Source organism: Danio aesculapii, chromosome 3 (genome assembly GCF_903798145.1).
Source record: "Danio aesculapii chromosome 3, fDanAes4.1, whole genome shotgun sequence".
NCBI classification, from domain to species: Eukaryota; Metazoa; Chordata; class Actinopteri; order Cypriniformes; family Danionidae; genus Danio; species Danio aesculapii.
The window spans coordinates 56,995,701-57,049,449 of NC_079437.1; the positions used below are offsets into that span (position 1 = coordinate 56,995,701).

The 53,749-nt window shown below is 38.8% G+C and overlaps 1 protein-coding gene across 1 annotated transcript; it reads left to right on the forward strand.

Annotated features, from left to right (window-relative positions):
• The first annotated feature begins 7,304 nt into the window (after nucleotides 1-7,304).
• On the forward strand, nucleotides 7,305-36,614 carry LOC130219983 (transmembrane protein 235). Its single transcript, XM_056452460.1, has 4 exons — nucleotides 7,305-7,482; nucleotides 17,216-17,293; nucleotides 19,109-19,246; nucleotides 36,355-36,614. The coding sequence occupies exons 1-4, from the start codon at nucleotides 7,305-7,307 to the stop codon at nucleotides 36,612-36,614; spliced, it is 654 nt and encodes a 217-aa protein (XP_056308435.1).
• The last annotated feature ends 17,135 nt before the right edge of the window (nucleotides 36,615-53,749 follow it).

Here is a 53,749-nt window from a genome sequence, read left to right on the forward strand (position 1 = left end):
TTGGAGCAATCGTTTTGGAAACTAGTCCATTTTTTGTCCTGGTTTTGCTCATTTTTTTGTAGTTTTGCGACTAACAACCCAAACCATATTAATTTGAAACATGTTTCATAAAGGTGGAATGGTGGCTTAGTGTTAAGCACAGTCACCTCACAGCAGGAAGGTCGCTGGTTCGAATCCCAGCTGGGACAGTTGGCATTTCTATGTGGAGTTTGCATGTTCTCCCCATTTCCTCTGGGTGCTCTGGTTTCCCCCACAGTCTAAAGACATGTGCTATAGGTGAATTTGGTGAATGCAAGAGTGTATTGGTGTTTCACTGGACTGGGTTGTGGCTGGAAGAGCATCCGCTGTGTAAAACGTGTGATGAAAAAGTTGGCAGTTAATTCCGCTGTGGCGACCCCTGATAAATAAAGAACTAAGCCAGAGCTGTCCAAACTCAGTCCTGGAGGGTGGTGTCCTGCAGATTTTAGCTCCAACTTGCCTCAACACACCTGCATGGATGTTTTTAGAAAGCATAGGAAGAGCTTGATTGGCTAACCTAGGTGTGACTGCTTGGGGTTGGAACTTAACTTTGCAGGACTCCGGCCCTCCAGGACTGAGTTTGGACACTCCTGGACTAAGCCGAAGGAAAATTAATGTATAATAATAATAATAAAAAACATTACTTTAAAATTCAACATTTGTGTTTCTAATTTACATTTCCAAGCAAAACTCTATTACCAAGTATTGACATGGTATGTTTACATATTTTACTCAAGAATTTGAAAAAAAAAAATTTATAAATAAAAACAAAAAAATATAGAGGGGTTTGATGTGATTTCTGCACCCCTTTTTTAAAGGTTTCTCTAAATTTCTAGTTACAAATACACAATTCCATCTTAAGCATTTCTCATTGTTGTATATTGCAATTGCAAGTTTTATCTCACAGTTCAGCTGGTTCAAAAACATTCATTCATTCATTTTCTTTTCGGCTTTGTTAATCAAGGGTTGCCACAGCGGAATGAACTGCCAACTTATCCAGCATATGTTTTACGCAGCAGACGCCCTTCCAGCCGCAAACCATCACTGGGAAACATCCATACACACTCATTCACACACATCCACTACGGACAATTTAGCTTACCGAATTCACCTATACCGCATGTCTTGGTATGTGTGGGGAGCACCTACAGGAAACCTATGCGAACATGGGGAGGACATGCAAACTACACAGAGAAAAGCCAACTGACCCAGCCAAGGCTGGAACCAGCGACTTTCTTCCTGTGAGGCGATGGTGCTACCCACTGAGCCACCGCATCGCCAGTTCAAAAACATCTGAATTGCAAAACAAATCTGAATTGGGACATCAAATATAATATTTGTTTGTTTATTAATTATCCCATGGTGGAAATGCGTTTTCATGAACTCTCATTTGATTCATATGGAAAAATACAATGTTAAGCCACGGTCACACTGTACTTTTCGCCCCATCTGCTTCCATTAATACACATGTGAATGAAACGCAAGAAAACGCAAGCTCGTGCAACAAGTTTCAACTTGGTGAACTCTGACCTGCGAAATTGCATCACGTGATTGTGTGAGACCAACAGATGATCAAAACATTACCTCTGTATAGAAATTTAAAATATAGACCAATTGCTTGTTTTTTTACCCAGCAGGCACAGGATGTCAACATGACATCAGATTGACGTTGTACCCCAACGTAAGGCTGGGCTGATAAACTAAATTTTGTTGAATTGCGATAATATTGAAGTCAATAACAATAAGGTCTGGAATTTTATTCATTCCTTCATTTTCTTTTCAGCTTAGTCCCTTTATTAATCAGGGGTCACCACAGCAGAATGAACCACCAACTTATTTACATTCTCACACACACAATTTAGCTTACCCAATTCACCTATACAGCACCAGGAGGAAACCAACGCGAACACGGGGAGAACATCAACAAACTCCACACAGAAATGCTGACCCAGCCGAGGTTCAAACCAACGACATTCTTGCTGTGAGGCGATTGTGCTACCCACTGCGCCATTGCGTCACCCAGTCTGGAATTTTTTACTCTATATTGATCTAAAAGCCAATCACACAGCAGAAATGTGCAACAATGGGAATCTAAAAGTGTGTTAATATTAGAGCCGTACCGAATTTTCGGCCATCGAAAATTTATTGGCCGAAAATACCGTTTAATGAACCCTCTAATTTTTGTAGCTTCAGTCATTGTTGGGGTCCTCTTTTCAATCTGGATGCATTAAAAACTTGTATCGAAATATATATCGTTATAGTTCAATATGGAAAATAGTTAATGAGATTGCATTTTTGCCATATCGCCCAGCCCTACCTCAACATCGTAGGATGTTGCAGTCTGTTTGGAAATGAAAATCAGGTTGACGTCAGAACCCAACGTCTGTCCGATGGAAATGTCCAACGTTGGACAGGCGTTGCATTTTGGTTACTTTCCAACGCAACCTAAAAACAACAAAATATCAACGTTTTATGCTACAGCTTGACGTTGTGTGGACGTTACCAATATGACGTCTATCAGATGTTGGATTTAGGTTGCCATACCTGATGAATAAGTGTCAGTATTTGATGTCAATATGACGTTGAGCTTAAGATATTAGCTCGACGTTAGATTTTGGTCACAACACAACCTAAAATCAACGAAACGTCATTTCAAGTCGTTATTGGATGCCAAAATAACATTGCCCTTAGACAATCGCCTCACAGCAAGAAGGTCGCTGGTTTGAGCCTTGCCTGGGTCAGTTGGCATTTCTGTGTGGAGTTTGCATGTTCTCCCTGTGTTCGGGTGGGTTACCTCGGGGTGAATTGGGTAAGCTAAATTGTCCGTAGTGTATGTGTGTGAATGTAAATAAGATGGCGGTTCATTCCGCTGTGGTGACCCCTGATTATAAAGGGACTAATCCGAAAAAAAAATTAATGAATGAATGAAATTCCAGACCTTTTTGTCTGTGACCTAAATCTAACCTAATATTAACATCTTATAACGTTGTGTGTTTGCTGGGTTAATGTCTAATCATCTTGTTTAATCCTGCCTATTTTTGCAGTACATTACACCAGAATATTGCACGCTCAAACTCTAGTGTGACCGTGGCATCATACTTCATACCACAGGTGTCAAACCTGCAGCTCTGCACAGTTTAGCCTAATTTAACCCTAATTTAACACACCTGATCAAACTAATTAAGTTCTTCAGGCTTGTTTGAAATATACAGCTATGTGTGTTAAAGCAGGGCCGAACTAAACTCTGCATGGCTGCGGGCCTCCAGGAACTGAGTACAAGAGCCCTTCTTTATACATTAAACTTTTTGTCATTTTTCATATCAGTTAAAACTAAGCTTGATTATTGAGGCTGTTAAACTGTTTATTTAAATTGTGTCTTATGAAATGGACCTGTTTGTTAGAGGCCTCAAAGTGTCAAAATGTCTTTGGACTTGAACCCTGGAAATATTGCTTTAGCAACTTTCATTTGTTGAAGAAATTAACCATAGGTGACGAATAGATCTGCAAAAAAGTATATTTAAAAAATGGCAATGACATCTGTTTTTGTGTGGTGGTGCAGCTTTTTTCAAATAAAAAAATAGCAAAGCTTACTATGTTGAATGCTCTGAGGTGTGTGTGCAAGTGAATGACATGATGATTACATGGGTTTGTTTTTAGGTACTTCTTTGGAGTATAATAATTTCAACTGCATAAATAACTTTCCCTCAAAAGTACTTCAGTAAGTTTGAATGAAAGCATGATGTTTGAGGGTCCAAAGTGTTTAGGTTAGGGACTGATTTCTTATGAACATAGTGATCATCTGACTATATTTAAAAATAAAAGTTATTTGATGAGAAAGTCACACACATACAAACTCACACCATATACAGCATACACTCGCCGGCCACTTTAAAGGCACACCTGTCCAACTGCTCGTTAACGCAAATTTCTAATCAGCCAATCATATGGCAGCAGCAATGCATTTAGGCATGTAGACATGGTCAAGACGATCCGCTGCAGTTCAAACCGAGCATCAGAATGGGGAAGAAAGGTAATTTAAGAGACTTTGGACATGGCATGTCAGAAAGTGCTGATCTACTGGAATTTTCACGCACAACCATCTCTAGGGTTTACAGAGAATGGTCTGAAAAAGAGAAAATATCCAGTGAGCGGCAGTTCTGTGGGCACAAATGCCTTGTTGATGCCAGAGGTCAGAGGAGAATGGCTAGACTGGTTCCAGCTGATAGAAAGGCAACAGTAATTTAAATAACCATTTGTTACAACCGAGGTATGCAGAAGAGCCACTCTGAACACACAACACATCAAACCTTGAGGCGGATGGGCTACAGCAGCAGAAGACCACTCCAGGTGCCACTCCAGTCAGCTAAGAACAGAAAATGGAGGCTACAATTCGCACAGGCTCACCAAAATTGAACTATAGAAGACAAAAACATTGCCTGGTCTAATGATGTCTCGATTTCTGCTGCGACAATTGGATGGTAGTGTCAGAATTTGGTATCAACAATATGAAAGCATGGATCCATCCTGCCTTGTATTAATGGTTCAGGCTGCTGGTGGTGGTGTAATGGTGATGGGGATATTTACTTGGCACACTTTGGGCTCATTGAGAATCATGTCAACGCCACAGCCTACCTGAGTATTGTTGCTGACCATGTCCATCCCTTTATGACCACAGTTTACCCATCTTCTGATGGCTACTTCGAGTGCCATTTGAAACATACGCACGTGAATGCGGCAGACTGGAAACGCAAGTTCATGCGACAAGTTTCGCAGTTCGTTGAGTTGGAAAGTTCCAACCTGGGTGAACTCTGACCTGCGAAATCACATCACTTGACTGTGTGAGATCAATCGAGGATCAAAACATGACCTCTCTGGACAGAAATTTAAAACATAGCTAGCTTTTTTTAATGTCTTGTTTAATCCCGCCCCTTTTCGCAGCGATGTACAACAAAATTTGGCAAGCTCAAACTCTAGTGTGACTGCAGCATAATGCTGTGTTCACACCAGACACAGAATGTGCCAATAAATTGTGCTATTCGTGCAATATACGCAGGAACAATTCAAATTTGCTCCATTCGGGCGTCAAATTCACTTCATAATAGCCGTGGATTTACGTCATGGGCGGGACTTCTGTCTGCCCAACTGTGACTCTAGCTTCATTGCTAAATGGCTAACATGGATTTTATTGAGAGAGTAGCTGTGCTTTATGTGCTTTAGGAAAGCTGAAACACAATGTAGATTTGTTCGGCGCCTTGTCCACTAGATCATTTCAGAGGTGCACCCAGCTCTGTGAGTTCACCTCCTCCAGAAACTGTATCTGGATGATGGAAGCTTTCAGCAGTGATTTTGACTGAGCCTGTCCCAGTTTGATAAACTGTTGTCCGGTGTCGGCAAGAGGATTTCCCCTCAGGACACCAACAACAGGCATTACGTCATAATCACTCCCCCACAAGAGCAAGCTCATGATTGGTTTATGCAGCGTGAATGTCCGCTGTAGTTCAGATTTTCCAACTCGAGCAATTTGCACAATACGCACATCAAATAAGCAAAATGCTCAACTCGCGCCGCTTCGCGTCATTCTGCCACTGGATATCTATTCGTGTCATTGCATTGGCTATACATGTAAATCACTTGACTCCTGGTGTGAACGCAGCATGAAAGACCTGTAATGGGTGTGACAGAAAAACAAGACATCCAATACGCTGTTGGTGGTCCTCCAGGAACCTGGTTGAGAAACACAGAATTGATGTGTAGCTTCAGTATGTATGGTCACATAACAAAAATTGTAAATGCCAGCCTGGACAATAGGGGGTGGTCAACATACCTGTCAACTCTCCCGTTTTACGGGGATTCTCCTGATTTTACAGTTCTATCCCGCAATCATCCTGTAAAGGTGTTTTCCCGTATTTTCAGTCTTTCTCTGAAGGGTGGCAAATAAACTTTAAAGAGCCGAGTCCCGCTATACGCAACCCATACCACCGAACCACCAGGGGCCGCCCCTTGCTCTTAATGTGGGTCTGTTCTGTGCTTTCGCTTTAAGCATGAAAACACTTAAAAATAAACTTAAAAACAGTGGGATTCCCTTTCCTTTTCATTACAGGTGCCATCTCCCCTTCATATGCAATTCTCAAAACAGTCATAGTGGTGCATGACTATCACTGAACTTAAACACTACAAACTGAACTACACTGTTCCAATTTACTATGACCTTTTATGTGAAGCTGCTTTGACACAATCTACATTGTAAAAGCGCTATACAAATAAAGCTGAATTGAATTGAATTGAAATATCAGCTGACGCTCTACATAGTGATAAATAGACACTTTCCCAAATGGATTCTGTACACGCGATTTGAAGCAAAGCAAAAGTCTGGGTTTTGGGTGCGTGTTTAAACAGACATATACACATAATTAATAATAATAATAATAATAATATCTAAAGATGTCAATCTTGGTGGGTTTTTTTCAAACACAACTAATTTCGTCCTAAATTTCGTCCTTTCATTATAACGTTAGATCTGTGCATTTTTAAAGTGACACTTTGGTTATTTAATGTAATGAAAAGAAAAAAACCAAATTAAATAAGAGATTTATTCATTGCTCTTTAATCAAAATGTGTAGGTTATACAGTGAAGAAATGGCTGATGAGATTTGATAGCCTGATTCTATTTTATTATAACAACTATTCATTTTAATAAGCTGAACTAATGCTAATGTATTTGCTGCTAACGTATACCATTTAATTTTTCTTTTGTAAAAAATAATAAAACTCATTACTGACCATTTAACTGTTTATTTACAATGAAGCAGCTCGAACATATTCAGTAAATTGGGGATTTTTTTTAAAGGGGGTGGGGGGGGGGGGGGGGGGGGGGGGGGGGTTGGAATTCCTTATTGTCGGCATATCCCTTTTCAAATCCCAATGTTGACAGGTATGGTGGTCAACATCCCAATAGCTCTGCTCATTTTACCCCACTCTGCCCTAAAGCTTTTATGGAATCAGCTAAATGTTAAAATGGCTTGCCATAGAGAGTAACTGTTGCACACTGAGTGATCAGAGACTGAGAGAATCCAATGTTGATGGTGAGTTCAGATCTTCTGCTTCACTTCATACACGGCAGGAGAGGAGAGGAGAGATGCGAGGACAAACCTCGAGTTTCTTTATCCAGCACCAGTTGTTCGCCGATTTCTCCTTCAGCTTGGATGATAAATCAGCAGAAACACACGGAATCATGCACTGTAATGTGTGTGAAGAGGAGCTGAATGGCTGAATAACCTGATTCGCGGATGAAGATGAACTTTGGCTCAGTTGTGGTCGCCGCGGGTCTCTGCGGGCTGCTGAGTTTCATCCTGCTCGCCGTGTCCATCACCACTGAATACTGGTACATTATAGATGTGGATGAAGGCAAGAACTCCAGCCTGGAGTACAGCAGCTCTCACTCCGGGCTCTGGAGGATTTACGAAGGTGAGAGAAACACAAACACCTGCAGTTTCATGCGGTTTTTATCACCTGTTGGTCACGTAAACATACCAATCACGTCGTTAATTTGTCGCTGTAATCCATAGCATTGCGTTCATGATAATGTATCACAACGAAAAGGTTTCAAAATAATGAAAAGTACAGTTTTTATTGATTGTTTTCCCTGAGAGAAAATAATTTGTAACATTATTGATCACGTAAACATGTTTATTTCGTTAATTTTTCGCTATAAATCATACAATTACGTTTTTGTGAAAATGTGTCACAACGGTTTCAAAATAATGAATAGTACAGCTTTTCTATATATATGTATTTTCCCCTATTGAAAATAAAGCTTATGGTGTGGCATTATTTACAGAAGACACCCAATAAAATGTTATTCCCAGTTCCTATGTAAAGCTGTGCGACTAGGCTATTTGAAAGTCTGGAATCTGAAGGTTAAAAAAAACTGAATATTGAGAAAATCTCTTAATATTGAGAAAAGCCCTCAAAGTTGTTCATATTTAGTTATTAGCAATGCAAAAAGAACAGAGGGGAGCAGTCCACAGATCTACCAGCCTGATCTCAAGAGCAGGGGCGATGCGGACATTTTAAAAGTGGGTTTCTAACAGGTCACCTGTTTCTAAATGGTCTGTCTCTAAAAGTGAGGGGGACGGATCCCCCTCGCCATCGGTTGCTACGCCCCTGCTCAAGAGGAAACGTAACTATTTTAGATTTTGTCAGGTCCCTGCTGAAAATTCCAGCTTAAACCAGCTAGGCTGGTTGGCTGGTTTTAGCTGGTTGACCAGCCTGGTTTTAGAGGGGTTTTGGCCATTTCCAGGCTGGTTTCCAGTCATTTCCAGCCTGGTCTTAGCTGGTCAGGCTGGAAAATGACCAGCTAAATCCAGCTAAAACCAGCTTGACTAGCCAAAACCAGCTATGTCCAGCTTAAACCAGGCTGGTCAAGCTGGTTTTAGCTGGATTTAGCTGGTCATTTCCCAGCCTGACCAGCTAAGATCAGGCTGGAAATGACTGGAAACCAGCCTGGAAATGGCCAAAACCCCTCTAAAACCAGGCTGGTCAACCAACTAAAACCAACCCACCAGCCTAGGCTGGTTTAAGCTGGATTTTTCAGTAGGGGTTAGTGGCTAATTCGTTCAAAATGGCACTTAACCGTCATTGGGCATGAGCAAAATTGTAATAATTGGGGTAACACAGATGGTAACGCAACAGGTAGACAGGTCAAGATGAGATGAGGCGAGGAGCACAAACACAAGTCACAGGGGGAATAAATGCAGGTGATGGGCACAAAGTGAAATGTAGAGCATTAACAAAGAAAGTATATCACAGAGAGAGGGGATTAAGTAGCACTGTAATCAAAGCTTAAGGCAGAACCTGCCTTTATCAGTGCAGAGTTGCGGATAATAATAACAAACAGGTGTGTGCAAGTGCACAAGCTGACAGGAGAGAAGAATATGATAGACGGGGCATTCCAAATGGGATATATCACCCTCCAAAGGGGACATCGAAGTGAAAACCAAAAAAAATCTGACATATTGACGTGTTGCACTTTACTTGTATTAATTAGGCTCCATGCCTATAAATTGACTTTAGTAAATTAAATATGGGTGGCATGGTGGCTCAGTGGTTAGCACTGTCTACTCACAGCAAGAAGGTGGCTGTTTAAGTCACGGCTGGGTCAGTTGGCATTTCTGTGTAGAGTTTACATGTTCTCCCCATGTTCGCATGGGTTTTCTTCAAGTGTTCCGATTTCCCCCAAAGTCCCTGCGCTATAGGTGAATTGGATAAACTAAACTGGCCATAGTGTATGAGCGTGAGTGTGTGTAAAACATATGGAATAGTTGACGGTTCATTCTGCTGTGGCGCACCCTAGTAAATAAGGTACTAAGCTGAAGAAAAATGAATGAATTAAATTTAATATGATGTGCTCAACAAAATCTTATTGACCAACATTGAACATCAAACTTGATCCTCGAGGGCTGGTATCCCTGCAGAGTTTTGCTCCAACACTAATCAAGCACAACTAAACACACTAGCCAGTGTCTTCAAGATCACTAGAAAGCTACAGGCAAGTTTGTTTGATTAGGGTTGGAGTTAAATTATAAAGGACACCAGCCCTCTAGGATGATGGTTATACTCATGGCTAGGAATGGGTGAATATTTTTCGATACTGGGGATGTATCAAAAGGATCGATCCTTAAGTAAAAGTATCTTTGTTTTTTTCTTACTGAGTTATCAGAGATTTTAAAATATTTCAATAATTATAGCACCACATATTATATGAAGTTTATTTATAAACTAATTTCGAGAGGATCACGTGCTTATGATTGCCCCACATTATTCAATTTATGATTCACCAACATGAAACATGTGAACATGTGAACTATAATATTCTTCCGCTGTATCTCCATTAATAGGTCAGCGTTAGCTCACGGCACAGTAGTACAGACACCACACTGTGGAGAAAGTAGTTTCCCGAAACAAGACCCATTCATTTAGTGGAGAAATCATGAGCAAACATTCCCTGCTCTTAGCAAACTAGTATCTTGGGATCACTGCATCATCTCGCCCTTTCTGGTAGAATTTTTTCCAAAGCAGGGGAGTTGATCAGTCAAAGAAATCGGCTCAAAAGGAGAGTGTCAACAATAATTTATTTCATTGAATAAAACATTATAGGGAAGAATTTTTTTTAATTAAACAAGGTTTGTGTAGTGTATTATTTTTTGTTATACCATATATGGTGCTATTTAGCAAAGTAAAGTTTATTTCTAAACTAATTTCTAGAGGATCATGTGCTTATGATTGCTTGCAGCCAGTCCCGCATTATTCAATTTATGATTCACCAATCAGACAATTCCTAAGCCGCTATAAATACCCTAAGTTCCATATCACAGGCATCTTCGTTTTGAAGAATCCCCCCTTCCACCCCTACTCCTCCTTTCCAGGATGATGGTTAGCACTGTTGCCTCACAGCAAGAAGGTCGCTGGTTCTAGTCCTTACCAAGCCAGCTGATGTTTCTGTGCGGAGTTTACACGTTCTCCCCGTGCTCACGTGGGTTTCCCCCGGGTTCCCCGGTTTCCTCTCACCATCCAAGAACATGCAACTTAAGTTAATTGACTAATCCAAATCGGCACCATAGACATGCTCCTAGTAAGTAGTTATCTCTTAAGAGCAATCACTATCTGTTCATTAGCTACTACAGCAGGGGAGTTCTCGAGATCTACCTGAGCTCAAACTCCCCTCTCGCCTTGCAAACGGGAGGGAGCCCCAGGCTCGGATCTTATGTGCTCAGGGCTCTCTCCCGGGACAGCATGCCAAACAAGCTTTATAATCAATCATCAGCTAAGTGTGAACTCTTGAATTATAGTTCTGCAATTTTGATAAATATAAAAAGGAATCATTTGTCATGTTTTATTTAATAATAATAATAGTAAGAATAATAATAATAATAATATAGGTAATAAACATAAAAAAAAATCACTATAAAATATTTCATTTAAGTATTTGTAACTATATCGATGATACTTGTCTTGAAATACTTGCTATCGGATTAGAAACAAAAATATTGGTATCGCCCATCCTTATGTCACGGATTGGTCAGGCTCTCACGATCCCCACTCACGAAGATCACCATCACCTGACTTCTAATGAGCACACAGCTGCATCACATTCACGAGCACCAGATAAAAGCACAGCACTCCAGTCGCTCATTGTCCGGGCTCGTCTCGACGAAAGCGGACAACTGAGCGACCACTCAGCGTAGTCATCCTCAGCTAAAACAAACGATTTACTTACCTGTTCTCTTTGTATTCCTCCTAGTCTTCCTGGTCCTCCCGAATCGTCCTGTCTTCCAGTCCTTCCAAGTCTGTGTCATCCTCTGTCAGCTGTATCTGGTGTGTGCTGTCCATCCTCGTGTATTCCTGTTACCCAGCCACGGAGGAAAAGACCCCAACATCATTCCTGATCCTCCTGGCTATCCTTCATGTGCTCCTTGTTGTCATTTAATAAACACCCTAACGTTTCCTTACCTCTGTCTCCTGTCCGCTTCATAACAGAAGCCCGGACCAATAACGACGACAACATGAGCACCCCCGATCACTTTCAAGAGCTGGTGGACCAGTTGAAGCGGATTCTACAGCCACCAGCTCCACTTTCCAACGCACCACCAGCACCGAGCACTTCCGCCTCCACAGTTTCTTCTTCGGCCCTTCCTTCCAGTCCCATGGCCCGACCAGCGCCCTACTCAGGCGGAGCGGGGGAGTGCAATGGTTTTCTGTTACAATGTTCCCTCATATTCGAAATGCAACCTTCTCTATATCCCACAGATAAGTCAAAGATCGCCTACATCGTATCACTACTCTCTGGACCTGCACTTAAATGGGCTGAGACGATCTGGAACCAAGCCGGGCCGGTCATGAATTCCATCACTACCTTCACGGAGTATTTCAAAGAGGTGTTTGGACGTTCTGATGGGGAAGTAGCCGCTGGAGAGCAGCTGTATCATCTAAAGCAAGGTACTCTATCTACACAGGAATATGCTCTCCGGTTTCGCACTCTAGCAGCTGCAAGTGGATGGAATGAGAGATCGTTGTTGACCACGTACCGGCTCGGCTTGGAACCCACTCTCCGAATCCAGCTGGCCACATTAGATGATACTATGGGTCTGGAGAGATTCATCCAACATTCTCTCCGATGTTCCGATCGTCTCCGTTCCTATCAACAGGACACCATCACCCCCTCGTCTGCACTCCTCCAATCGCCTGAGTCAACAGCCTCTCCAGAACCAGAACCCATGATAATAGAGTCTGGAAGACTGACATCAGCGGAACGACAGAGGAGGCTGACCCGGGGTCTGTGTCTATACTGCGGTGTCAGTGGACACACCCGTATGGAGTGTCCCCTTCGTCCCATTCGGACTTCAGTGAGTGTATTCAGTACGAATATTGAACAATGTAAACCACTTACTACCACCGTACAAATAACTACTGCCTCTATTTCTCTCCTTGTCACAGCCCTCATCGACTCCGGGTCAGCAGGGAACTTCATCTCCCAATCCCTCTGTCGTCAACTCCACCTACGTACTGAGGCGTCCTCGCATATATACCAGATACAACCGATAACCCAGTGCACTCGATCTTCGACCCGTATCCATCGACAATGCGAAGACATCCTTCTTCAAGTGGGGTTGTTACATCAAGAGAGGATTCAATTTCTGGTTCTGGAGGGTGCAAATATGGACATCATTCTAGGGCGCCCGTGGCTGGTGAAGCACGATCCCATCATCTCTTGGGGCACAGGAGAGATAAAGAAATGGGGATCTGGATGTACACCTACCTGTTTTCCAAATCTCCCTCTTCAAGGTCGGAACCCCATTTCTTTGTTTACAACATCGGTCGAGAGTCCTCCTGAGAAGCAGTCTATCCACATTCCTAAGGAGTACAGCTCCTTTCATGATGTCTTCTGCCCCAAGAGAGCTTCCCAGCTACCGCCGCATCGGCCATGGGACTGCGCGATCGACCTAGTTCCAGATGCCCAGTTGCCAAGAGGTAGGATCTACCCGCTCTCGCTTCCAGAGAATCAGGCAATGGAAGATTACATAAGGGAGGCTCTGAGTCAGGGGTACATACGTCACTCAAAATCACCAGCCGCCTCAAGCTTCTTCTTTGTGGCCAAGAAGGACGGAGGGCTGCGTCCATGCATCGACTACAGGGTCCTAAATAACGGTACAGTAAAATACCGATATCCCCTTCCTCTGGTACCAGCCGCTTTGGAACAGCTCCGAGAAGCTAAAGTCTTCACTAAATTGGACCTCCGCAGCGCGTATAATCTGATAAGAATACGTGAGGGGGACCAATGGAAGACAGCATTCGTGACCCCTACTGGCCACTATGAATATGAGGTCATGCCTTACGGTCTGGTCAACGCCCCCTCCGTATTCCAAAACTTCATTCATGAAGTCCTCCGGGAGTTTCTTCACCACTTTGTAATAGTGTACATAGATGACATCCTCATTTACTCCCGGAGTGAGGCCGAACATCGCCAACACGTTGCGGAGGTCCTACACACATTGAGAGAACATCACCTCTACCTCAAAGCGGAGAAATGCTCATTCCACCAGAAGTCGATTCATTTCTTGGGATACATCATTGACCAAACCGGTATACGTATGGATGGGAAGAAAATTGAGGCTGTTCTATCCTGGTCAGAACCCACTTCCATTAAGGAGCTCCAGAGGTTTCTTGGGTTTGCTAACTTTTATAGACGGTTTATCAAGGACTACAGCAGGATTACATCACCTCTCACTAATCTCCTCAAGGGTAAACCCAAAGGACTGGAGTGGACCAAAGAAGCAGCCGCAGCCTTCCGCCTTCTTAAGAAGGAGTTCACAAGGGCCCCACTCCTGACTCATCCTGACCCAAATCTTCCTTTCGTGGTGGAAGTGGACGCATCCACCACCGGCGTCGGGGCAGTATTATCCCAACATCATGATACACCGCCCCGACTGCATCCCTGTGCCTATTTCTCTCGGAAGTTGAGCCCGGCGGAGCAGAATTACAGCATAGGAGACAGGGAGCTTCTAGCAATCAAGCTAGCCTTGGAGGAGTGGCGTCACTGGTTGGAGGGAGCCAAACATCCGTTCCAGGTGATCACAGATCACAAAAACCTCCAATATATCAAAGAGGCCAAGAGACTATGTCCACGTCAAGCCAGATGGTCACTTTTCTTCTCACGTTTTGATTTCTCCATTTCCTATCGTCCAGGACCCAAGAATCTAAGAGCAGACGCTCTCTCTCGTTTACACGAGCATCACGATCATGAAGAACTCCCAACGAAGATTCTTCCCGAACACATCTCCATTTGTCCGATCACCTGGAACGCTCCTCCAGTCGTTGCCACTCCGGAAGCCCCTGCTCCGCCGGGATGCCCTCCTCATCGGCAGTTCATACCACCTGAACACCGGGTAGATCTGATCCACTCCTTACATACCTCGCTAGGCACTGGACATCCAGGGATCAACAATACTCTCTCGCTAGTATCCCAACGATTCTGGTGGCCAAACATGGCAAGGGATGTGAGGCAATATGTTCAGGGCTGTAAGGACTGTGCCCAATCCAAGAGCCCACGTCATCTACCCGCTGGAAAGCTCCATCCCTTGCCGATTCCGAACCGTCCCTGGTCACACCTAGGAGTGGACTTTATCACTGACCTCCCTTCGTCAGAAGGTAATACCTGTATTCTAGTCATCGTAGATAGATTCTCAAAGTTTGTCAAACTAATCCCTCTGAAAGGTCTTCCCACAGCCTTTGAAACAGCCGACAATATCTTTAATCAAGTCTTCAGGTCATTTGGTATTCCAGAAGATATTGTGTCGGACAGAGGTCCACAGTTCATCTCACGTCTATGGAAAGCCTTCTTCAAGCTCCTAGGTGTGGCCGTCAGCCTCTCTTCTGGATATCATCCCCAAACCAACGGGCAGACAGAGAGGAAGATTCAGGAGGTGGGACGGTTCCTGAGGACCTTCTGCAGTGGTCACCAGAGCTCCTGGAGCCAGTATTTGGGCTGGGCAGAATATGCCCAAAATTCACTGCGGCAACCCTCCACCGGACTCACGCCATTCCAGTGCGTCCTGGGCTTCCAACCACCGCTCTTTCCCTGGGATGGCGAACCATCTGATGTCCCCGCAGTGGATCACTGGTTCCGGGAGAGCGAGAGAGTCTGGGACGAGGCTCATCAACATCTGCAGAGGGCAGTCCGTCGAAGCAAGGTAACCGCCGATAGAAGAAGGTCTGAAGAACCCAGATACACACCCGGACAAAAGGTGTGGCTATCCACCCGGGACATACGCATGCGACTGCCCTCTCGCAAGTTAAGTCCCCGATTTGTTGGTCCCTTCACCATCGTGGAACAGGTTAACCCCGTCACCTACAAACTACAATTACCCTCTCACTACCGTATTCACCCTACATTCCACGTATCACTCCTGAAACCCTATCACGATCCTGTTCTTCCCTCCACAGAGCCTGACCACGAAGAGGAACCCCCTCCTCCACTGCTCCTAGAAGAAGGAGCCGTCTACGCAGTGAAGGAGATCTTGCGTTCCCGACGTCGTGGTGGCCAGTTGGAGTACCTGGTGGACTGGGAAGGGTACGGCCCCGAAGAAAGGACATGGGTTCCCAGAGCTGATATTCTCGATCCTAGTCTCATGGTGGAGTTTCATGAGAGCCACCCTGAGTTCCCAGCGCCTAGAGGCAGAGGGAGACCACCACGGCGTCGGAGGTGTCGGCCCTCAGGAGCGGGCCCTGGGGAGGGGGGTACTGTCACGGATTGGTCAGGCTCTCACGATCCCCACTCACGAAGATCACCATCACCTGACTTCTAATGAGCACACAGCTGCATCACATTCACGAGCACCAGATAAAAGCACAGCACTCCAGTCGCTCATTGTCCGGGCTCGTCTCGACGAAAGCGGACAACTGAGCGACCACTCAGCGTAGTCATCCTCAGCTAAAACAAACGATTTACTTACCTGTTCTCTTTGTATTCCTCCTAGTCTTCCTGGTCCTCCCGAATCGTCCTGTCTTCCAGTCCTTCCAAGTCTGTGTCATCCTCTGTCAGCTGTATCTGGTGTGTGCTGTCCATCCTCGTGTATTCCTGTTACCCAGCCACGGAGGAAAAGACCCCAACATCATTCCTGATCCTCCTGGCTATCCTTCATGTGCTCCTTGTTGTCATTTAATAAACACCCTAACGTTTCCTTACCTCTGTCTCCTGTCCGCTTCATAACACCTTACTCATGGCAGGTATTATTTGGTAGTTTGGTCAATTATTTCACTGATTTGTCAGGAAAACAGTTTGAATTTCTCCTTAGTAAAAAAACATTAGTGTTCCATTTGGGATGACACTACATTTATATACTATGCTGTCAAGTGTGTAAGGGCATAAGTACATAGTAGATATGAGCGTGGTGTATAGTGTGTCATTTGGCATGCAGTTTATATGTTACAGAAGACACAAAATTACTGCAATTTATAATATCCGACGTGTGATATGACTTGCGTTGCGTGGGTATTTTAGCCAAAAATGCACTGCATGTAAACATTTATGAAAACATTTTGCAAATACATAACTCAATTTTTGATTTGAGCATGATTTTAACAACTTTAAAAGTGTTATTTCTCAATATTTAGATTGTTTTGATCCCTCAGATTCCAGATATACAAATAGTCGTCTCTCAACCAAAATATTGTCCTCTTCACAAACCATCCATCAGTGAAATCTTATATATTCAGCTTTTAGATGATGTAAAAATCTCCATTTCCAAAACTGCCCCTTATGGTTCTGTGGTTTTACCACATTTCCAGCTGTTCAGGAGATGGTGAGACTGTTTGCAGAGAATTTTTTTTTATCACAAATACAGTGTTCATTAAAGTCTTCTCAGTTCTGCTTCACAGCACTATAGATGAATAAAGAGAGAAGCAGTTCATCACAGAGCTGGAAATGTTTAATATTAGACACACTGTGATGACCTGAATCTGTCATATAAAAGCATTGTTTCCCATTTCATTCTGATTGCTGTAGAGATGATTTCTAAATAAGCAGAAGCCTGTAAATACTCTCCGTTTTATGAGTTGAATGCTGTATTGTTTAATAATGGAGATCTCAGAGAAGGCTGTGGGTCAGAGAGTGTGTTTCAGTGTTTCGCTGTCGCCCCCACAGGACCCAATGGCAGTTATCATGACATCTCCTTCTACACGGACACATCGCAGCACACCGAGCAGGAGAAACACCTTCTGGGTGAGTGTCTGAAAAACACATTATCAGAGAAACACTAGCTTGTTATGTATGGTTAGTGTTTCCTCCGTCTCTTTATCATCACTGACCCCCTTCATTAGGATGAATACATTCCCCTTATTAAAGCTGATGGTCAGGGATTGTTAGTCACAGTAGCGCTCTGCAGTATTGACTGTTAAATCTCAATATGTTCTGCCATTTTGTCAATAACGTCAGTGAGTTGATGTTTTTCAGATAGTATTTTTTTTCGTGCTTTTATTTCATTTTCATTCAGGAACATTTCATGCATCCCCTCTGTGAAAAACAAGATATTGGAAGCAAGTATGAACTGCTGGAAGAGTGTTGTTTTAATCAACTTTGATACTACACGCAGTATTGGAAAAAAAAATCCGCATTTTGCGATGCAAGTGTCTGTGGTCTTTCACTGACTCGGTAGGTGCAGAGAATAGTGTCAAGCAGCCGTGTGTGTATAGACTATCCTGTTGCAAAATGCGGTGAAAATCCTATACGATGGTAATAGTTTGATTGCAGTATTTACATGGCTGTACTGTATACACAATAATGTGACTAAATTAGGAATACCCCACATGTCTTAATTCGATTATGACCTTAATCGGATGATCAAAAATCGTTGTTTACATGGTCGACTCTTAATCAGAGTATTGTCTTTTATTGTATTAAAATTGCATTATTGGTGTCTATGTAAACGTACTCAGTGTTGGTGGTGGAACGTGGTTGAGAATCACTGCTTTAAGGCATGTTGAGTGAAGACAGATGAGTTTTCATGATCTTTAAATTCTGTGTGCTGATACTCGATCAAAAATCAGAAATTGTAATTAATAAGATACATTTCAAGAGTTCACACTTAGATATTGCTTGAATATGAATTACAGCAAATAAACGTCCTTAATGTGTTTATTCCTTTATAAAGATTTTCATGGTAATGTTTCATGGAAACTCCAGAGACATAAGTTATATCTCTGAACTTAACAAACCTATATAAAATGCTGCGCTTCCCACCACTTTATTCAGCCTCGATGACTTCTGGGACTTCTCGAACCAGTTTTGTGCTCAAGTCTGCATCAATGCGTCCTCTATCAAGAACACATTCGGGAACTTTCACTCGTCCTCTGCTCTTGTGGTCTTAAGTTTTGGAACTGAATTAGGCAGCTGATGATGATGTTACACGAGGACGCAAGAACGCATATTAAAAAACTGATTGATACATTCTGATTGAATTATCAGATGATAGACCAGCGGCGATCAATCATATCACGTGCGCCTATGGAAATTAATTATAAATTTTCACGGTAAAAAAGCTCAATTCTCTTCGGTAATGAATATGCAGAGTGTGCATTTCACAGAATTTATTAATCGTAAGAGGACACTGAATCTGATTTTGTGCAAGTGAGAGCGAGTAAAGGTCTGTTCACATTTAAGCTAAAACTACCAAGTATCATTTTACATTTCATACAAAACAAACACATCTGAATGGAACACATACTCCTGAACGCTGAGATAGACGAGCAGCTAGGAAACAAAAAGTACCTACTGTAGCATTACGTTTTTTGAAAAAGAAACTCTTATTAATTTGGAAATGAAGAAGTATTATGATGTGTTAAAAGCTACTTGAAAAAGTACGCAAGTTACGTTACTTGTAATTCATTACCACCATCACTGGTCTTGATTGTAATAATATCTTTGTTGAGAACTATTTTGATATTGTCATAGATGATACACATCGCACGCTCCCCGTGTTTAACTGAGTCTCTCTCCTCAAGCTGTGTATTGAGCTGCTGGTTTGTGTGTTTGTTTCAGACCTGCACAGGGTGATCGTGGTGCTGCTGCCGCTCAGCCTGGTGCTGCTGGTGTTTGGAGGAATCTTTGCTCTGGTGGCGTCTTTGGCTCAGAGCTGCTCTCTCCTCATTTGCATAGCTGTGTACTTTCTCATCTGCAGTGAGTGCCATTCACACACACACACATACACACATTTTTTGTGTGTGTGATTTTTGGGGACATTCCATAGGTGTAATGGTTTTTGTACTGTAAAAGCTGTATTTTACATTTAACACTACAGGAAACTGTGCACTTTTATTTTCAAATTTTATTTATTTATTTATTTATTTTTATTATTATTTATAATTCAAAAGCATTTTGAAAAATTGGGACATGCGCCATGTCTTCATATGTCACATTTTTTTTGTAATACCTGTGCCGTACCCACGCTATTACACAAGTATGTGTCCTGATATGTCAGAACATACACACTCGCATACTGTGCTGAGGAGCCTGAAATGCATTCATGGTCAATCTAATTACTGTTTCAATTTAGGAGGAACGATATGAATAAAACATAAAAGTAATGCATATTGTAATATACACCAGGTCTCAATAGTTCTCTTTAATCAGCAGACTGTGCAAACAAGCTTCTATAGACCTTTTTCATAGAATGAAAAATTACCCATTATGCTTTGCGTGTATGCGTTAGGAGGACGCTTCGAACTTCCAGTCAGAAGCTTGATGCATTTAAAGATTCAAACCACTTTGGACCGCTTTGAAGTGATAGTTTTAATCTATTTTACTTGCTATTAACATCTTTGAACTAATACTGCAGTTGATCAGTGCAACCTCCTAAAATGTGATCTAATAGGAATTAAAAACAACATCTGCGAGTTACCATCATCTTGTGCCATTTAAATTGAGCATCTTCATCGCAAAAGTGATCATTTTCTCCTTTTTTAAAATATATAACCAGTGGCTAACGGAGGCTAGCCAGTAGGTACTGTGCAGGTAATCCTCACTTCTCTGACCTCTAAAGGTGCTATTGTGCCAGACGCTAGAGGCCATGGTCTTTAGCTTCCTTGTTAGAGCAACCGACTCCCATGCGGAAGGTCGCCGATTCGATCCCAGCTCGGAGCGGATTGGGTGGTGTATCTGTATTCAGAGGTTGATGTTAATAACTGGCTGTGTTTTCATTTACATTATAGCAACAAAATACAACACAATACATCTCCGTTATCTTGTGTCGAGTTTAATTCGAATTTAGCCTATATTTATCCACAACATTAAAATAAGATACTCTTGCGATTTATATTAAATAGCTTGTTCACTTAGTCTAATTAAAATAAACCTCCACTATTTACGTTAAAAATATTTAACATGTATTCCGTTTGTTAAAATATCTTTTGCCAAATTGAGTATGATTAAATGTTTTTTTCAGAGTACATCATGCTGTGTGTGAGAGAGAATGAGTTGAAGAGAGTGAGAGAGCACTGAGCATTAGAGTAGAGCTCAGTAATATTCACTACCATTCCAAATATGGTCAATAAGGACCTTGTGATTTTAGGGCTATTTTATGAATGATAATAATAATAAAGTAATAAATGAGCAAATAAAACCTGGAGTTTCTGGAGATTTCTTTAAACGTACCTATGCCACATACCTACTATGTAGCTATCGAGAACAATTCAACTTACTGAATCCATGTAGTATATGGCAACTTTAAATTCTCTTATATCTGGGGGAAAATAAAACTATGGGAACCAATTATGTATTTTAATTCATATTTATTTCTGTATAGCTTTTTACAATACAGACTGTGGCAAATCATCTTAATATAGATGAAGAAAAAGAAAGTAAAAGCAGTAATATTTCAAATTGGCACAATAATAACAGAACTCACACCCTCTTGTTGTCGTGTTGGCACTGTGCTGTGTAAACTACAATAATCCAGATGAGAGAACATTAAAACAGAAGTGGGAACTTTATTCTAGTAGAATAACTGCATGTTCATCCTGCACTCAGTATTATTGTGCTGTATTATGGGTTATGTTTGCCATGATAGGATGTGATGATGATGGTGTAGTTTGGGCTTTGTAAAAGGTGCTCCTGATCCAGCAGAAAAGTGAAGTGCAGCTGAATGAAAACAGAAAATCACTAGGATCTGCAGAGTTTTGACACACAGTTCTTCACAGCTTTTCATATGTTCTCTGTTTTTAATAGAGCTGCTCTGAGCTCTGGATATGGAAATATTACTGTCCGGCTCCAAAGCAACACAGAAAACCGTATTAATCTATAAAGGTTGTACACATGTAAATGTTACATAACTTCCTATGGTAGTTGTAATGATTGGTTTGATGACTGAGAATCCATTTGCAGCGTCTTTATTGAACTGCACACAAGATTGCAATGATTAAGGAAACAGTGATGGGTAAACACTCACTCTTGGAAATATACCAGGCTTGATCAAGGGCAGAAAGCAAATATTCAGCAATGATGATACAGGTAAAAGTGAGGGCTGGCAGCATAGAATTAGAATGAGCGTACAGGCAGGTTTGCGGGAGGTGGCTAATGTTCATAAATAAGGTAAACACTCCAAATTGTAATGTAAAGGCTGGTTTTTACTTCTGCGTTGAGTGCATGTGGATGCTCCGGTGCAGTCTTTGCGCTGTCACATACCCCTTGCCTACGCTGACACTAGGCATGGGCCGGTATAAGATTCTGACGGTATGATAACCTTGGACAATAATATCAGGGTATTGCGATTATTGCTCTAAAATATATATACTTTTTAAATTTTGGGGTAAATTAAAACTTCTTTCCCCTTTTGAACACAATATATTTCATTTTGAAAAAATTTTTTAAATATTTTGGAGCAGTAAACAAGTCAGACTCAATAATTTAAATGAATTATTGACTTCTGCTGTCTTCATTAGTTTCAAAAACACAGATTTCTTCACAATTTAAAACGGCATCTTTGGATATCGTTTCTGCTGGAGATACTGTTATCCTAAAAAAACAAAAACGTAAATAAACCGTACGCATACCTTAGGAACGGTATTGTAAAAATTGTTTACGGTTTTAAAACCCTGACTTTACGTTTACCTTGACAACGGTTGTCGTCTCATGCCTAGCTGACACACACATCTCAAAAAATGTAACTACGATGATGCACAACGTAAGCTCTGTGGTTGGTCAGCTCGGTAGCGGTGACGAGTGAGCGAAGCCGAGAGCCGCGGAAGAGCAGCAAATGTATATGGGCAAGTGTTTACAAGTCTCGAGCGCCAGTTTGAAACTTTAGTTTTGTGTTTACCTTATGATTAATGTTGTTGCATGTCCACCTGTTTACGCCTCTGAATGGGCAAGTTTTAGCTACTTGTATATTAACATAGCCTTCAGAAAAAAGCACCCACGAAGACCCACAAAGAAACTCGACACAGAGGAACATAATTACTAGGGGTGGGATGATACAGATAACTCACCATTCAATTCTGTGGCGATATGTGGCCCACGATAATGACAATATCACGATTCGCGATATCTACACTATTCAATATATTGGAAGAAATTTCATCAACGATATATCTGACTGAAAACGAAAAAAAATACCCATAATAAGGAAATCTTATGCATTTATTAATGCCAACATGTCCAACATTGTGCAAAGAAATAGGCATTTGCATAATAACTCGCTGCCTGCTGGTCTTAAATGTAAACACTGTACAGCTAGACAGATAAAAGTACATGAACATTAAAAAACAACACGAACATTAATTAACATGTGTAAACCATGATATTGAAACGTCAGTAGTAATTTACTGTAAAGTGCTTTATGTAAACCTGGACAGCACCTCTGCAATGTGACCGCCAGTATGACTATCATTCATAGCCCAAGTCTGAAGGACGTAGCTTTGGGCATCCCAGTTGTCGCCTATGAAGTGGGCAGTAATAGTTACGAAGCACTCGGCGGCCTTGACATCCAACCATCACAGGTTAGTGCAACCCGTTTAGCAGACCGGAGCGCACCCTCCACTTTGGCCCTTGTATCTGCATACAATGAAGGGATTACTTTGTCTGTAAAGTGCAGACGACTCTGTATCTCATATCTTGGTTCCAGTGTTGCTAACATTCTGCAAAATCCATCAGATTCTTGATTCTGTAATGACCAAGGTACTTGCAAATAAATTCGGCGATGGACTTAGTGATATTCTGTGCCCTCGGTAAGCCAAAGGGGAGCTTTGCTCTGAACGCAGTAGTGATTGTCAGCTGACTTAGTTTGCCCTCATTATCACCTAAGAATAGTTCACCGTGATAAAGAATGAGGTGCATTCGCAGATTCAGTGTTTCTGTTATATTTTATCTTTGCAAAGCAGTTCATGCAGATTGCATAGTATTTATCCAGTGCCTTTTCATCGACTGTCCCGTAAAACCCGAAGTGTCTCCACACTGGAAACTAGCAGGTGGGTCTTTGATTTGTTTTTCATTATTTTCCGCCATTCTTCTCGCTACTTTTTTTTTTCTACGCTTCTTCTTTGTTAGTTAACTTTGGTTCTTTGGTGCTTCCGCCACTTTACCCCTATTCACTCGAACAGCCCCCCCTTCCGCAAACAGAATGGTTGATATTGGGTAGTGACACTGACAACAGGTAAATTAATAATTTTGTGTATGTGTGTTCGATATGTGCTGTTTGCGTATCGATTATTTATTGCGACAGAAAGCACAACAGTATATTACAATATAGATTTGGTTTTTTTCCCACCCCTAATAAAAACCCACTGCCAGATAGCATTTTAGAAGTGTTATTGCAGAGCAACACAAACAGCATGCAGAAGTATAAATGCACAGCTATATTACAGTGATTACAATAATTAGTAATTACAGGGATTACTTGACCCAGAAGAATATTAGAAAATTAGAATTAAGAAAATTTGCTTTAAAAAGCAGTCAGAATTACAGGCAAAAAGGCTTAGAATTGATTGCCAGGCAAAACATGACTTCACAGGGAATGGCTGTTTCTCATTTCCTAAAATGGACTCGCATTCTTGTGAAGAGTCGTTTATTTTTAGCTACAATGACTTCTGGGACTTCTACGGTGAGTACTGTGCTCAAGTCTTTGCTGTTTCTCTGTTTTTTATAAAAATAAATCTAGGGTGTGTGACATTATTAGCATGAACACACAGCATGCACTACACTGCCTGCAAAAGTCTTGTCGTCAATCTCAGTTGTAAGATCAACAAATAATAACTTGACTTCTTTTTTTTTCCCATGAATCATCTGTTGAACTACATCCCAATCATAACAAATACTGAAGAAGACCTATTGGAACCCGCATGGACCCAAGATTCTAATAGAAATCAGTCAAGTTTGGTGAAGAAAAAATCATGGTGTGGGGTTACATTCAGTATGCGGGCGTACGAGAGATCTGCAGAGTGAATGGCAACATCAACAGTCCGACGTATCGAGACATGCTGCTCATTACATTACAAACCACAGGAGAGGGAAGATTCTTCAGCAGGGTAGCGCTCCTTTTCATACTTCAACCTCCACATCAAAGTCCCTGAAAGCAAAGAAGGTCAAGGTGCTCCAGGATAGGCCAGCTCAGTCACCAGATATGAACATTATTGAGCATAAGATGGAGGAGACATTGAAGATGAATGTAAAAAAATCACAAGACTTTTGTCAGGTAGTGTACATCTTACTAGCTAAAGTTGCTTGTTTCTCTAGATTCGAACATTCTTCAAAACATTTGGAATCATTAAAATCAGTAAAATACTGTATATTACACCATTCTAGTGTTTTCTTTTAACATTTTAATATACAAATCTTACACGTTGGGTCTTTAATGACTAAAACTTGCATGACTGATGGATCAAAAAGTACACAGTAAAAAGAATGAAGTCTCACAGGAGATTAAACACATCTGCAAATGCAACGCTCTCCCTCACAAAACCACAGGCATGAGCTTCTCAGTGGAAAATGAAGACAAGACACTGAGGAAGACAAGGATGTTTCCATCTGCTCTCGCCTCACATACAGTTTCTCACACTATTCTACAAATATGAAGCCCAGACGCTTTCCTTCATGACACTGGTGAATCACTGAAGCACCTAATCAAATACATCTCCAAAGCTAGGCTTCAATCCATCTATAAATTCATCAGACGTGTTCCGCATCTTTCACTCATCTCCTGACACTCAGTCTGTCTGAAATTGCTGTAATTTTTTTATTTTTTTATGTTTTGCTCATATAAAGAGCAGTTCACGACCTCCAAAGTGTCTGTATTTCTGAGAACAGATTCATCCTAATGGCTTTAATGCTTCTCTTTAGTTTAGACCGATGCACACCCGTGAAAAGAGTGCACTTGATTATATTTAATCTGCACTTGTAGTGTACTTCAGATCTTAAAAGTGTATTTTAAGAAAAGTTGTAGAATAATAATGAAAATGTCACTCGAGTGCACTTGAAGCCAGTTCTACAAAAATTGCAAGGTGCATTTCATAAAATCGTGAAGTGAAAAGTACATTTTAGAAATCGTTTGTTATTCTTTAAAGAAATACAGGCACTGGAGCACATTTTAAATAGTGTTTCATCTGATGTTACACTAAAAGCAAATTATTTAAATGTACTAAACTGCAACTTCATCATTATTTTATACTTTAACATAAGACTGGATAAAAATAAGACCCATATCACACTCTATATTCTGTTTTCAGATTTGACATGATCAGACTTCTGCAAATCTGAAAACCGCATCAAAATTAAGTGCATTAAACCAATTTAAAGGGGATAGTTCACCCCCAAAATTTGTCAATTTACTCATCCTCCATTTGTTTCAGTTTTGTTGAACATAAAAGGAGATATTTTGAAGAATGTTAGTAACCTGTAACCATTGACATGGAGAGTAGCAAAAACAAACACTAAGGAAGTCAATGGTTACAAGCAATGATGGGAATAACGGTGTTATAAATAAATAAACTTTACTTTTTTTCAGTAACGAGTAATTAAACAATTGACTGTTTCCCCCTTTACAATGCCAATACAATTTCTGACAATAAAATGAGGTATTATATATTTGATTTACTGTATAATTTTCAGTAATTGAGCTCACCTATAGGATTTGCACTGGTGTGTATTGCAGGGGGAGGAGGGCACATTACTGTTGATGATTGTTGTGTGTGTTTTTGGGGGTGGGACAAAAAACTTACTGGGTGGCAGAAAAAAAAAGTAAAATAATGGGCGTTAAATTACAGACATTTACCGTAAAAAAATAACAGACATTAAATTACAGAAATTTCCCTAAATTTAAATTTCCAGTGAATTTCTGTAATTTACCGTCTGTTATTTATGGTAAATGTCTGTAATTTAACAGCTTATTAATATTTTATCAATTAATTAACAGCTAGTTAATAGCTAATCGTTATTAGTTATGTACACAAAAAAATCAGTTATTTTCTGTTTTTTTTTATTTCGGCAGCTGGGGTGTCGGAAAAATTTTACACTTTAAATATTTTTACAGTGTACACAACTAATAACGATTAGCTATTAACGCAGACAATAACGTGAGCTTTATATTCAAATGATCTATCTATCTGTCTGTCTATCTATTTATCTGTCTGTCTGTCTGTCTGTCTGTCTATCAATTTATCTGTCTGTCTGTCTATCTATCTATTTTTGACTATTTACTTAATCTAGTAATTTGTTAATTTATAATGATGTTGTTCAGTTACTAACCCAGTTACTAACTATTAGAAGTAACTAGTAACTATAACGGATTACTTTTTTAAAGTAACATCCCCAACACTGGACATTTACATCTATCTATCTATCTATCTATCTATCTATCTATCTATCTATCTATCTATCTATCTATCTATCTATCTATCTATCTATCTATCTATCTATCTATCTATCTATCTATCTATCTGTCTGTCTGTCTGTCTGTCTGTCTGTCTGTCTGTCTGTCTGTCTATCTGTCTGTCTGTCTGTCTGTCTGTCTGTCTGTCTGTCTGTCTATCTATCTGTCTGTCAAAATTGGGCTTATTTGTTGGCCTTTGCAATAAATATACACATTTATAAACTAAATATTTTATTGTTTCACTATGGTAATTCTATTATTTACAATAAAATAATACATTTGATAGTTGTCGCTCACATTGTCCCACAGCAGGATTAATATGTAGTGTATAAACAATATTGTACATTGTTTTATAATAATATGTCCATCTCACTCAACATAGTAAATATCTTGGGCAAACTGTTTTGACAATAGTTACTTTATCTAGTATTTAGTTACTTATAATGATGTAGTTTTTCCAGAGATCGGTTGCAGCTGGAAGGGTATCCGCTGCGTAAAACATATGCTGGAAAAGTTGGCGGTTCATTCCGCCGTGGCGACCCCTGATTAATAAAGGGACTAAGCCGAAAAGAAAATGAATGATTGAATAATGATGTAGTTCAGTTACTGATTATTAGAGGTAACTAGTAACTATAACGGATTACTTTTTTAAAGTAACATCCTCAACACAGGTTACCGATTTCCACTATTCTTTAAAATATTTAATTTTTTTGTTGAATGGAAGAAACTCATAGGTTTGGAACAAGATGGGAAAAAATGCATCACAGAATATTCAGTTTTAGGTGAACTACTATAAGTAGGATTAGATATGCAATACATTTTACCACATTGAGGATAATATTCTGCATGTTAACGGTGTTTTCTTTTTGAAACCAGTTTGCAACTCTTAAAAACAAAGGTTCTTTATTGAAATCACTGGCTCCATTACGAGAAAGGCTCTTTATGACTGAGGAATGCTCTTTAAATCATGAGAATGGTCTGCATGATAAGGAAAAAAATAAATAAAATTTATGAAATGTTGACCATTCTTCTCTCTATGGCATCACTATGAAAACACCCCTCTAGAAATATTTGAAGCTACCTCTATCAATATCATTACTATGTTCTAGTACAGGAACCACATACTTAAGCACAGTTTATGAGTCATGATTTGAGAAATACAATTTCCTTCATTTTTTCCTCTCTCTGTATATGGTATTCAGTTGCAAAAGCCGCTAAACGCCATTTCCGCCAGAACTGAGGTAATGACGTTGTGTAACACATGGATGACAGAGACAACATTAGGATCCAAGTGCAGGTTTAAGCTGCGGTCACACTTGACTTTTCTTCCCATAGACTTCTTTCATACGCACGCGAATGCGTTAGACCGGAAACGCAGGGTCATGCGTTAAGTTTCGCAGGTTGCTGCGGTGCAAAGTTCAAGCTTGGTGAACTCTAACCTGCGAAATCACATCACTTGACTGCGTGAGATCAATCGAGGATCAAAACAAGACCTCTCTGGACAGAAAATAAAAACATTGAGCAATCGCTCGCTTTAATAATGTCTAATCATCTTGTTTAATCCCGCCCCTTTTCGCAGCGCTACATGACAAAATTTCGCACACACAAAGCCTGGTGTGACCGTAGCTTAAAGCTGCAGTCACACTTGGCTTTTCCTCCCATAGACTTCCATTCATGCGAATGCGTCAAACCGGAAACGCAGGGTCATGCGTCAAGTTTTGCAAGTTGCTGCGGTGCAAAGTTCAAGCTTGGTGAACTCTGACCTGCGAAATCGCATCACTTGACTGCATGAGACCAATTGAGGATCAAAACAGGACCTCTCTGGACAGAAATTTAAAACGGAGCAATCGCTCGCTTTTTTAATGTCTAATCATCTTGTTTAATCCCGCCCCTTCTCGCAGCGCTGCACGACAAAAGCCCGGTGTGACCGTAGCTTTATTCGTTAATCAGGCAATTAAGGGTCAACACAGGCGCAAACAGATGAATAAAGGCAAATCCAGAATTGTAGTCACTATAACATGCGAGAGGTCGGAAGGCAGGCAGTGAACATGGACAAACAGACGAACTTGGCAAGGGTCAAAACACGGAGAAACAAGACTAAAGAAAACGCGTTGAATTGTCACTTTACAGGTAAACAAGACTCAGCAAGGAAGTGAGTGTGTGCTAAAGTAGTGTATGTGATTAGTCCAGAAGCAGCATCAGCTGTGGGAGTCCAATCAGTGGAGACTTGGAGCAGGTGTGTGTGTGGCATGACTGAATTTGTAGTTCATAAGATGTAGTCCATGTAAAAGTGAGTTCTTACCAGCGACCTCTGGTGGTTAGAGATCGCTGGTAATCATGACACATTGAGTGAATGCTTTAGGCACGTAGTACATGTTCAACAAATATTTTTGCTTCAAATCATTGAAATTCCAGTGTCAGCGCATTCAGAAATAATAGTTTGTTTGCAAAAGCCTCTAAACACCACTTGCCTTTGACAACAAAAGCCACTATGTCCCGAGAACCAATTTTAAAGATGGAGTTTGATGAGCTGCATGAGCCTGTCTGACTGTCAGTGAATGGCAAATTAAAATGTCCCTTACCTCAAAACTCTTATTATAAGAAAAAGAAATCGCACTGTACAGTCGGAAGTGGAACATGCATTCATAATGAATTTTTGCGCAGCGCTGCTATTTTGAATGAGGCCCATTTACTTTACATTAAAGTTAAGATGTCGTCTTTTATCCCACATGGATGCTATGAGGATGAACAAGAGACGAAAAAGAGACCAAGTATGGTGAGAATGAATGAAGAAATGAATGACAGCTTCTAAAATTGTCTGAGAGACCTCGCCTTTTTGCCCTGTAAGTCTACCTTGTGTTTTATTTGCTAATGTAAGCTATTTTTAGAAAGATAAATATAATGTATAAAACTATACATTTATATTACCTATACATCTAATAAGTTTTTTATATTTATGGACAATGTCAATTCAATTCACCTTTATTTGTATAGCGCTTATACAATGTAGATTGTGTCAAAGCAGCTTCACATAAAAGGTCACAGTAAATAGGAACAGTGTAGTTCAGTTTATAGTGTTTAAGTTCAGTTCAGTTGAGCTCAGTTCAGTGTGGTTTAATAATCACTACTGAGAGTCCAAATATTGAAGGGCAAATCCAACGATGCGCAGCTCTACAGATCCCGAACCATGCAAGCCAGTGGCGACAGCGGAGAGGGAAAAAAAACTTCACTAATTGCGGAAGATTGGCCAGGCTCTTCCACCAGTATCACGCAAAGAGCATCTTCACCTGAGTTCTAATCACCCACAGCTGCACCCAATCACTCTAGCACACTATATAAGCACACACCTCACCTCACTCAATGTCCGGTCTCGTTCCAACGAAGCGGACTCTGAGTGAACACCTCCTGGTTATCACGCCCCTTCAAGCTCAGCATTTGTACTTACCCACACTCTGTTTCCTTCCAGTCTGTCCAGTGTTCCTGGTGTTCTGTCAGTGTTGTGTGTATCGTCAGTCTGTCTTCCCCGCAAGCCCTCTGGTGTGTGCATTCGGTCATCCCACCTGCCACAAAGGATCATCAGTTCCACCGAACTCCATTCACTTCTCACAATTTATCCTTTTATGCTCAACCGTTGGAATAAACATCGTTAAATACTTACTCACCTTGTTTGCCCGTCTGCTTCCATAACACAATGCACATCCTGATGTTTCACAATGTTTTTACACTATTTAAATCTAACAAGATAGCTCTACTTACGTTAAATCAAAATCCCAAATATCAGAAATGACAACAGATTGTTAAGATTTAATTAATGTCAGTTTTAATGTTATTGATTAATGCACTTGACATTTCATTCATTCATTTTCCTTCTGCATTTATTCCTTTCCTTTTCTGCCACTTACTTGACAGATTTCTGTATTATTTTTTTAACTTTAGATGGTTTGTGTAATGTTTTGTTTGGTTAAATAATTTCTAATTGCGCCTTTAGTGATTTATAAGTAATTACACTGTCTTGTCCCAGTAGGTGGATTTAGAGGTTTTTTGCAGAAAAAGCACAAGTGGATTTAGCTGGTTTTGACACAAAAGAAAATCTACCTTATTAAAAAAAAACAGAGAATTGTCTAAAGTGACATTTTTGAAAAAAGGTTATTTTAATTATTAGCTAATAACCTTTTCATTATAGATAAAACAAAACTGCACCTAAATAGAGGAGCATGATAGAAAATGCTCTTTTACAATAAAAGAGGTCTGATGGATTTAGAGGTTGTGTATATATATATATATATATATATATATATATATATATATATATATATATATATATATATATATATACATGAAAAAAATATATATTATATTTTTTGACATGCATTAATCGGCCACAGTATGAAAGTACCTAACAGGTGAATGAAATGACATTGATTATATTGTTACAGTGGCACCTGTCAGGAGGTGTGATATTACGCAGTCAGTTCTTCAATGTGTCGGAAGCTTTTTTTTTCACAATAGAAGACATCTGAGTGACTTGACAAGAGCCACACAGTGATGGCTAGACAGCTATATCTACAGTAGCATTTCCAAAATGGAAAAACATGTTTCTGGTATATACAGTGGTTAGTAGTACCTAAAATGGTTTAAAGAAGAACAAATGGTGAACCAGTACTTATTAATCGCATTTTTTTTCTTGTACTTTCAGAATGTGCTGAAAACTTCCCTAACACACAAACTTCAAGCCTTCTTTGATGTTGGTTAAATTAGATTTATACCTTATACCAGTGGGATGCACTGAGAAGACTTATTGCTGCATGTACTGCAGAAAGCAAAGGCTCTGGTCCAATCACACAGAAAAAGCTACGGTTGGTCATATACTGATGAAAAATGTCACTCTGGCCATAACAGAAAAAGGTCTGTGTTTCTGCAAATCAGTCAGAGTACCCATGAATAATCCTGTTCAGCACCTAAAACATGTACAGTGCCCACACGAGCATTAAAACTTTACTATGGTATTTACTACTGTATGTTAATTATACACCTTGGCTAATTATACATCCAGTACTTAATAAACTAAGTAATCATGTTTCTAACTTGATTCTAACTTGATTTTCTGAATTTTGAAGCTGTTTTAAGTCAGTCAAATGTCATTTGAGTTAAATTTACTCAACGGGTTGGTTTGATTTAACTATACTAATTACAAATTTAAGCCAACAATGTAATTTTTACTATGTGTGTGCGTGCCTGTGTGCCTTTGGATGAGTTATAGGGTTCTTACAGGTCTGGAAATCCTGGAAAATGTGTTTTCAAGGTTTGAAAAGTGCTTTAATTTTAGATAAAGTGCTTAAAACTGCTTGCAAATGAAATTTTCATATTAAGGTGTTACTAAATAGGTAATAATAATGAACTATTTCAACTAAATAATATAATTATTTTTGATTTTGCATACAATGAGAACTGTGGAGTCTGTGCATATGCCTGTAGCATGAACTGGCTGTCTTTTTTTACATTCAAGATTAGGGGTGTGAACTTACAGTTGAAGTCGAACAGTTGAATTATTTTTTTTTAATTCTTTTTTAAATATTTCCCAAATGATTTTTAACAGTGGAGGGAAATTTTCACAGTATGTCTGATAATATTTTTTCTTCTGGAGAAAGTCTTATTTGTTTTATTTAGGCTAGAATAAAAGCAGTTTTAATTTTTTTAAACACCATTTTAAGGTCAAAATTAGTAGCCCCTTTAAGCTATATATTTTTCTGATAGTCTACAGAACAAACCATCATTTTACAATAACTTGCCTAATTATCCTAACCTGCCTAGTTAACCTAATTAACCTAGTTAAACCTTTAAATGTCACTTTAAGCTGTATAGAAGTGTCTTGAAGAATATCTAGTCTTATATTATTTACTGTCATCATGGCAAAGATAAAATAAATTATTAGAAATGAGTTATTAAAACTATTATGTTTAGAAATGTGCTGAAGAAACCTTCTCTCCTTTAAACAGAAATATGGAAAAACATAAACAGGGGGGCTAATAATTCAGGGGTGCTTGATTTCACAGTTATGATTATCATGTCATTGATTCGGTTCAGTTTGATATCTTGGTGCATCACGGTGCACAATGCTTTCCATAAACAATTTGATGTATTACTTAGTAACACAATATTTCTCGTATTAAAATGTATAATTTATAAATATATATTTAGATTTATATATTATTTAAAATACAATTTTGTCCACAAGTAACATTATTGTTTTAACAGCCAAGAGAGGAGATAAAATGTTACCTCACGAACATGCCAGCAGGTCAAAGAGAGAGAGAGTTTAAAGCTTACATTTTTCCTAGCTAGATTCTGATGTATTTCCCTGTCAGTGAAAGACTGTCCAGCAAACGCACAAGCAGTGAATTGTGCACAGTTATATGCTTTTTAAGTAGTTGGAGTGTTTTAGTTACTCACGGTCTTTTCCCCTGCCATAGTAAGCTACCGCCATATAACTCACATGTGAGAAATAACATCAGTACATAATAACCGGTTATGATTGTTATTGAACCAATACCGACGTTTTCACATCTGCATCGTGGTGCAACGAAGAAACAATTAATTTTGACACCCCCATTTAAGACGCGAGTAAATTACGTTTAATGTTGGACTTGGGTCAAACATGCCATCAAAATTGTTGAAAAAAGTTGATTTTAGGGATCATCTTCGAATGACTTTGACGGAACCAAAACACACAGAAACGCAAAGCAGAATATGAATGAAAATATGGCTAAAATCTCACCTGTAGTAAGTCAGTCTGGCCTCTGTAAACGTACTACACCCTTTAAAATCATGAAATTACAGTAGGGTGAATTACTGTAAATATATTTCAAGAATATTTGTGTACTGCACAAATATGAATGAAAATATGGGTACAATCTCATCTGTAGTAACTTAGTGAGGCCTATACAAATGTACTACACCCTTTAAAATTATAAAATTACGGTAGGGTGATTTACTGTAAATATTTTTCAAAAATATTTGTGGACTGTTCACATATGAATGAAAATGTGGGTAAAATCTCACCTGTAGTAAGTCAGTCTGGCCTCTGTAAACGTTCTACGCCCTTTAAAATCAGAAAAAATTACAGTAAGGTGAATTACTGTAAATATAATTCTTCAATATTTGTGTACTGTACAAATATGAATGAAAATATGGGTAAAATCTCACGTGTAGTAAGTCAGTCTGGCCTCTGTAAACGTACTACATCCTTTAAAATCAGAAATTTACAGTAGGGTGAATTACTGTAAATATTTTACTGGAAATATGGGTAAAATCACACCTGTAGTAAGTCGGTTTTGTCCCTATGAATGTGAGCACATAGGGACAATGAGAAGCTTACATCTAGGTGAAATACTGTAAATATTCTTTTCATATATTTGTGTGATGTATACATAAATGAAGGAAAGAATGTGAAAAAATAGCATTTAGGTGAATTAGCTGATGTGTACTGTATGCTTATGACAAGAGATATTGCCTATTTTTGCTTTGTAAGTACCGTATAGTTAGAGGTATAGTAGCCTTGCTATCTATAGTAAATCAGCCTGGCTTCTAACCATTTCCTGGAATCTTCTAGAAATATTCTACATGCAGCAATAAGTCTTCTGAGTGCATCCCACTGGGCCACCGTGCCACCCATCTAGGAAAGGAGGAGACGAAGATGGCTGTTATATGGAACTTAGGATATTTATAGTGGATTAGGAATCGTCTGATTGGTGAATCATAAATTGGAAAATGCGGGACCAGCCTCAAGCAATCATAAGCATGTGATCCTCTCGAAATGAGTTAATAAATAGAAATAATAAATAGTAAATAAACTTCACAATTTTCTGTTTGGTGTGAACTCTGCATAAAAGTGTCATTATCGCCCCCTGTTGGTTCGGCAAGCCTCTAACAAGCATCACAGTCGCACTTTTAATGTGGACAGAGATTTTATTCAAAGTCTCTTTAAGGCAAGTAATTTCACTCGGCGGTCATCTTTGCAACACCTCTTGGGCAGTATACTCAGGCATTCTGTCTGAATGGGGAAACATCAAATTCTCCAAAACTGTTAGCCAAGGTTACGACTGAAGTTAATATTAGGAATCACCCAAAAAATTAAACAACAACTGTCTCTTTAGTTTCATTTCTTAACGTCCAAATCACACAAAATCTGCAGAAACTCACGTCTGGTCCAAGCCCCTCCCCCAGAGTATCATCAGTCTATAGCGATCGATGATTGGCTCCTCTACTAGAAGGCGGGATTTATTCCCCATATAGCGATCGATGATTGGCTCCTCTACTAGAATGCGGGATTTATTTGCCATATAGTGATTGATGATTGGCTCCTCTACTAGAAGGCGGGATTTATTCGCCATATAGAAATCGATGATTGGCTCCTCTTCTAGAAGGCGGGATTTATTTGCCATATAGTGATCGATGATTGGCTCCTCTACTAGAATGCGGGATTTATTCGCCATATAGAGATCGATGATTGGCTCCTCTACTAGAATGCGGGATTTATTCGCCATATAGAGATCGATGATTGGCTCCTCTACTAGAATGCGGGATTTATTTGCCATATAGTGATCGATGACTGGCTCCTCTTCTAGAAGGCGGGATTTATTTGCCATGTAGTGATCGATGATTGGCTCCTCTACTAGAATGCGGGATTTATTCGCCATATAGTGATCGATGACTGGCTCCTCTACTAGAAGGTGGGATTTATTCGCCATATAGTGATCGATGACTGGCTCCTCTACTAGAAGGCGGGATTTATTTGCCATATAGCGATCGATGATTGGCTCCTCTACTAGAAGGCGGGATTTATTCGCCATATAGCGATTGATGATTGGCTCCCCTACTAGAAAGCGGGATTTATTCGCCATATAGCGATCGATGATTGGCTCCTCTACTAGAAGGCGGGATTTATTTGCCATATAGCGATCGATGATTGACTCTTCTACTAGAAGGCGGGATTTATTCGCCATATAGCGATCGATGATTGGCTCCTCTACTAGAAGGCGGGATTTATTTGCCATATAGCGATCGATGATTGGCTCCTCTACTAGAATGCTGGATTTATTTGCCATATAGTGATCGATGATTGGCTCCTCTACTAGAATGCGGGATTTATTTGCCATATAGCGATCGATAATTGGCTCCTCTACTAGAATGCGGGATTTATTTGCCATATAGTGATTGATTATTGACTCCTGTACTAGTAGGCGGGGCTTTATTCACTATATTGACCGTTACACTTCTCCCCATTCAAAAAAACACGAAAGCGAAGAAAACTCCATTCATAAAAATACCTGTGTACATGTGAACACAGCCTGAGACTTTGTGTTCTGCCCTTAGCAGTTTTGTCAGTGTTGTGATCTGTGACCAGAGTGTAAAGTGTGCTGTTTGTCGGCAGGTCTGTTGACGGTGTGTGCCGTGAGCCTCTACATCAGTTACTCTCAGCAGGCTCTGGAGGAACTCCGGCTCACGGTGGACGTGGACTCTCTAACTCACGTTCACATGTCCTACGGCTGGTCTCTGGCCATGGCCTGCGTGTCCTTCAGCCTGGAGCTGCTGACAGGACTCCTGCTGCTGCTGGCGGCTCATCTCGTCCAGCGTGAACCGGCCAGAGACAGACTGAGCCAGAGCGAGCCCCAGAGCCTCAGACTGCAGTGAGGATCTGATCTCCATTCATCTTCAGCCTCCAGAGCCAATCAAACAGCTGCATCAATTATTGAAGGAAAGCGCACACACTTGAGGACTAGCAAATCTGTCTTCAGCACTCGAGTCTGTCAGGGTAATCACGTTTTCTTCAAGAACTCCCATTTCCGTCTGCTCTCCATTGCATTCAGTGTTTACAGCATTATGATTCAGTCTATAGCAGTTTTACATGCAGCATTTCTATTTCTTACAGCATATTGTAGTTCTTGTACACACACTTACAGTACAGTACAGTATTTTCAGTATCTTAACCCTTATGTACTGTTGAGGATGTTTTATCCACGCTGTGGTGACTTTAAGTCTTAATTTGGCCATAACTTTTTCTGTTTCAGCTTGCAGAATGAACATATTTTGAGTATATACAATATACTCTGGGTAAATTTACTACCCTTTTGTTATGTTAGGGATGAAAACATCCACTGAATTAAACTGCTGTAAAAATGTATCAGATTATTATTGCTTTCAAAAATTTTTTTTTCATAAATCTGTTAATCAACCTCAGTCCTGATCAAAACTACTAAATTGCTTAGAAAATTACGGGATTTTAACTCTTTAATTGCCAAATTTATAAATGATGTCACTGATTTGGTGGAAAAAAACACACACAAAATGACGTATTTTCAATATAAAAAGGAATCGTGGACTGGAATGTTTTTATCACAGTCTTGGACATGTGAAACAACATTACCTTTGATGCATTGTTTTTGATTGATTCATTTTTTCTCCATAATTAACTGTTGTTGGCTGTTTTTGCCCTATTGACTTCCATTATAACCACATTTTTTTATTGCAAAACGATGACAGCATTTAATTATGTATTTTTGATTGTTGGTTGTTTCCCTGTTGGGAAGAAGTAAAATATGTCACGTGTACTGTTGATCATCAGTTGGCACCATTAACCCTTTAGGTGGGATTGTGCAAAAAAATACTTAGTTTCTGGATTTTATATGGAGTATAAGAGCAAATTAAAGTCTGTGTATGTGTGTGAGAGTGTCATTTACACACTTACCTTGATGTGTCTGAGAAAATTAAAATATGCATCTCAGCTCTTAGAACTGCACAGAGTAAACAAAAACAAAGACTGTATTAATGCACCATCAAATATGGTTATAATGGAAGTCAACTGGGCAAAAACAGCCACCAACAGTAAATTAGATAGAAAAAATGAAAATCTAACTACTCATCAAAGCCAATGCTGTTACTAATTGTTCACATGTCCAAGACTTTAATAAAAGATTTTAAAAATCCAGTCCACAATTACTTTTTTATTTTGAAAATACGTAATTTTGTGTGTTTTCTTCAGCAAATCAGTGACATCGTTTATGAATTTGCCAATTAGAGTTCAAATCCTGTAATTTTTAAAAAACATTTAGTAGTTTTGATCAGGACTGAGGTTGATTAAGAGGTTTATGTATCCGTGTCTGTCTCTTTCACTGACTGCTGTTTATCTGACGTAGTGCATGAGAAGCAGACACGCACGCGAGAACGGTAGGCGGGGAGAAGCAGCTCATTTGGATTTAAAGCCACAGGCTACAAAAACAGTTACAGCTAAAGTCTTCAGACACTAAAATGGGGATATTCTACATTATATAATACATAATCTGATGGGTATTTTTTTGCTGAAACTTTACAAACACTTTCTGGAGACACCAAAGTCTTATCTTACATCTTGTAAAAGGGGTGAAATAGGTGCCCTTTAAAACATTACGTTTCTTCTTAATGGCACCCTCTCCGGTTATAACTGCTTTTATTTAATAAAAATACAGCAAAAACTGTGAAATTGTGAATTGTTACAGCCATATTAAGTAACTAATTTTTATTGAATATATTGTGAAAATGGAATTAATTCTTGTGGTTTAGAGCTCAATTTTAAGCATGATAGGTCTTAAGTCACATAATTCTATAAATATTCTAGATCTGCTTAAGAAGAAACATGTTTTATTATTCTTGTTGCTGTTGTCAGTTTGGGAAACTAATACAATACCCACTAATACACACTAATACATTTTGTTTAAAAATGCATATTTTTCTCTCAGTTTTGGCCTTCCGTCCACACTGAGATGCCATTTTAAGGAAACGAAAAAGGATTTTTTTTTAAACGCTGTCCAAAATACACTGTTTTTGTATTGCAGTATGGTCTGTAAAAACAAAGGCTTTCGAAAACGCTTCATTTTAGTCATGTGCCACAGTCATGTGACCAATTCAGCTAACATAGTGGAAGACACACTTGGTGCATTCGACTTGAACCATGGCTGTAGCCTGTGATCAATGAGATTAGCCGAGCGCAAGCGGGGGCGGAGTTGAAAACGGAGCTGTCAAGCAGGACAGCCGAACACTTCGGGGCTCAAAGTTGCGGCAGTCATGATGACCGATCACATGGCGTCATCATCATTTTTTAAATTATTTTATTTATAACAACAAAAGATTTACAGTACAATAAAAAAACAGAATACAGTCTCTACAAACTAGTTCATCTTTAAACAACAAGGGAATATCGCATTAAATAACAAACGCATGAGAGAAATAAGGGTGAAACGAGAGGGTAGTATAAACATAAAAATGAACAGGCCTATTAAATACAAAGCAAAAGGCACAGATTTTAAGAGATCAAACATCACTCTTTAGGCCAATAGTTCTTGTTTGAATATGCTAAAAAGGGGTTTACATACATTTATAGATATAAAACTTTCCAATATGTAATAGTGTAAAACCCAAAACAATGTGTTTTGATGAAGTCCTAAACAATGATTTAGATTATTTTGGATAATGAAAGAATTTTCAAAAAAGCACTTTAGACAGGGAAAAAAATGTGTATATATATATATATATATATATATATATATATATATATATATATATATATATATATATATATATATATATATATATATAATTATTATAATCATATAAATCATTTTATAATTATTTAATAAAATAGTTTTTTAACTTCATTTTTTAAGAAACCTTTTGGGGTGTCAGGATTAATGATGATAATTATTTTATTTCAAGTCTGTAAGACTTATTTGAGTTAATATTTAGGTAATTCACTAAAATATATAATTTATAACGTTCATGCGGCTGAATGCAGTAAATAGTCTGTATAAAAAAGGTCGAAAATAAACCTGTGCAAACAATCTAGCCTTTATAACCAGATTTTAACAAAAATAATTACTGCAGTAAAATATTTGTAGTCTTTTAATAAGCATGATATATACAAGATAGAGAGGGTATGAAAATTATTTGTTTGTTTTGAAATTAGTGAATTGGAATTTGTCCAATAATAAACCCGAACGTTGTTGTTGTCATGCGGTGAACTCGGCCAATCGTGTAATACCGGTGTCATCACTGCAGCTCCAGCAGTCGCTCTTCAGATGCTGCACCGGCTGAATCAGTCGTCTGATCTCGAAGCGCTGTCGCAGTACTTTGATGCCACATGTGACAGTCACGTGGTGTTGGTGCAGCGTCCATCCAGACAACATTTCTAACTAGCATGCACCGCTTTAAGACAGATCAGAGCTGCATGAAGTCGAACGCACCTACTGTAAAGCAGATGTTTTGAATGCTGTCCATTTCAACAGGCTTATTGCAGATTATTGTCAGTTTGTATGTGCTCCATATTGCCTCTCTACAAAGGACACGACAGTTGCGACATTTTGGCACAAGGTTTCAAAGAGACAGAAAGTAAATAAACGCTATGTGAATATAACATGTGAATAGTGTCTTTAGTCTGTGCACATATGCAGTACATGAATGAAAGCGTTTTTAGTTATTTTAATATGGATTACAGAAAGAACTGAAAACAATCGTATGGACATGGAGCATTTTTAGACAAAAAGATTAGTGTTGAAGCCTAAAAATATGTACTGTTATTCATCACAAGAAATATTTCAAGATTGCTTTAAATCCAAGTAAATGCAATTATAATGTAAAAAAAATGAGGATTGCAACTAAAAGCTATTATTTTGAATTCTAAAAGAAAAAATGCATCACGATATATTCCACAATATTATGATACAAGACAATAATCATCAATCAAGAACCATTATTAGTGTTTTTGTACTATTAACGGAGAAATGGGGTGTACAGAAGCTGGTCTGGAATCAGTTTATTATACAGAGCGCGTCTGTCAGGCAGTGCTTATACATGCATTCCCTGATTCAGAGGTTGCAAATGAAGGCCGATTATCGACACAACTTTAATGGAACAAAAGTCAATGTAAACCTTTTTATATTAATTTCAGCGTGCTTTCAAGATTAAAAAAATATGAGAAATATAGGAAAATACTTAATGATAGGATGATAGCGAGATAGAATTGTAAAATACGGGAGAATGCCGGCAAAAACGGGAAGGTTGACATGCATAAAGTGAACAGGAAGTGTTTGTCGAACAACAGTTTTGCGAGGGAACACAAAACATCTTTAAGAAGATATATTTTCCTATCACTTCATTTTTTTTCTCTCACCCGTTTTTTTCCCACCATTACGTCCCTTCCGGGTCTCCGTATGTTAGAGTATTACTTAGGACCAATCCCAATTCTACCCCTTAGCCCTTCCCCTTACTCCTCGTTTTGCGTGTTTACGTCAAGGGGTAGGGCTGTCCCAATTCTCTTTAGATTGAAAGCGTAGGACTAAGGGGAAGGGGTAGATGACTCTTTTGAACGAAGATTTTTCAGGACCACACTCGAAACCAAAGGGTAAGAAAATTTCACAGAATACACCAGCTACAACGGCAGGATAGCTGCACCCGGAAGTAAGGAGATCCACAAATTAGTATTTTTTGTCATTATTACAAATTTTCACAACAAACAAACACATTTTAATATATTCATAACCGCGTTCGTGTTTTACAGTCATGTGTTTTATAAAAACCGCTGAATTCCGTGATCTATAATCCATAATAATAACTCCTGTATAATAGTGCTGCTACATACTGTAACTCGATGACACTCAAATACCCTGTCAGAAAAGTCTAGTGGCTGGGAATATTACATACTGTCTGATAATCATCATTGGGGAAATATTTAAAAAAAGAATTCAAAGGGGGGCTAATAATTCTTTCTTTAGCTGTATATATATATATATATATATATATATATATATATATATATATATATATATATATATATATATATATATATATAATAAAAGTGAAGAAAAAGATTCTTTAGATTTCTCATTTGTAATTTCTCATGCTTAAAGTCTAGTCTGATGGTGCTTTAAATAAATACGTGCGGTTCTTTTTTATGCTACTTAGTTATTAATGGCATGTGAATTATAATCAGCTACATTAAATTAAAATCATGTTTCAATAATACATTAATTATCGGTGCTTTATATTTACATTAGGTGCTCTAAGGGAATGCTCTTCATTAATAGTTTTGTGTGCAGAGCCTTACACAAAAAGGTTCAAGAGCTGCAATTCATGCGAAAGAGGGGTTAATAGAGTTAATTAGCGACTGTGTTTTTAAAGCATTTCGGTCAATAAATGAGTTGCACTTGCAAGTGACTGAGTGAAAAAACAAAGCAGAAATAAATAAACGTGTTAATTGCTTGTGTAGTTACCATGGTGAGTAGCTTTGTAATTACCATATATCTCATATGGTATATTTGTAGCAATGGCCAAAAATAAGTTGTATTGTTAAGAAGATTACAATTTTTTTTATGCCAAATGTCATTAGAAAACTAAAGGGGACTTATTATGCCCTGAAGATATAAAATAAGTCTCTGATGTTCCTAGAGTGTATATGTGAAGTTTCAGCTCTAAATACCACACAAATAACGTTTTATAACTCTTTGAATCTGCCCCTTTTAGGCTTTGTTCCTAGTTGTGCTGTTTTGGTGACTGTCGCTTTAAATTCAAATGAGATTGTGCTCTTTTCAAAAGAGGGCAGAGCTACAAATGCCTGTGTGTCAGCATAGTGGCAGATTCAAAAACAAGACTAGCATCCTATGCTAATGAGGGAGAGATGGTCACTAATAGGCGGAGCTTTCGTTCTCTGATCACATGTACAAAGAAAGAATTTCAATTAAAGTGTTTCTGCAGACTGTTTTAAGTGTGATTATAAAAAATGTAATCAATTATTTTTTTTGGCTATATTCATACACTGATTTACAATTTGTTTTTTGATTTACATCTTTGTTTAAACACTTATGAAAGTGATTTTTTCATAATAGGTCCCCTTTAAGTAAAGTAAACATCATTTTCCATGAATGCAATGTATAAACGTCCTATTATAAATATATTAAAACATAATTTTTAATTAGTAATATGCATTGCTACATACTTCGTATAGACAACATTATACTACCCAGACTTATTGGAGATACTCGAGCCCAGGGCTACATTTTTGGGAACCGTGAAATACGTGGCTAAGGCTATGTCGCTTGTTGCTTTTTTCACAAAATGTATTAGAGGCCACTTTGTATCTCAAATAAGTTAAGATACTACATTTTCTCATAAGTGCCATTTGCACGTCCTTAGTGTAAAATGTACATTTCTGTGAATCTCAAATATATGTTTACTCATAAGTGCTATTTACACGCTTTCTTTTCCCAAAATCCAACTGATAGTGTTTTCAAAAACATTCTAGAAGAGAAAAGCACATCACGGGCGCATGCTTTTATCACAATTTCACACAGTGTTTTGTTTGTTTGTTTGTTTGTTTGTTTTAGTTGGTTTCTGGAACCATCCTTCGCCAGAATCAAACCTAATCTGCTATGCATTCTAACACCATACAAGGCGAGCTACTGAGCAAACTGACCACACAAGAAAAGCTGTCCATTCAATTTAGAAGAGAATAGCACATCATGGGCGCATGCTTTTGTTTGTTTATGTTTGTTTGTTAGTTTTAGCTGGTTTCTGGAACCATCCTTCACCAGAATCAAACCCAGTCTGCTCCACATTCCAACACCATACAAGGTGAGGTACTGAGCAATATGACCACACCAGTAAAGCTGTCCATATAATCTAAAAGAGAAAAGCACATCTTGGGCGCATGCTTTCATCACAATTTCACAGTTTTTTTGTTTGTTTGTTTTAGCTGGTTTCTGGAACCATCCTTCGCCAGAATCAAACCCAGTCTGCTCCGAATTACAACAATGCACAAGGCGAGCTACTGAGCAAACTGACCACACCAGTAAAGCTGTCCATACAATCTAGAAGAAAAAAGCACATCTCAGGCGCATGCTTTTATCACAATTTCACACTGTTTTTTTGTTTGTTTGTTTTAGCTGGTTTCTGGAACCATCCTTCGCCAGAATCAAACCCAGTCTGCTCCGAATTACAACAATGCACAAGGCGAGCTACTGAGCAAACTGACCACACCAGTAAAGCTGTCCATACAATCTAGAAGAGAAAAGCACATCTCGGGCACATGCTTTCATCACAATTTCACAGTTTTTTTGTTTGTTTGTTTTAGCTGGTTTCTGGAACCATCCTTCGCCAGAATCAAACCTAATCTGCTACGCATTCTAACACCATACAAGGCGAGCTACTGAGCAAACTGACCACACCAGAAAAGCTGTCCATTCAATTTTGAAGAGAATAGCACATCTTGGGCGCATGCTTTTAGCACAATTTCACACCGTTTTGTTTGTTTGTGTTTGTTTGTTTGTTTTAGTTGGTTTCTGGAACCATCCTTCACCAGAATCAAACCCAGTCTGCTCCACATTCCAACACCATACAAGGCGAGCTACTGAGCAAACTGACCACACCAGAAAAGCTGTCCATAAAATCTAGAAGAGAAAAGCACATCTCAGGTGTATGCTATCACAATTTCACAGTTTTTTTGTTTGTTTGTTTTAGCTGGTTTCTGGAACCATTCTTCACCAGAATCAAACCAAGTCTGCTCCAAATTACAACAACGTACAAGGCGAGCTACTGAGCAAACAGACCAGTAAAGCTGTCCATATAATCTAGAAGAGAAAAGCACATCTCGGGCGTATTCTTTTATCACAATTTCACACTGTTTTTTGTTTGTTTGTTTGTTTTAGCTGGTTTCTGGAACCATCCTTCGCCAGAATCAAACCCAGTCTGCTCCACATTCCAACATCATACAAGGCGAGCTACTGAGCTGTGTTAACTTTAAATGCCAATTTTCTCAATAGTTTGCTGTTTTTAACCCTCAGATGCCATATTTAGTTAAATCTCAGCCAAATATTGTCCTATTTTAACCAATTATACATAGCACATTTATTCATCTCTAAGAAGATCTATAAATATCAATAAAAAGAAATTAGACTTGTGACTGGATTTGTGGTCGATGGTCACAGTATATGTATTGTAAGCTATTCGTGTTTGTAGAAATGCCCTGATTTCAGTGTTTTCCAGTTGCCTGGGAGCGAGAGACTGAGGAGCTTGATAGGACCACTGCTGTAGATTAAACCTGGAGCAAACGCATTAAACTTTTATGGTACATAATATTTCTTCTCTCACTTGCTGCATAATCAAGCAGAGCTCGAGGTAAACACATTGCTCTTCTCCCTGTTGGCTTTGACAGATCGACACAATTTCATTGATCCCCACAGATCTGAAAAAAACACTGAAAGCTTTTTTCGTACAGCAGGAACTCAGGTGGGTTAATTTAGTCATTCTTACATTTTATGATTTACAGAATCAAAGTTATTTCTAATTCCCATTGCATTGTGTTTGACTTGGACTGAGTTTAGACTCCAGATCCCTGCACGTTTTTTTTTTTCAATTATATAAAATCATATAATATCAAATGTTATTGAAGACTCAAAGTCCAATCCAAAAAGAAAAGAGAGAGAGAAAAAACAGAACAATTTACAAAATACAGCAATACCAATGTCTCCACAGCTCTGAATGATACAGTCTATGTTTGATAAACCCACAATAATCTCCATAAAATCAGTCACGTAAACATAAAATCCATATTTGTTCAACCTCACTTGAATCACTTCATTTACATGAATCTACATTTAGATCATTGTCAATGACTAAAAATGTGTTTATCTTATACACATGTTGTTATGATTATCAGATCCAGTCTGATACCACACACACAACCGGTTTCTGATCAGGACTGATTGCATACACACAGCCGGAAGATCTTTACGAACTGATTACATGGACTTTAAATACAACGCGCGCACACACACTTCATTGCTGAAACTTGTTGAACAAGTTTGTGGACATTACTATGTGTTTTCCTTGCCTTGTCGGTTTTGACCCACGCTTTGTTTTGTTTGTTTATTTCTGTCTGCTGCCTGCCTTTTGACTATCTGCCTGTGTATTCGATTAAGAGCCTGTTTGCTCCTGATTGTGACTGTTGCATGCCTGACCATCTCTGAAAAATAAATCCTGCGTTTGGATCCTCACTCCCTGTGTATATTCTAATGTCTGTGTGTTGTATGGTGAAGAAACAAAACAAATAATTACAGTATACTATAGGAATACTTTGTCTCAACACAAATCGATTGAGTTAACTATTGGCATTTAAGTCGATTGAGCATAAAACAACTAAGTTGTCCTAAAAAAAAAACTTAAGAATTGTGTTTCAGCTTATTTTATATAAGTAGAACAAAAAGCTTGTTTTAATCTGAGAGCATGAAGGGCTGAAAATATCAGGGCACAAATTTACTACACTTAGCACTGACTACATTACACATTGACCATCCTTATATGAAGCAAATCTTTTCAAGATTTGAAAAATAAATGCGAATAAGGTACATTTACAATTGTTACTTTGACTGACTGTATTATTGGTAACTTATAACTTCTAACTAATAACCAACAGTAAACAAATCAAACATGATGTGGACAGCTGATTGGCTGTACTGTTCACAACATCAGAGATTTTTAAGGGTCACGAAACACCAGAACACTTTTTTTTGAGATGTTGACAGTCATATATGTGTCCCACGTTCAATCAATCACAATTCCTGACATGTTCATTAACCTTCGTTCATTAACCTTGACTGGGTCAGTTTGTGTTTCTGTGTGGAGTTTGCATGTTCTCCCTGCGTTCGCGTGGGTTTCCTCTTTAGTCCAAAGTATGTGTGTGTGTGTATGTGTTTCCCAGTGATGAGTTGCGGCTGGAAGGGCATCCGCTGCATAGCACAAATGCTGGATGAATTGGCGGTTCATTCCGCTGTAGTGAACCCGGATTAATGAAGGGACTAAGCTGAAAAGAAAATGAATGAATAAATATTATTTTCTGGCCTACATAAATATAAAAACCATACTTTCATGCCTTCTTCATCTCAGGAGGCTTTTTCAGTTTATTCATGACAATTTGCTTTTGTATAATGTTCTTATTATTAGCAGTATTATTTATTTATTATATACATATGTAACAGGGCAAAGAAGTGTGTTAAATTAATGCCTAAATGGAGACAGCGCCCTCTACAGTGTGCGTGGTGTAATAAGCGCGTGGAATAGAGATCGCCCACAGCAGAGTTAATGAAGCATTGCTGTGGGTAAGTCGCACGTTTCTCCCGGGTGGAAAATTACCATTTATAAGTGTTTAAAGCACATAAATATCTGCTTTATTGTGACTGAATGTTTCAATGAATATATTGGGACACTGTTGAGTTGTGTTTGGCATCAAATGTGTTGCTTAATCTTGAGTTATAACGTGTTTATATAACGAGGCCTGATTGTAATCAATTTGTGTACTGTCTTGTGTTTTATATAGAAGTGGACATTTTCTTTATGAACCAGCAACTATTTACACGCGCTGTCTGTCTCCATTGTACAGGTATGTTGTTAAATGTTATTAATTAATTGTTTGAAACTTTTTTTCATTATTCAAAACGAGTTGCTAAAAGTCTCCACTAGGTGGGGATGTTTACTTTCTTTTTGAGTTAAATTGTATTGATCTGTATTACTCAGTGATTGTACATTAAGTATTGTCATTCATTGTCATTTGTAATCCAAAGTGTGTCACAAAGTTAAAAATAATTCATTGGCATATAAAAATATATAAACCTGTTTTAAATAAAACAGCAGAGTTAATGAAGCATTGCTGTGGAAGTGCTATTGCTATTTACACGCGCTGTCTGTCTCCATTGTACAGTGTGCAGTAAAAAGATAGCCCAAGCAAGACCGTCACACATATTTATAATTGTTTTATTAAAAACAAGCTTAGGTTTCCCCACCTGTCAGGTTTTACACCATATGGGACACAGCATGTGTATTTAGATATAACTCAGTTTTATGAATCCACTTCGTTATTATTGTTCATTTATTCGTTTGCTGGAAATTAGAACTGAATTTAGAAATAGTTTTGAAACAAATCTTTGCGCTTAACAAACGAAATTAATTATTTATAGGCTAATGGATATCTGTGTGTACAAGAGGTTTCCCTATCCACGAGAGTAATAGCGAAAGTAAACAATGAGGAGGCTCATCTCTCATTCTCATGCTGTAGATGCTCTATTTAACTGTTTTCTTGCTAGTGAAATGCTAAGTTTTTCCACTTACACTTACTTTGCCATGTAAATGTGCTACGGCGCGACGCAACTGGCTCTTAAAGGGAATGGGAGATGAGACTCTGATTGGTTTATTCTCAAAACACACCTATAACTCATTAAGAGAATAAGCTCAACCCTTTTAGACCATGCGCCACAGCGCAAAGCATGCAAGTTTGCAATGCAGTTTGCGAATGTTCATTGGAACGATGGATTTAGGAAATGCCAAATCAATGAACTATGCTTGTAACGACGGAACTTGCAACCTTAATTGGCTAACGATGGTTTTCGGAAACGCACCCCAGTGTTGCATTAGTTGGGCTCTTGTTCTTTTACTTCTTGCTTTTTTTTCTCTGGCTGCTGTTGATGTTGCTAAGATCCTTTCAGTGTTGAGTGAATGAAAAATAAATGATTTCATTTAGTTGAACAAACATTAATGGTATTAATCTATTATTCATTATTGCATTAACTTTTTTTGAGGTTTCAAACTTTCATTGTTGATTAAAAGCTGATCAGCTATCAGAGATGTTTTCTTCTTCAACCTTGGATGCCTTTCATTTTACCATATTTCTCGCTTCTGTCTTCAGTGGAGTGAAACCCAGGTGACATGGATGTATGAAAAGACGTGTAGTAGGCGTAAAGATGAGAGTTTTCATCCTAGACCTTTGCAAGCGTCATTCCTGAGATCTTCACAGTACTGCACACAAAAGCCATTGATTATTACACCTTGCAATAGCAGCTCGATCTGAAGATGCAGTCAAGTGGGCATTGAAATGATGGTCACGGTTTTATTCATATGGCATCTCATCCTGGTCCACTTCTAATCTTCCATTGGTAGAATATTCTCAAAATCTCCAGTCCTTCTTCTCATCAGCATGTGAACGATGTCTGTTGAGTCTTCATTTGAATCATTAATGCTCTGGCAGATTGCTCCATAAGTGACCTCTTAATTAAAGTGTTGATATTTGAAGAGTTGTGTGTGTGGACTGTGGATTGAGACTGGAGAGCTGGAGGCGGATTTGAGGACTCTGGTCAAGCTGTGATCTAAGAAACTCCTCCGCTTTGACACGAACACACTTTGGATATCAGATCTGGTAAAGCTGTGTCCTGAAACACAGAGTAGAATTTTAGTAATACATAAATTAGAACATAAATGGTTTAGAAATTATAGAGACTCAAACTGAATTCAAATGAAAGAACATTAAGGGATTTAGTTCCACAACCACTGCAAAGCCAACGTAAACCCCCAAACAAGACATTTAACTTCCAGTATCATTGTGCTTAAGAGATTTTCTTCACTATTTTAAATGTTTTTGGTAATTTTGGTTCAAGACAATCTGCTGCAGTTCAAACCGAACATCAGAATGGGGAAGAATTGACTTTGGGCGATTTATTTGACTTTGACCATGGCATGGTTATTGGCGCCAGATGGGCTGGTCTGAGTATTTCAGAAACTGCTGATCTACTGAGACTTGACGCACAACCATCTCAAGGGTTAACAGAGAAAACGGGAGGGTTGATAGGTATGTCACTATTATCTTCAAGTGGTATCAAACCTTTATGCAACACAGGCTCATTGTGAAAACGTACCTGTCATGGGCCAGGTTTGATCTGGGCTCTTATGTCTTGTCTGTTTTCTGTCTCAGCTGTCGCCTCTCACAATCAGCGCTGGCGCACATGCATTAGCCACCTGTGGCTCTTTACATCTGATTCTCTCCTCTACATATATGTAGCCATTATTGAAGTTGTTAGCCAGATTATTGTGATTTCGTATCAATGTAACTCTTCCTACCATAAATTCTTACCATTCTAATAGCCTTCTCTAGTCTAGTCTAGTGAAATTAATAGTTTGTTGCCATACCTGTGATCTGCTCAGTCTCCCCGCTGTATTGGATCCACCCTCTGTACCTCCATGCTCGCCTGCTTCAGCACCCACTTCGCTACTAGGGGTATCTCCTCACCCTGATCCTTTTACCCCCCTCAGCACAGGTGCAGAGGGAGAAGTTTTCAGTTGCCAATATCCAGACTGCGTTCCCCATCGACGACCAGCGAACAGCAGCTGCCTTTATTGCTTATTAATAAACTTTCAGTTTGAGCTATTTCTGTCTACGTATTCTGTCCTATTTATCACAATACCCCTGTATGCATGTCTGGAGAGTGCGAATTTTGTAGCCAGAGGTACGTATGGCTGCATTTTGTTTTTAAAGGGAACACTAAGGGGATGCCACCGACACCTGTTTCTTCTCATGCTACCAGCTGACCGCTTACCTTTGCGTGGATGGCTTTACTGCTGTTACCAGTTTGCCCAGTAGTTCGCCATGTACGTTGGCAGACTTGAGACGCAGAGAGGAGTTGACCGTGATGACGGGCTTCAAGTCCAGAGAAAAACGGTTCCAAAAAGCAGGTAAAACAAAAGGCAAAAAATAAAATTAACAAGTAAATAACAGGATAAGAATATGGTAAAATGTGAAAACGGTGTAAAAATCAGGCGGCTGCGAGGGCTTTTCTTTTTCTGGATTGCTTTTGAAAACACTGTCGGTTGGTTGTAGGGAAGGGCATGAGTGGGGGTATCTGTCAGTCAGTCAGTCAGTTGAAAGTGGCCTCAGGTGAATTTACGCGAGAACATCAGGCACGAACGGCACTCGTGAGAAAAATTCGTGAGAACAAACAGCGGCCTCTGGTGGATTTGCGAAAACTACAAAAAAAAAAACAAAACGTAGATCGTGGGATGTATTTCGCAATCTCCAGAAATGCATACAGGGGTACGTAACAATAATGAGCCTGGGCTGCTTTTAAGTGTTTTTTTTTTTATGTTGAATACAAAACAAGATATTCTGAAAAATGTTGGACAATCATTGACATCCATAGTAGAAAATACAAATACTATGGAAGTCCATAATTACAGGTTTTCAGCATTTTTCTAAATAACATAATTTGTGTTCAACAGATAAATAAAACTTAAACAGGTCTGGCAAGTGAAGGCTGAGAAAGTGACTACGTTGGACATCAATTATTCGATTTTAATGCAATTAAGACAATACTCTGATTAAGAGTTAACCATGTAAACGACGATTTTTGATTAATTTAATCAGATTAAGGTCATAATCGTACTGAAGAGAAATCGAATAAAGACTTGGAGTATGCCGATTTTAGCGCATTATTGAACTGCAGGACAGATATGTAAACACGTTAATCTAACTATTACTGTCATGTAGGACTTTTCGGCGCGTTTTGCGCCAGGATAGTCCACATACACACACACACACACACACGGCTGTTTGACACTCTTTGCACCTACCCAGTCAGTGCAGACCACAGACACCTGCATCGTGAAATGCTGAGTTTTTTTTTTCCATTCAGCACGTGGTATGAACTTCCATTAAAACAACACTCTTCCAGCAGTTCATAGTTGCATCCAATATCTAGTTTTTAAGGGGGGGGGGGCATGAAATGTTCGTGAATGAAAATAAAAGTGCCAAACAGCAGTTAAAGTCGACAAATTAAAAATGAAACACCTGAATTTACATCAAACTCTGGAGGAAATGCGGATAGCGTGGTGACATAATGACGTTAATCGAATTATGTGGTATAACATGTCAAACGGGATCATGAAAGTAACACTCAAAAAGTAACTCATGTAAACACCGAAGTCTTATTATTCTCTTAATTAGATTAAAGCAAACAATTTGATTACTGATGTCCATGTAAACGTAGTCAATGATGACAGAATGTTCAGTTTTGGGTGAACTGTCCCTGTAAGTGCAGCTTTGGCCTAAAAGTGTAGGTAAGTGTAGCTTCACACACATTTGTGGTTCATTTAAATGCTGCTCTCATCTAGAGTTGATCATTGGGCTAAATTGCCCATTGAGAGGAAGAAACCAGATGGCATCACTTAATGCTGACGGATGATTGAGGAGAGAGGCAGAGGATGTGGCACAAACTGCAGCAATACAAAACTCTGGCTTTTTAGGTTAGGTCATAAATCAAAACGACATCCATAATATTAATCCACGCTTTTATTGACATTTCATCAGTGTGTATTATTACAAAAGAAATTAATCTTCTACCCCAAAGGTAAACACTTTATAATAACTACACACTATGAATCATTTATTGAGCATTAACAAATAGTTAATTCATCATTTGTTAAGCATTAACTCTACATTAATAGAGTTATAAATAGTTTATAAATAGTTACAAATGCTGTATTCTTGACTTATTAGGACATGTTTAATGATTGTGTTTTTGTGATCTGACAGTAACGCTGGACAAAAGAAGTGCAGATCCAAACGCAGGATTAATTGAACAGAGATTGTCAGGCAAGCAACAGTCAACACAGGAGCAAACAGATGTATACGGGCAATTCCAGAGTCGTGGTCATATAACAGGCAGATGGTCAAAAGGCAGGCAGTAGACAACGTAAAACAAACAAAACAAAGCAAGGTCCAAAAACACGGAAGGTAAGGCAAGGAAAACGTGTTGTAATGTTCACTATACTGTTTAAAAAGACTCAGCAAGTGTCTGAGTTGCTGAGTCTATGTGTCTATGTGTTTGTTTGCTGTGTAAATATTCCAGTAATCAGTTCATGAGCGGCTTCAGCTGTGAGTGTTTGCAATCAGACAGGATCTAGGGCAGGTGTGTGAGTGGTGCATGACTGAATATTGTAGTTCTTTTGCTGGCAGATTTGTAGTTCTCCAGTGATCTGCATGAGCTAGATCCCAGGTGACCAAGACAGATTTCATACTTCGTTAATGATTCATTTTTGATTGCTAAATTAAGTATTGAATTGTATACAAAGCAGTTATTTAAGAGTAGTTGGTGTCTTTTAAGGTCATTCAGAATAAGTTAGTAAATGATTAATAAACTATTTAATTTAACATTTATATATCTTATTATTCAGGCATATACTAATAGCTACTTTGTATGTTAATAAATGCTTTATTAACCCAACTTCTTACAGTTTTCTGACCTGATCCAGAGTGAGGACTATTTATGCTTTGCAAATCCCTTATAAATGCGTTTAAACAACTAATTAGCGATTTGAGTCTGAGAAAAGTGCATTTACAAATAAAATGTATTGTTATTAAATGACAATTATTTTATTTATGTTCATTTATGTTAATCATGCTTTTTGCAAATGAAGTCTTCAGTGATAAATGATAAAAGTTATCTGTTTTTTTGTTGTTGTTTTTGCAAATCAACTCATTATATTTCATTGAGTTGTACGCAGAGATGTATAGTAACGAAGTAGAACTACTTCACTACTGTACTTAATCCTTGTGTGTTGTTCATATTTTTGTTACTCAGCCAGTGTTCACGGGTCTGGTGGACCCGCTAGAGTTTTGGCTTTCCAAATTAACACTATCAAACAGTTTTATGTTAAATTACTCAACGAATGTGTACTTCATCCCAATTACAAGCCAGATAAACTGCAAGCATGGTTAATTTTCCCCCTTAATCTTTGTAAGATCACATTGATGAATTAATGTGCTTCTCGTTTTTTTTTTTTATTAATGTTATGAAAAAATTAAATCAGCTATAATCAAGTGGAGTGAGTGTAAAGACACAATACATTCACACATGAAGCAATATGTTTTACAACTACTGATTTTTATTAATTTGAACTTCATTAGACATATAACTCATATAACATAGAAC

Bases quoted from the DNA above. Each gene is read 5' to 3' on its own strand.
- LOC130219983 (XM_056452460.1), top strand. From the start codon at position 7,305: ATGAAGATGAACTTTGGCTCAGTTGTGGTCGCCGCGGGTCTCTGCGGG. The intron at 7,483-17,215 runs GTGAGAGAAACA...TCGCCCCCACAG, and splicing joins GCTCTGGAGGATTTACGAAG to GACCCAATGGCAGTTATCAT. The intron at 19,247-36,354 runs GTGAGTGCCATT...GTTTGTCGGCAG, and splicing joins TGTGTACTTTCTCATCTGCA to GTCTGTTGACGGTGTGTGCC.